This window comes from Carcharodon carcharias, chromosome 27 (assembly GCF_017639515.1).
Source record: "Carcharodon carcharias isolate sCarCar2 chromosome 27, sCarCar2.pri, whole genome shotgun sequence".
In the NCBI taxonomy this organism is placed as follows: Eukaryota; Metazoa; Chordata; class Chondrichthyes; order Lamniformes; family Lamnidae; genus Carcharodon; species Carcharodon carcharias.
The window spans coordinates 14,223,587-14,295,359 of NC_054493.1; the positions used below are offsets into that span (position 1 = coordinate 14,223,587).

A 71,773-nucleotide genomic window follows, 5' to 3' on the forward strand; every position below is an offset into this window, starting at 1 on the left:
CGACAGCTTGGACAGAGGCAGCAATGAAAAGTTGAGCGATCAATAGATATTGAGCAGTCTATGGCCACCCGGGTGATCAGCCACAGTGGGAGATTTTAGACAATACAGGACAATATCCTTGGCTAATTTTAGCGTCTAATTTCCACTTGGTGTTACAGATGATGCTAATTCCCCTTACATTGATGATCTGGTTGAAGGTCAGGACACCAAACAGAATGGATGGAAATATTGCTACAAACTCCCTGTGAACCTAACCTTCTGATTTCTGTTTTGTAATCAACTTTCCATCCATTCTGCTGCCTGACCTTTCACTCACACAGGCTGATCTTGATCACCTTGTAGATTGTACACACTGCTATGGATAACAAGCTGGTTACAAAACAAAAGAGGTTGAGAGCAACTACTCAGACTGGCAGAAGGTGGGGAGTGATGTTCCACAGGGAGAAATGCTGGGACCACAGTTATTCACAATTTACATAAACAATTTGGACTCAGAAATCAGAAACCCAATTTTAAAAAGTTTAGTAGCAGAATTATAGTAAATCAATAATTAATAAAATGTTGTCGCACAGTTCATTAAATCTATAAATTCAGTAGCAGACTGAACAATTACAAGAGGAAGTGATGAAATGAGTTATTTATGAATTAATTGATTGCCAGATTGGGAGATACAGTTAATACTGAGGAAGGCTGCAACAAAATCCTGGGATCCTAAATGCACAAATCAATAAAACAGGGAATTCTTGGAAACATGCTGCAGCTCCTTCTTTATCTGGAGATCAAATGTCAGTTGTATAACTGTCCCAGCAGTTAAAAGGATCCTGTGAACTCCTTCATGTGTTATTTTAATACAGACTTTAAACTGTTTTAAACTGTATTTTATCATGTTAAAGGAGCTATCAATATAAGTTGTTGTTGACGTTGGCTTAACGTGGTGGACTCAGGGCTGTCATTAAAAAACCCTAAAAACTTCACAGACTAATGACCATGGTCATTTTTAAACTGAAGACTTAATCCTGCTGTTTCAGATTCAGTCAAGAACAGAGCACAGTTTTACACCAATCTCTGATTTAACAGCGCGTTTCCTGTCTGCCTGACTCAGGTTGTACAACCACTGTTGTAAAGGAGCCTTCTGCTCTGTGCCTCAGAGCTTTGAAATACAATGGTTACAAAACAGAACTCATGGGTTTAGATTTACAGGGAGTTTGTATTTTTCCATCCATTTTTTTATGTGGCCTTGGACTCGATACAGCCTGACCTTGGTCATCTTTAGACTGTACATACTGTACAGAAGCGGCTGGGACACATTTATTACCATGCCTGAAGATTAAATCAGATGGGAAAGGCAAAAATGTACAACAATGTGTTAAAAACAAAGCTTGATATTTATCCAGAATATTAAACAGCAGTCCATTTATATGGTTTATTAACATCAGGAGAAACAAACTCCATTGTCAGAAAGAAAGAATTCAATCCTAAACATGATTAACACCAACAGTAATCGCAGAATCCAACTTCTACAATCACCTGTGAACTCGCTGATGTGTCAGCCAGGAGCCTGACTGAGTGAATCCCTTCCCACACATGGAGCAGGTGAACGATCCCTCCCCAGTGTGAGTTTGCTGGCGTCTCTGAAAGTTTGGTGAATGATTGATTGCCTTCCCCCACACAGAGCATATGACTGAACTCTGCTCAGTGTGAATGTGATGGTGTCTCAGAAGGCTGGATGAATTAGTGAATCCCTTCCCACATTTGGAGCAGGTCTCTCCCCGTTGATGACTTTCCGCTTTTGATGGTGAATCAAATCCCTTCCCACAGTTCCCACATTTCCACGGTTTCTCCATGGTGCCGGTGTCCTCATGTCCCTCCAGGTTGGATGATCAGTTCAAACCTCGTCCACACAATTTCTCCCCGCTGTGAATGGTGTGATGCTTTTTCAGGCTGTGCGATTGGTTAAAACATTTCTCCTTCTATATTAAAGATTCAATGACATCGAGCTCCTGATTTATTGAGTGATTGTGAAGTGAAGTTTCATTTGAGCATCCCGTCTGTAAATCCTTCTATTCAAACATTATATAAAAGGAGATTACTAATCTCAGCACAGGATAGAAACTCAGAACAGAACAATTCTAGTTTCTTTTTCATTATTTGTTAATAAGATGTGAACATCACTGGCAAGGCCAATGTTTGTTTACCATCCCTAATTGCCCTGAGAAGGTGATGTTGAACCACATTCTTGAACCACTGCAGTCCATGTGGTGTAGATGCCACTAGGAAGGGATATCCAGGATTTTGATACAGACAGTGATGGAATGACAATATATTTCTAAGTTTGACCTTGTGATGGAGGAAAGGACATTGATGAAGTAGCTGAAGATGGTTGGTTTGAGACACTACCCTGAGGAAATCTTGCAGTGATGCCTTGGGACTGAGTTGATTGACCTCCAGCAACCACAACCGTCTTCCTTTGTGCAAGATTTGACTCCAGCTGGATGTTTCCACCATGATTCTCATTGAGTTCAATTTTACTGGGCTTCCTTTATGCCACACTTGGTAAAATACTGCCGGGATGTGAAGGGCAGTCAATCTCACCTCACCTCTAGAGCTCTTTTGCCAATTATCTTAAACCTGAGCTGTCTGCTTAACAATCCTTTGACAGTGGAAACAGTCTCTCCTTATGAAGAGGATTGTAGTCTTGCAGGAGGACACAGGCAGACAAGACCATGGGAAGAATTGAACAAAGAAAGATAATTTTAAAGTATTCAGTTAGTAGGCATCTTCACCAGTACAAACTGTGGTTCACCACGAAAAGAATGAATGTTTCTTTATATTTTTTATTATGTGGACATCACTGGCTGGGCCGGCATTTATTGTTCTTGAAAAGGTGGTGGTGAGCTGCCATGAATGTGTAGAAGGGTGAGAGTTTGTCCCTCTAAATGCCACAAATGGAAACAGAGTGAGGAGGAAATCAATCGCTATCTTTAATTAACAGCAACATGGGACGAGGAAAATGAATGTCTTTAACCACCTCGTCAACTTGGTACTGAAGTGTCTGACATTCATAAAAGGAACTCCAAAAAAACAAAATACTGACAAATGTTAAAGTGGTTTGTTAATAAAATAACTTTAGAGTTAATTTTTAAAAGATAAATTGTTTACCAGGGTTTCACATTGACTCACTGGACTGGACAACTCTGGATCCAGTCCTGAAGCCCCAGAATTGGTTACAGAACTCGATGTTCCCTTGGCTCTCTGAGTTGTCTTCCTGTTAGTTCCCAGCACAACCAATCAGCACTCGGCAAGATTACACTGTCTGATAAAGTTAAGGGGTTGGGAGGAAAAAAAAACTGAGGCCATGAATCTATGTTGGGGAATAAAAATAGAGAAATGTTTAAAGAAAATCATTTAAAACTATTCAAATGAATTATTGCTCTTAATGTCTTCATTTTGCGAGAGACTGAAGGTGTGCAGGGGGGTGGGGGTGTAGAGGTTTGGAGGCGGTGGTGGGAGTTAAGAAAGTTCATTGCCTTATATCATTCTATTCTTCCATGATTGTGACACATGAACTTTCCCTCCATTTATTACATAAATGGCGGACTATGCGGCATTCTGCACGGCGAGAGTGAACACGGTATATTGCCATCATTAGGGCCGCAGAGAGATAAAAACAAAAGACTACGGATGCTGGAAATCCAAAACAAAAACAGAATTACCTGGAAAAACTCAGCAGGTCAGGCAGCATCGGCGGAGAAGAGTTGACGTTTCGAGTCCTCATGACCCTTCCACAGAACTGAGCGATATAATGAGAGGGGTGGTTTAAGATAAGCTGGTTTAAGGTGGGGGTGGGGGGAGAGAAGTGGAGGGGGGTGGTGTGGTTGTACAGACATGCAAGCAGTGATAGGAGCAGATAATCAAAAGATGTCACAGACAAAAGAACACAGAAGTGTTGAAGTTGGTGATATTATTTAAACGAGTGTGCTAATTAAGAATGGATGGTAGGGCACTCAAGGGTATAGCTCTAGTGGGGGTGGGGGGGGGCATAAAAGATTTAAAAATAATGGAAATAGGTGGGAAAAGAAAAATCTATATAAATTATTGGAAAAAATAAAAGGGGGAAGAAACAGAAAGGGGTGGGGATGGAGGTCAAGATCTAAAGTTGTTGAATTCAATATTCAGTCCGGAAGGCAGTAAAGTGCCTAGTCGGAAGATGAGGTGCTGTTCCTCCAGTTTGTGTTGGGCTTCACTGGAACAATGTAGCAAGCCAAGGACAGACATGTGGGCAAGAGAGCAGGGTGGAGTGTTAAAATGGCAAGCGACAGGGAGGTTTGGGTCATTCTTGCGGACAGACTGCAGGTGTTCTGCAAAGCGGTCGCCCAGTTTATGTTTGGTCTCTCCAATGTAGAGGAGACCGCTTTGGGAGCAACGAATGCAGTAGACTAAGTTGGGGGAAATGCAAGTGAAATGCTGCTTCACTTGAAAGGAGTGTTTGGGCCCTTGGAAGGTGAGGAGAGAGGCAGGTGTTGCATCTTTTGCATTGGCATGGGGAGGTGCCATGGGTGGGGGTTGAGGAGTAGGGGGTGATGGAGGAGTGGACCAGGGTGTCCCGGAGGGAATGATCCCTACGGAATGCCGCCAGGAGAGGTGAAGACAAGACGTGTTTGGTGGTGGCATCATGCTGGAGTTGGCGGAAATGGCGGAGGATGATCCTTTGAATGTGGAGGCTGGTGGGGTGATAAGTGAGGACAAGGGGGACCCTATCATGTTTCTGGGAGGGAGAAGAAGGTGTGAGGGCGGATGCGCGGGAGATGGGCTGGACACAGTTGAGGGCCCTGTCAACGACCGTGGGTGGAAAACCTCGGTTAAGGAAGAAGGTGGACATGTCAGAGGAACTGTTTTTGAAGGTAGCGTCATCAGAACAGATGCGACGGAGGCGAAGGAACTGAGAGAATGGGATGGGGTCCTTACAGGAAGCGGGGTGTAAGGAGCTGTAGTCGAGGTAGCTGTGGGAGTGGGTAGGCTTGTAATGGATATTGATGGACAGTTTATCACCAGAGATTGAGACAGAGAGGTCAAGGAAGGGGAGGGAAGTGTCAGAGATGGACCACATGAAAATGATGGAGGGGTGGAGATTGGAAGCAAAATTAATAAATTTTTCCAGGTCCCGACAAGGGCATGAAGCTGCACCGAAGTAATCATCGATGTACCGGAGGAAGTGTTGTGGAAGGGGGCCGAAGTAGGACTGGAACAAGGAATGTTCCACATACCCCATAAAGAGACAAGCATAGCTGGGGCCCATGCGGGTACCCATAGCCACACCTTATATTTGGAGGAAGTGAGAGGAGTTGAAGGAGAAATTGTTCAGTGTGAGAACAAGTTCAGCCAGACGGAGGAGAGTAGTGGTGGATGGGGATTGTTCGGGCCTCTGTTCGAGGAAGAAGCTAAGGGCCCTCAGACCATCCTGGTGGGGGATGGAGGTGTAGAGGGATTGGATGCTCCAGCCCCGTCCACAACTCTTTCTCCGGTACATCGATGATTGCATCGGTGCTGCTTCATGCTCTCGTCGGGACTTGGAAAAATTTATTAATTTTGCTTCCAATCTCCACCCCTCCATCATTTTCACATGGTCCATCTCTGACACTTCCCTCCCCTTCCTTGACCTCTCTGTCTCAATCTCTGGTGATAGACTGTCCACCAATATCCATTACAAGCCTACCGACTCCCACAGCTACCTCGACTACCACTCCTCACACCCCGCTTCCTGTAAGGACTGCATCCCATTCTCTCAGTTCCTTCGCCTCCGTCGCATCTGTTCCGATGATGCTACATTCAAAAACAGTTCCTCGGACATGTCCTCCTTCTTCCTTAACTGAGGTTTTCCACCCACGGTCGTTGACAGGGCCCTCAACTGTGTCCAGCCCATCTGCCGCGCATCCACCCTCACATCATCTCCTCCCTCCCAGAAACATGATAGGGTCCCCCTTGTCCTCACTTATCACCTCACCAGCCTCCGCTTTCAAAGGATCATCCTCCGCCATTTCCGCCAACTCCAGCATGATGCCACCACCAAACACATCTTCTCTTCACCTCCTGGCGGCATTCCGTAGGGATCGTTCCCTCCGGGACACTCAGGTCCACTCCTCCATCACCCCCTACGGCACCTCCCCATGCCCATGCAAAAGTTGCAACACCTGCCCCTTCACTTCCTCTCTCCTCACCGTCCAAGGGCCCAAACACTCCTCTCAAGTGAAACAGCATTTCACTTCATTTCCCCCAACTTAGTCTACTGCATTCATTGCTCCCTATGTGGTCTCCTCTACATTGGAGAGACCAAACATAAACTGGGCGACCGCTTTGCAGAACACCTGCGGTCTGTCCGCAAGAATGACCCAAACTCCCTGTCGCTTGCCATTTTAACACTCCACCCTGCTCTCTTGCCCACATGTCTGTCCTTGGCTTGCTGCATTGTTCCAATGAAGCCCAACGCAAACTGGAGGAACAGCACCTCATCTTCCGACTAGGCACTTTACAGCCTTCCAGACTGAATATTGAATTTTAGATCTTGAGCTCCCTCCTCCATCCCCACCCCCTTTCTGTTTCTTCCCCCTTCCTTTTGTTTTTGTCCAATAAATTATATAAATTTTTATTTTCCCACCTATTTCCATTATTTTTAAATCTTTTATGCCCCCATCCCCATTAGAGCTATACCTTGAGTGCCCTACCATCCATTCTTAATTAGCACATTTGTTTAGATAATATCACCAACTTCAACACCTCTGTTATTTTGTTCTTCTGTCTGTGACATCTTTTGATGATCTGCTCCTATGACTGCTTGTTTGTCCCTACAACCACACCCCCTCCACTTCTCTACCCACCCCCCCCTCCCACCTTAAACCAGCTTATATTTCACCCCTCTCCTTATATCGCTCAGTTCTGTGGAAGGGTCATGAGGACTCGAAACGTCAACTCTTTTCTTCTCCGCCGAAGCTGCCAGACCTGCTGAGTTTTTCCAGGTAATTCTGTTATTGTTTATTAGGGCCGCAATGCGCAAGAAGACCCAGCCCCCGGAGACTGGCCATCTGCACAGAGCATGCGCGCTGTGGTTCCAATAAAGCTGAGTGGGGGACGGGGGGCGCAGCCTCAACAAGCGGGAATAAATAATGATTAAGTGATGGGGCGGTCCCAGCATTCTTCGCGGTGGAAATTGTACATGTTCAAACAACGGGGACCTGTACGCATGCGCAGTTCCGCATAGTGTTCCGAGCATGCGCAGCCTGAGCGATGACGATGCCGAGACGTTTGTTTGTCGCTGAGCAACCGGTAAGAGGCGGCGGCAGGGAACCGGCGGGTGGGCGGAGAGGGTTCATTAACACCGCCGTTAGGCCGCAAACGCCGAAAAATTACCTTCCAGTCCCGCGTTTGCAGCTCAGGGTTTTTTTTTTATTTGGAGGCCCAGGTTAACGATCTCCGTGTTGGTTCTGCGGGGATCAAGGCGCATGTGAGACCATCCTGGTGCCTTCCAGAGCGCAGACGGTGCTTCGGGGTCCCAGTGACCAGGAGAGAATGTGATTGACTGATTGATTTTATTCTCACCCTGCACACAGGCGCTGGAGAACTGAACCCAGCCAGAGAAGAGGGAGGGAAATGAGTGGGAGTGCAGGAAAGAAATGGAGGAGATTTTGCAACGGGTTTGGACTTCAGCACAGGAGGGATATAGAACCTGTCGGACGGGGGTTTAACATTTTAGGGGAGCAAGAGAGGAAGAAAAATTCCATAGAAACTCGAATTGTACATTCTGAATTTCTATCCTGTACTCAAGGTGATGACTTTTGTAAACTCTTTACAGGGTATAAGAAGGAAATATTTGCAGACGGGAAGCTCAAGCCAAAGTCACATCAAGATCTGATAGAGTCTCTCGAGTTAACAGATCTGAATATCATCAGCCTTTGAATGTAGAAGGAGAAATGTTTACCTGTTCTGTCTCTGGGGAATTAAAAATCTAACTTTAGTGTAACTGGCACCTACTGTGCTGTACCCTTTGTAAGATGCTATTCTATTTAACAGCACCGGGACACATGCACACACAAGTAAGAATGTTCCAGTACATTGATTGTGGAAATAGCTTTAACCAGTTACATGGCCTGAAAGAACTTTGCACTATTCACAATGGAGAGAAACTGTATACATGTATGTATCGATGAGTCTTCAACTGATCATCCAAACTGGAGAGACACAAGAACACCGGCTTCATGGAGAAACCATGGAAATGTGAGGACTGTGGGAAAGGATTCAATTATCCATCCCTTCTGGAAATCCATCGACGCAGCCACAATGGGGCCGGTACTATGGAGAAACCGTGGAAATGTGCGGACTGTGGTAAAGGATTTTATTATCCATCCCTGCTGGAAAACCATCGACGCAGTCACACTGGGGAGAAGCCGTTCATCTGTTCTGTATGTGGCAAGGGATTTACTCAGTCAACCTGCCTCATGTCACACCAGAAAATTCACACTGACGAGAAGCCATTCAGCTGCACTTCCTGTGGCAAGAAGTTCAGGCAGTCATCCCATCTCACTGCACACCAGCAAATCCACTCTGAAGACAGGCCATTCAGCTGCAGTTACTGTGGAAAGAGATTCAGACAGTCATCCAGCCTCATTGAGCACCAACGGGTCCACACAGGTGAGCGGCCATTCACCTGCTCCGTGTGTGGGAAGGGATTCACTTGGTCATCTGGCCTTAGGTCACACCAGCAAGCTCACACCGAGGAGAAGCCATTTAGCTGCACTGCCTGTGGAAAAAGGTTCACGCGTTCATCCAGCCTCATTGAACACCAGCGTGTTCACTCTGGGGAGAGACCATTCACTTGTTCCGTGTGTGGGAAGGGATTTACTGGGTCATCCAGCTTCCAGAAACACCAGCGAGTTCACACTGAGGAGAAGCCATTCAGCTGTACTTGCTGTGGAAAGAGTTTCAGGCAGTCTTCTGACCTCAATGTGCACCAGCGAGTTCACACTGGGGAGAGGCCATTCACCTGCTCTGTGTGTGGGAAGGGATTCACAAAGTCTTTCACTCTGCTAATACACCAACGCACTCACACTGGGGAGAGGCCATTCACCTGCTCTGGATGTGGGAAGGGATTCACTCAGTCATCTAACCTATTGGCACATCAGCGAGTTCATAAATGTCTGCAGGGGTTAGATTCTCCTGTTATTGCTCCAGTTAATCACCTCCAAGATTGATTGAAAATATTTGCTTTATTTCTGCTGATGTTAAACTCCAGCCAGTTATCGTGTTGTGAATATCTAGTTCATGGTTTGTATGTTTTAGAATATAACTCATAGTTTTATGAATTAGAGTTTTAAATAGAAATTAAGGCAAAATATATTTGAAACTGGTAAAATCAGCCCTGAAGTAAATGAAATTCAAACAAGCTTGGTGTTTATCACACATCCTGGGGGTTATCATTGACCAAAAACTGAACTGGGATAGCCATATAAATACTGTGGCTACAAGAGCAGGTCAGAGGTTAGGAATCCTGAGGTGAGTAACTCATCTCCTGACTCCCTGAAGCCTGTCCACCATCTAGAAGGCACAAGTCAGGAGTTTGATGGAATACTTTCCACTTGCCTGGATGAGTGCAGCTCCATCAATGCTCAAGAAGCTTGACATCATCCAGGACAAAGCAGCCCCTTCATTTACACCCCATCTACAAACATTCACTCCGTCCACCACTGATGTACAGTGGCAGCAGTGTGTATCATCTACAAGATGCACTGCAGGAACTCACCTAGGCTCCCTTGCACCTTCCAAACCTGTGGCCATTACCATAGAGAAGGACAAGGGCGGTAGACACATGAGAACACCACCATCTGGAATTTCCCCTCCAAGCCATTCACCATCCTGACTTGGAAATACATCACCATTCCTTCATTGTCACTGGGTCAAAATCCTGAAACTCCCTTCCTAACAGCACTGTGGGTGTACCTACACGACATGAACTGCAGTCATTCAAGAAGGCAGCTCACCACCACCTTCTCAAGGGCAATTCAGGATGGGCAATAAGTGATGGCCTAGCCAACGATACCCACAACCCATGAATGAATGAAGAAAAATAAAATGTTGGGGCCATGTTGACTCAAGAGTATAACTGTGTGAAAGATTAGATCATAAAACAGCAGGTGGCCTTACTTAGCTAAAGAACTGGAGACATGTCACTCACACTTACTCCAGTAAAAGTTGTTATTCACGGTTTCTCAGGATTAAGGAAAGCTTTGAAATGAAAAGCTAGTTAATTTGCATTTGTACCTGTGTCACATCATCATGGAGATGGTGGAGCTTAAGGAGTGGGCTTAAGAAGAATCATTTAATTTTGATGTTTGCTGAGAGTTTTAGTAGTTGCAGTTTGGACCAGGTGTGTGCAGTTTGCAGCTCACTGAGGAAGATAGCTAAAGTAAATGACACTAAGATAAAGGCAAAATACTGCAGATGCTGGAAATCTGAAACAAAAAGTGCTGCAAAAACTCAGTGGGTCTGACAGCATCTGTGGAGAAAAAGACAGTTAACTTTGCAAGTCTGCATGACTCTTCAACAAAGTAAATGACAGTTTGATGGGCCTTGTAGGGAAAATGATATTTAATGATTAGTTTTAGTTTAGATCACATAATTAAAGCATATCGATTTTTTAACCTGGTAGTATACTATCCTTTTAAACTGTAACCAATGGAGGACACCAGCGGTGAATATCAAATGACTCTGCTTGGCTTCATTTGATAGAGAGGACACAATGGGATTTTAAACACAATGAGGTAACATACTAGTGAGTTAATTACAACAACTGATGAAGAGGCCCTTGTTGCACTTATCTCCATATTAGAGAGACACAATGAGTAGCCGCCTTCACGGTTGAATGGGCAAGCTTATATTCCACCACATCTTAGAACCTTACCAGAACCAGGTGTTATCAGGAGAGGGAAGCTAGGAGAAAAATAGCAACAGCTGTGTCTGACATTAAGCTAGTTTTACTTGGTAGTGAGTTAGAAGAAAGCAATTACATTTGACTCAATGTATTCTTTGTATTAAGAACTAACTTTTGTTATAATGTGTGACTAGTTTTGAAACTGTGTAATCTTTATAGACATTTATCACTCAAGACTATGTTTTTTTTTGCAAAAATATACTTTATTCATAAATCTTCAAAAACATTTCGAACCATTTCAAATCACCATTACAAAAATACAAACAGGTTCAACTTTTACAACATGAAACACAAGGTGTATCAGAAAAACAATGAATATTTCAATCATTGGCAGACATACATTTTAATCTGTACAGCCTGAGGGGCTCTTTACAGTTCCCAGCCCCCCAGTGCACTGTGGCAGAAAGGTCTTAGGCAGCGACCCTTCCCCATTGCGCCTTTGCGGCGGCTGCCTCAAGCTTAACTATGTCCCTCAGCACGTAGTCCTGGACCTTGGAAAGTGCCAGTCTGCAACACTCGGGGACAACTCTTTGCGCTGGAAAACCAACAAGTTTCGGGCAGACCAAAGAGCGTCTTTCACCGAGTTGATGATCCTCCAGCTGCAGTTGATGTTTGTCTCGGTGTGTGTCCCTGGGAACAGCCCATAGAGCACAGAGTCCTCTGTCACAGAACTGCTCGGGATGAACCTTGACAGCAACCACTGCATCTCTCTCCAGACCTTCTTTGCAAAGACACAATCTACAAGGAGGTGAACAACGGTCTCTTCCCCACCACAGCCACCTCGAGGGCAATGTGCAGAGGGGGTGAGACTCCTGGCGTGTAGGAAGGATCTTACAGGGAGGGCCTTTCTCACCACCAGCCAAGCTACGTCTTGGTGTTTGTTGGAAAGTTCTGGTGATGAGGCATTCTGCCAAATGACTTTGTCAGTCTGCTCAGGGAACCATCCCACAGGATCCACCCTCTCCTTTTCCCTCAGGGCCTTTAAGACGTTACATGCCGACCACTGCCTGACGGACTTGTGGTCGAAGGTGTTTCTCTGCATAAATTTTCCCACGAGGGACAGGTGGTACGGCACAGTCCAACTACTTGGAGCGTTCCGCGGCAGCGTGGCCAGACCCATCCTTCACAACACCGGGGACAGGTAGAATCTCAGCATGTAGTGACACTTAGTGTTTGCATACTGAGGGTCTACGCACCTCTTGATGCAGCCGCACACAAAGATGGCCATCAGTATGAGGGCGATGTTGGGCACGTTTTTTCCCCCTTTATCTAGAGACTTGTACATCGTGTCCCTGCGGACACGATCCATTTTTGACCTCCAGATAAAGCGGAAGATGGCTCAGGTGATTGCCACCACACAGGAGTGTGGAATGGGCCAGACCTGCGCCACGTACAGCAACAGCGAGAGTGCCTCACACCTGATGACCAGGTTCTTACCCACAATGGAGAGGGAGCGTCGCTCCCACATGCCCAGTTTCCTTTTCACCATAGACACTCGCTCCTTCCAGTTTCTAACGCGTGCCCTGGTCCCTCCGAACCATATCCCCAGCACCTTCAGGCCATCAGCCCTGACAGTGAAGGGGACAAAGGATCTGTCAGCCCATTTCCCAAAGAACATGGCCTCGCTCTTTCCACGATTAACCTTGGCTCCTGAGGCCAGTTCGAAACGGTCGCAGATGTGGATAAGTCTGTGCACCGACAGCGGATCCGAGCAGAAGACGGCGACATCGTCCATGTACAGGGAGACTTTGATCTGAGTGCCTCCACTGCCTGGGATCGTCACTCCTCTTATGCCCGGATCCTTCCTGATGGACTCAGCAAAGGGTTCCATGCAACACACGAAAAGAACAGGCAAGAGAGGGCAGCCCTGCCTGACTCCAGATTTAATAGGAAAGCTATCTGATTCCCACCCATTGATTGAGACTGCACTACTGATGTTAGTGTAGAGCAGTTGGATCCAATTGCGAATTCCCTCCCCAAACCCCATTTTGGAGAGCACATCTACCATATAGGTGTGCGATATTCTGTCAAAGGCCTTCTCCTGATCCAGGCTGATGAGGCAGGTATCCACATCCCTGTCCTGTACATAGGCAATCGTATCCCTGAGCAGCACGAGGCTGTCAGAGATCTTCCTGCCCGGCACAGTGCAGGTCTGGTCAGGGTAGATCACCAATTCCAGAGTGGATTTGACCCGATTGGCGATGACCTTGGACAGAATTTTATAGTCCACATTCAACAGTGAAATGGGTCGTCAATTTCTAATTTCCTCCCTTTCCCCCTTGTGCTTGTAGATGAGGGTGATAATGCCTTTCCTCATGGATTCTGACATACTGCCATCCAGGAGCATACTCTCGTACACTTCTAGCAGGTCTGGGCCGATCCAGTCCCACAGAGCCAAATACAACTCCGCCGGCAAGCCGTTGCTTCCGGGAGTTTTACTCTTCTTGAAGGACTCAAGGGCCTCAGTCAGTTCGTCAGGAGTTAGCGCTTTGTCCAGACTCTCCCGTGTACTGTCATCTAAGACCTCCGTGATAGAGGACAGGAAGGACTGGGAGGCCGTGCTGTCTGTGGGCTTCACGTCATATAATCCAGCATAGAAGGATTTGCTAATCCTCAAAATGTCAGATTGCAATGACTTTACTGAGCCGTCTTCATCCTTCAGGCTACTGATCACAGAGCTCTCCCTGTGTACCTTTTGGAAGAAACGTGAGCACATCTCATCCTGCTCCACGGAGCGGACTCTGGAACGGAAAATGATCTTGGAGGCCTCCGAGGCAAAGAGCGAGGCTTGCTGGCTCTTCACCTCTTGGAGTTCCTCCTTGATATCGACCCCCATCGACCGCAGCCAGAGCAGATTCTGCATGTTTTCCTGGAGTCGGGACATTTCCCTCTGTTCCTTTCTAGCTTTCTGGGTGCCTTTGAGGACGAAAAACCTCTTGATGTTTCCCTTGATCGCTTCCCACCAGTGTGTCAGTGACTCAAAGTGGGGTTTCATGGTTCTCCAACCTTTGTAATCCCTCTTGAGCTCCTCAATGTTTTCTGGGGTCAGCACATTCAGCTTCCATGCCCCCCTGCCAACCCTCTGGTCCTTCTCTAAGTGACAGTCAGCCAGTAGGAGACAGTGGTCAGAGAAGAACACCGGCTTGACGTCAGTGGATCTGACTGCGAATGCACGGGACACAAACAGGAAATCTATCCTGGAACAGATGGACCCGTCAGGCCGTGACCCGGTGTATCTACGCTGCACTCCATTTGCAGGGTTGCTGAAGACGTCGTGCAGCTTGGCATCCTTTACTGTTTCCATCAGGGATCTGGACGTAGCATCCAATCTGCTGTCGGCCCTGCCGGATCGTCCAGCCGCATCGATGATGCAGTTGAAGTCACCGCCCAGAATGACCGGTCTGGAGGTCGCCAGCAGCAGTGGGAGCTGCTGAAAAACCTCCAGCCGCTCAGCCCCTTGTGATGGGGCGTAGACGTTAATTAAACGGAGTGGAGCATTCTTGTACATTACGTCTGCTACGAGGAGGCGCCCGCCCACCACCTCCTTAACCTGGGAGACGGTGAAGCTGCCTCCCCGCAGCAGAATACCCAGGCTGGAGGAATGAGAGTCGTTTCCTCCCGACCAGATCGATGGCCCATGGGACCACCATCGTGACCATTGCCTGTAGGAGCTGAGGTGTGGTATCGCACACTCCTGCAGAAACAACAGGTCAGCTTTGACCTTGGCAACGTAGTCCAAGGTCGCAACACATCGCGTTGTAGATTTAATGCTACGCACATTTATGGATACAATCTTTACACCCATTTTAAAGCAGTTAGTCGCTTACCAAACCTGTTGTCTCTAAGAGTTCCTTCATGCCCGTGGTGTGCTCAAATTGCTTCACTTTGGATGGGCTGAGGAAAGCGTCCTGAACCTCCCCATTGGCAGTGTTCTGCTCGGGTGGCATCTGGGGGTCCGTGCAGAGAGCGGGGTTTGAAATGTCCTCTGTTGGAGAAGCTTCTCCAATCCTCTCCCCCTCTGGGGCGTTGCTGCTCCCGGCTTCCCGGAGCTGGGGTGCGCTGAGCGCCTCACTGCTCCCAGATTCCTGGGGTTGTGGTGCACTGGCCTCTTTGGGTTGTGGGCCAAGTTGGGGTGCGCTGGTCTCCTCATTGTCTCCAATGTTCTGGAGCTTGGGTGTCTCGTCCTCCAACTCCCTAGCGTTTTGCCGTTTCTTCTGTTGGCGCCGCCCTGGCACTTCTTCGTCTGAAGAGCTGCTGCTCTTGTTATCCGTGTCGGATAGGAGACGCCTCTTGACTCTTGTCTGAGAAGTGGCTTGGTTTCTTTTTAGCCCCTTCTTCCTTTTGCCTCTCTTCACCAGCTGCCACTCCCCCTGCTGCTTTCCCACTGCTGCCTCCTCCTCCTCCGTTGATTCGCTCTCCTGAGGAGTGGGAGGATCAGGGGGCAGTGCTGTTGATTGGCTGTCTGTTGCCCCAATCTTTTCCTCCACCTTGTCTCTCTCTGTGTCCTCCTTTGTCCCGTTGTTCTCCCTGGGGGCCTTGGTGGTTGGAGTGACACGAGGCATTTCTTCTGCTTCCCCCTCGTTGGCTTTAGCTGCCTGTGCATAAGTACGGCAACGTTTGGGGCAGGTCTTGTAGAGGTGACTTGCCTCGCCACACAGGTTGCAGCACTTAACCTGTTTACAATCTTTTGTCTGGTGCCCTTCCTTTTTGCAGTTCTTGCAGAGGACAGCGCTGCAGTTGGCCGCCACATGACCAGACTTGCCTCATGAGCGACAAAGTTTGGGTTGCCCAGCGTAGACAAGGTACCCACGGCTTCCCCCGATAGCGAATCTGGAAGGGGGGTGGAAAACGGCTCCCTTACCGTCGGTCTTGAGCGTTACCTTAACCTGGCGTTTACATGTCCAGATCCCCAAATTATCTTTAACTTCAGTGCAGCTCCCAACCTTATCGAAGTACCTGGTAAGGAAGGTGAGCACGTCAGCGACAGGGACATAGGGGTTGTACAGATGCACAGTCGCAACCCGTTCACGATGCAACGGTAGAACAAAGAGCGGCTCCGCCGTCAGGATCTTCATTTCTGGCAGGTCTTTCTTTTCCTCAAACACCTTCAGGAGTTTGACACAAGCTGCCATGTGCTTTAAGGTCACACCAAAGAAACCAGCGCTGGGGAAATCCTGTAGGCAGTACATCTCCGCAGCCTCGAAACCACACAGCTTGAATAGGATCCTCTTGGTGAAGAAGGTCCTATTCATTCCTGTTCCTTGCTCGCTGCCCTTCACCATGACTCGGATGGTGTTAGGTACCCCATGGTAAGGGGTTTGACTGGTTATAGGCATTGCTCTTTCCCTGGCAGAAACGCGATAAAGGTCTCTCCCCTGCCAGGTAAGTATGTATTAATTGAATGTATAAAGAGACTTACTACCTTACATTTTAAACACTGATTACTGCTCTGCACTTGTAAGCAGTTGTAAGCAGCTTTTCCAAATCATCCTTTTGTTTTAAAAGTAAAGTAACTCATTCCAATTACCAACAACCACAGAGAGAAAAACATCACCCAGCCGATGGCCTGCAAAAACAGTTATTGATAAGGGTTCTAAGAAGATGAGCTCAGGGTATCTTTCATGAGGACATGATAACATGCCTCCCCTATCCTAAACAAATGGTCACAGGAAGGTATCATAAAACACCCTTTTGTCTGAGCAAGAAGTTATTAAAATAACAAATAATCTCTATTGAGAAGCAATATCAATTGATGACCATCACCCTTGAGGCCAATCACAGATTGATCATGTACACCTTAAACCAATTAGAAAATAGCCTCACCTCATTTAGACCAATCAGAATGCAATAACATAATTGATCGCGCTGTGGGTTGTGGCTTTGAAAGAGTTACTAAGCAGCAGCTTTCATTGACTAACGCACGCTGAATTTGAAACTGAAGACTGCTTGTCAGCTGAAAAGCAGAAGGTCAGAAGCCAGAGAGAAGACTGAGTGTTGACCTGTGCCCAAAGCTGAAATGGGAAACAAGAACCATGCTACACCTGTAAAGTCACTGCCTCGCTGTGCAAAGTATCAACTTATAATTTGTTAAAGTTTCCTGAGTTACTTGATTAAACTGTTTCCTGTTGCCTGAATGGTTATAGTCTCAAATGAACAAAATTGGAATTCAAGTTCAAAAGAATTTACAGGAGGATCAGGAGCTGCCACTTGGTCCTCCTGTCCCATCCCCTCTTCCTATTGGTCTGGAGCTGCCGTCAATCATCCAGGCATTGTGAGTTGTCATGTGAGGTAATTGGATGGAGCCTCCTCTGCTGTTCTATTAGGAGATTATATGATTTGTAATAATACTATAGAATATAATAATGAAATGATTCACAGTAAACATCATATCAGAATCATAGAGCACAGATGGTGGCCATTCAGCCCCATGTGCCTGGATTGTCTCTAAAAATGTTACCAATGTTTCCCATCCCCTGCTTTTTTCTGATAGCCCTCCAAATCTTTCCTTATTAAATAAAATTCCAAAACAGTTTTCAGACTTACGACAGAATCTGCTTCCACCAGTCATTTGGACAATGTGTTCCAGATCATCATAATTCACTGAGAAAAATAATCTCTCCCCATCTTCACCATGGATATTTTGCCAATTGCTTTAAATCTATCTTCTGCGGTTACCAACCATCCTACCAATGGAAACAATTTCTCCCTATGTAGATGAAAACTCTTCAAAAACGCCCACAGCTCTATTAAATCTCTTAACCTTCTCTGCTCCAAAGAGAACAATCCCAGCTTCTCCAGTCTCTCCACATTACTGAAACCTCTCATCCCTGATACCATTCTGGTAAATTTTCCACGTACTTTCTAAGGCCTTGACATCTTTCCTAGTGGTGCATAGAACTGAACACGATATTTCAGTTGAGGATTAACCCCAGCTTATAAGGATTCAGGATAATCAAAATTGCCCTGCTTTTGCATTCCATGCTAATTGATAAATACAAGGCTCCGATTAGCTTTATTCAAACAGTTTGATCAACTTGCCCTGTCGTATTATAGGATTTGTTTACTTAAGCTCCCAGGTCACTCTGTTCCTGTAGTCTGTTTAAAATTGTACCACTTAGTTTATGTTGCTCATTCTTTCTTCCAAAATGCATCATTGACCCTAAATCACTTTGGGATGTTTTGAGGGTGTGAAAGGTGCTAAATCACAAAATCATACGGTGCAGAAGAGGCCCTTCAGCCCATCGAGTTTGCACCGACACATGAGAAACACCTGACCTACCCACCTAATCCCATTTACCAGCACGTGGCCCGTAGCCTTGAATGTTATGACGCGCTAAGTGCTCATCCAGGTGCTTGTTAAAGGACGTGAAGCAACCCGCCTCCACCACCCTCCCAGGCAGCGCATTCCAGACCGTCACCACCCTCTGGGTAAAAATATTTTTCCTCACATCCCCGCAAATCTCCTGCCCCTCACCAAAACTGTATCCCCTCACGACTGACCCTTCAAATAAGGGGAACAGATGCTCCCTATTCACTCTGTCCATACCCCTCATAATCTTGTACACCTCGATCAGGTCACCCCTGAGCCTTCTGATCTCCAACAAAAACGACCCAAGTCTATCCAACCTCCCTTCATAACTTAAATGTTTCATCCCAGGCAACATCCTGCTGTATCTCCTCTGCACCCCCTCCAGTGCAATCACATCCTTCCTATAATGTGGTGACCAGAACTGCACACAGTACTCCAGCAGTGGCCTCACCAAGGTTCTATACAACTCCAACATGACCTCCCTACTTTTGTAATCTAGGCCTCGATTGATAAAGGCAAGTGTCCTATATGCCTTTTTCAACATTCCACTAACATGTCCCTCGCCTTCAGAGATCTATGGACACACATGCCAAGTTCCCTTTGTTCCTCAAAACTTCCTAGTATCATGCCACTCCTTGTCAAATTACTCCTTCCAAAGTGTATCACCTCACACTTTTCAGGGTTAAATTCCATCTGCCCATTTGACCATCCCGTCTATATCTTCCTGTAGCCCAAGACACTCAACCTCTTCTGTTGAAGAGTCATACGGACTCAAAACGTTAACTGTATTCCTCTCCACAGATGCTGTTAGACCTGCTGAGTTTTTCCAGGTATTTTTATTTTTATTTTTGTTTTGGATTTCCAGCACCCGGGTTTTTTGCTTTTATCTCACTGTTAACCACCCGGCCAATCTTTGTGTCATCCGCAAACTTACTAAGTCTACCTCCCACATAGTTATCTATGTTGTACATATAAATGACAAATAATATGGGACCTAGCAGAGATCCTTGTGGTATGCCACTGGACATTGGCTTGCAGTCACTAAAGCATCCTTCTGTCATCACCCTCTGTCTCCTACAAATAAGCCAATTTTGAATCACCTTATCAAATTACCCTGTATCCCATGTGCATTTGCCTTCTTTATAAGTCTCCCATGTGGGACCTTGTCAAAGGCTTTGCTGAAATCCATATAAACTACGTCAACTGCACTACCCTCATCGACACACCTGGTCACCTCCTCAAAAAATTCATTCAAATTTGTTAGGCATGACCTCCCTCTAACAAAGCCATGCTGACTATCCCTGATCAAGCCTTGCCTCCCCAAGTGGAGATAGATTCTCTCATTCAGAATTTTCTCCAACAGTTTCCCAACCACTGACGTGAGACTCACTGGCCTGTAGTTCCCTAGCTTATCTCTACAACCCTTCTTATATAGCGGAACCACATTCGCTGTTCTCCAGTACCCTGGCACCTCTCCCATGGCCAAAGAGGAATGAAAAATTTGGCTCACAGCCCCTGTGATCACCTCCCTTGCCTCCTTCAGCAGTCTGGGACACAAATCATCTGGACCTGGATATATGTCCACTTTTAAGCCTGCCAACATCTCCAATACCTTATCACACCCTATATCAATTTGCTCAAGAACCTCGCAGTCTCTCTCCCCGAGTTCCATACCTTCATCCTCATTCTCTTGGGTGAAGACAGATGGGAAGTTTTGGTTCAGTACTCTAGCGATGTCCTCTGGCTCCACCCATAGATTGCCCCCTTGGTCCCTAATGGGCCTTACTCTTTCCCTGGTTATCCTTTTCCCATTTATATGCTTTTTGAATATCTTGGGATTTTACCTATTTTTACCAGCCAGAGTTTTCTCATATCCGCTCTTTGCTCTCCTAATTGCTTTCTTAAGCTCCACCCCGCACTTTCTGTACTCCACTCATGCCTCTGCTGATTTGCTTCCTTTGTACCTTCTAAAAGCCTCACGTTTCCTTCTCAACGTAACCTGAATATCTCTGGTCATCCATGGTTCTCTGGGCTTGTTACTCCTTCCTATCACCCTAGAGTGAACATGTTGAGCCTGTACCCTCCCCATTTCCTTTCTGAACGCCCCCCAACTGATCCTCTGATTTCCCCACAAGTAACTGTTCCCAGTCTACCTTGGCCAGATCCTGTCTTATTTTACTAAAATCCACTCTCCCCCAATCTAAAACATTTTTTTGCAACTTGTCGATTTCTTTGTCCATAACAAACTCAAATTGTACCATGTTGTGGTCGCTATCACTAAAATGCTCCCACAGCACCACCTCAGCCATCTGTCCGGCTTCATTCCCCAGAATTAGGTCCAGCACCGTGCCGTCCCTTGTTGGACCCTCTATATGTTGACCTAAAAAGTTCTCCTGTACACATTTCAAGAAATCCACTCCATCCAAGCCCTTAACACCATGTCTATCCCAATTAATGTTGGGAAAGTTGAAATCACCTAATATAATTACCCTATTGTTATTGTTTTTACACACCTCCACAAATTGTGCACATATTTGCTCCTCAATTTCCCGCTGACTATCTGGGGGTCTATAATAAACACCTAACAATGTGGCTGCCCCTTTTTGATTCCTAAGCTCTACCCACAAAGTTTCATTCGATGCCCCCTCCAAGATGTCATCTCTCCTTACTGCAGTAACTGACTCCTTAACTAATAATGCAATGACTCCTCCTCTTTCACCCCCTCCCCTGTCTCGCCTGAAGATTCTATATCCCAGAATGTTGAGCTGCCAATCCTGCTCCTTCCTCAACCACGTCTCAGTGATGGCTACTATATCACAATTCCATGTGCAAATCCTCACCCTTCACTCATCCGTTTTACCTGTAATACTCCTGGCATTAAAGTAGAGGCCATCCAGCCTTGCCTTACTCCCTTGAAACTTAATGCAGCTGAACTCCCTCTGACTTGATTGTTTGACTGTATTATAATGTGTCCCTATTCTGCTAACATTCTGTGTCCCCTCCCCCTGCCGAATTAGTTTAAACTCCTCCCAACAGCACTGGCAAACTCACCCGCAAGGATGTTAGTCCCGCTCTTGTTCAGATGTGGACCGTCCTGCTTGTACAGGTCCCACCTTCCCTGGAAACGGTCCCAGTGATCCAGGAATCTAAAACTCTCCCTCCTGCATCAACTCTTAAGCCACGTATTCATCTGCGCGATTCTCCTATTTCTTAGCTCACTAGCTTGTGGCACTGGAAGGAATCCAGAGATTACAACCCAAGACGTCTTGCTTTTTAGTCCGCTGCCTAACTCCCTGAATTCTTGATGCAAGACATCATCATTGAACAACCCCACTTCTGACTTCATGATGGACAGAAGGTCATTGATGAAGCAAGTGAACATAGTTCAGCCTTGGACATTCCCCTGAAGACCTCCTGCAGCTATGTCCTGGGGCTGAGATGATTGGACTCCAATAACCACAACAATCTTCCTTTTTAGAAGGAAGAAAACAGATCCCAATGAACATGGTTCAGTCCTGAATGTGGTTAACAGGTAAACAAAATAATAGTAGTTACTCGTGAACTCGCTGGTGTGTCAGTAGGTGGGATGATTGAGTGAATCCCTTCCCACACTCGAAGCAGGTGAATGGTCTCTCCCCAGTGTGAACTCGCTGGTGTCTCAGCAAGTTGGATGATTGAGTGAATCCCTTCCCACAGTTGGGGCAGGTGAATGGTCTCTCCCCAGTGTGAACTCGTTGGTGCTTCAGCAGGGTAGCTAACTCAGCAAATCCCTTCGCACACTCGGTGCAGGTAAACGGTTTATCCCCATTGTGAACTCGCTGGTGTACAATGAGTTGAGATGATTTCCTGAACCCAGTCCCACAGTGAGAGCACCTGAATGGTCTCTCGTCAGTGTGAACACGTTGATGGGTCATCAGTTCCCCAGAACTTTTAAAGCACTTTCCACAGTCTAGGCAATTAAAAGGTCTCTCGTCAGTGTGAACTCGTTGGTGTAACAGCAGGTTGGATGAGGTAGTGAATCGCTTCCCACACTCGGTGCAGGTGAATGGCTTCTCCCCAGAGTGAAAACGTTGGTGTATCATCATGTAGGATGACTGAGCGAATCCTTTCCCACACTCGGAGCAGGTGAATGGTTTCTCCCCAGTGTGAACTTTCTGGTGAGCAATTAGGTAGGACGACTGAATGAATCCTTTCCCACACTCAGAGCAAGTAAATGGTTTCTCCCCACTGTGAACTCGTTGGTGTGTCCTCAGATTGGATGACTGAGTGAACCTCTTCCCACACTCGGAGCACGTGAATGGCCTCTCCCCAGTGTGAAGCTGCTGGTGTGCCAACAGATTTGATGACCGATAGAAATCTTTTCCACATACGGAGCAGGTGAATGTTTTCTTCCCAGTGTGAACTCGCTGGTGTATCAGCAGGGTAGATGAATGAGTGAATCCCTTCCCACAGTCCCCACATTTCCACGGCTTTTTTCCATTGTGACTGCATTTATGTTTTGATAGGCCAGATGTTTGGTTGGAGCCTTGTCCACACACAGAACACGTATATGGTTTCTCCCCACTGTGAACGGTGCTTTCTCCTTCCATGTTCAAAATCTGATGATATTATAAATTGGTTCACTCTGTCAGATCCTGATGTGATGTTTGGTTAGTGGCATGACTGCAAATCCTCCCCTTCTAATAGCCTGTCAATTTGATTGGAAAGAAAAAAGTGAGTGAGAAAGAGAGCCCACAAAAATCATAGAGGCAAGTTGTGAACGTGAGCTGAATGAATCTGGTAAGTTGTGAAACTGGCATGAAGATAAAGTGACCATGAGAGCTGCTGGACTGTCGCAAAAACCCAACTGGTTCACTAACATTCTTCAGGTAAGGGAACCTGCCACCTGGCATACACAATACTCTGGCTTCTATGCAAGGAGAGAGAGAGAGACATGGGAGAGGCAGTGGGTGCAGGAGAGAGATTTTATACATTTACAGCTTGACCAGAACTTTGACAGACTTTTCCAAACCCTCAACCTCCACCACCTAGAAGGACCAGGTTAGCAGGTGTATGTGAACATCCAAGTTCCCCTCCAAGTCACACATCACCCTGATTTGTCTGACATTCAGTACTGGATGAAGAGAAATGTCTTTCATGTAAACCCTGGAAAATCTGAAGCCATTAGCTTCAGTCCCTGCTCCACTCCCTAGTCACTGACTCTATCTTTCTCCATTGCAACTGTTTGAGGCTGAACCAGACTATTCACAATCTCGATGTTATCTTTCACCCCAAACTGAGTTTCAAACCACATATCTGCATCATCATCATGATCACCTATTTCCACCTCAGTAATATTGCCCAACCCTCACCCTAGTCGCAATTTATCTGCTGCAAAAACCATCATCCATTCCTTTGTACCTCGAGACTTAACTATCCTAATGCACTCCCGGCCGGTCATCCAAAGCTCCGCTGTTCGTGTGCTCAGTTACACCAGGTCATGTTCACCAATCACCCTGTGCTCGCTGACCTACAAAGGCTCTGGGTTAAGAAGCAGCTAAATTTTAAGTTTCTCATCCTTGTTTCAAATCGCTCCATTATCTCGCCCCTCCTGTGATCTGTGATCTCCCCCAGCCTCACAACCCTTTGAGATGCTTTTTAAAACCTACCTCTTTGACCAAGCTATTGGTCACCTGTCCTAACATCTCTTTATACTTTTTATTCTCCTGTGAACACACATTGGAAGGTTCAATTACATGAAAGACGTGATATAAATACATATTGTTGTTGTTGGTTAGGAAACATGTCGCTGTTCCTTTAACATCACTGGTAAAAAAAAATCTGTACCTCTTTAGCAACAGAATTGTGGGAGCATCTTCACCCACATGGACTGCAGCGGTTCAAGAAGTTCAAGCATCATCTTCTCCAGAGGAAACTGGAGATTGGTAATATCTGTTGCTGGTCAAAAACAGAATTACCTGGAAAAACTCAGCAGGTCTGGCAGCATCGGCGGAGAAGAAAAGAGTTGACGTTTCGAGTCCTCATGACCCTTCATCTCCGTCGATGCTGCCAGACCTGCTGAGTTTTTCCAGGTAATTCTGTTTTTGTTTTGGATTTCCAGCATCCGCAGTTTTTTTTTATCTCTGTCGCTGGTCTTGTTAGTGAAAGGGCAGGATAATGGGACTAGCTGATTTGCTCTTGCAGAGAGCCAGCACAGGCAGGACGGGTTGAATAGCCTCCATCTGTATTATAACCATTCAATGACCCTTTGAAAAAAGACCTGCACTAGAGGTCAGGGATGAATTTCTGTCACCAATGCCCATCCTGCTACAAACCAGCTCTTGTTTGTTCCACCTGTCTTTCTGGACTCAATTCTGTGAGCAACAACTGTAGTAAAATATCACAAAATACTGCTGGTTCTGGTAATCTGAAATAAATAGAGGGAAATGCTTGAAATACTCAGCAGGTCAGGCAGTATTTGCGAAGCAGCGGAGTTAATGTTTCAGGATGTGCAGAATTAATTATGGGGAATAAAAATGATGCCGAATCTCATGGTCAATATAAGCTCAGAAGTGGAAGAGAAATGGACGATCGCGCAGGAAAACTAATTCCTGACTCTGAAAGGTACTGTGGGATGATCAAGCTGGAAAGCCAGAAGCACATGGTCAGGGGATGGGCAGCAGTGGAAACCTCATTTGGGCACAGTCGGCTGAATCAACAGTAAAATACTGAACATAACTAAAATACACCTATTATTAGATAGAGGAAGGCAGACAACGGCAGAGAGGTGATCAGGGAGGGGAGAGGTGAAATAGATCAATGGGTGGACATGGATTCAGATCTACAGTAAAGGAGCCACACCAGCCCCAGAGACATGGAACCTCTCACAGATGACAGAACATAGCACTAAAAACTCTAAGTTACCGATAAATAATCAAAAATACAGACCTCCAAATCAATTTCAGTTTTAAAACAGATGCCAAAGTCTGCATCTGGAAAGATATTTCATAACTTTTTTGACTAGGTAACAGAGAGGAAAGCTGAGGGCAATGCCTTTGATGTGGTGTACATGGACTTCCAAAAGGCATTTGATAAAGGGGTACAGAATATACTTGTGGGCAAAGTTAGAGCTTATGGAATAAAAAAGGCCGTCAGAAAATGGATATGAAATTGGCTGAGTGACAGGAAGCAGAGATTAGTGGTGCAGGGCTGTTTTTCGGACTGGAGAAAGGTTTATCATGGAGTTTCTCCAAAGATCAATGTTCGGAGCCCTGCTCTTCCTGATATATATTAAAACTTAGACTTTGGTGTACAGGGCACAATTTCAAAATGTGACCCAAAACAATGTGAACTTTGAGGAGGATAGTGTTAAGCTTCAAAATGACATAGATTGGTTGAATGGGTAAACACGTGGCAGATGAAAATTAAATGCAGAATAATATTAAGAGACTCATTTTGGTAGGAAGAAGGCAGATGGACAATGTAAAATAAAGGGTACAAATCTAAAGGGGTGCTTGTGGAGAGAAGGCTCCTGGGAGTATATGCACACAAATCATCGAAAGTGTCAGGACAGGTTGAGAGCGCAGTCCATCAAGTATACAGGATCCTGGGTTTTATAATCAGGGAAATAGAATACAAAAGCAAGGAAGTTATGATCAACTAGTAGAGAACACTAGTTTCAGCTCAGGGCACCATACTTTAAAATGGGTGTGAAGGTATTCGAGACGGTCCAGAAAAGACTCCCAAGAATGGTTCCAGAGATGAGGAACTTCAGTTATGTAGAGAGATTGAACAAGTTGGGGTTGCTCTCCTTAGAAAAGAAAAGGTTGAAAGGAGATTTTGTGGAGGTATTCAAAATCATGAGAGATCAGGACTGAGTAGATATGGAGAAACTGATCCCATTGGTGAAAGGATCAAGAACAAGAGGCCCAGATTTAAGGCATAAAGACAAAAAACTGCGGATGCTGGAAATCCAAAACAGAAACAGAAATACCTGGAAAAACTCAGCAGGTCTGGCAGCATCGGCGGAGAAGAGCAAAGTTGACGTTTCGAGTCCTCATGACCCTTCAACAGAACTAAGTAGAAATAGGAAAGGGGTGAAATATAAGCTGGTTTAAGGTGGGGTGGAGGGGGAAAAAGGTGGTGGGGGGGTTGTTGGAACTAGCAAGCAGTAATATTAGGAGATAACCAAAAGATGTCATCTTCCAACTAGGCACTTTACAGCCTTCCGGACTGAACATTGAGTTCAACAACTTTTGATCTTGAACTCCCTCCTCCATCCCCATCCCCATCCCCCTTTCCATTTCTTCCCCCTCCCTTTTGTTTTTTCCAATAATTTATATAGATTTTTCATTTCCCACCTATTTCCATTATTTTTAAATGTATTTCACCCATGGTTTATTTCACCCCACCCCCACTAGAGCTACCTTGCTTGTCCTGCTCTCCACTCTTAATTAGCACATTCTTTTAGATAATATCACCACCTTCAACACCTCTTTGTTCTTTTGTCTGTGACATCTTTTGGTTATCTCCTCCAATCACTGCTTGCTTGTCCTAACAACCGCAAACCACCCCCCCACCACCACCTCCCTTAAACCAGCTTATATTTCACCCCTTTCCTATTTCTACTTAGTTCTGTTGAAGGGTCATGAGGACTCGAAACATCAACTTTGCTCTTCTCCAACAATGCTGCCAGACCTGCTGAGTTTTTCCAGGTATTTCTGTTTTTGTTTTGGATTTCCAGCATCCGCAGTTTTTTGTTTTTTTCTCTGTGTTTAATTGACTGCCACTTCTCTTCAAGAAATGCCTACCTTGAAGAAGTTTTGTTCTACTCTCCATCAGGATTTTCGAATCTCTCTTTTGCCTTGTTCACCTTCATTGCTTTCCATTTCTCTCCTGGTGTTTGACAAGGTGTTTACTAAAACCCGCTTTCACAGCCATATTTCTTTTCTCAGTGACTGTCTCCGTCTCCGGCTTAACCCGAGTGGATTTCAACTGAAATTCCATCCCTCATGTTTCGAACCCACCCAGGATTACAGGTATCTCCGGGACATAAAACGTTTCTCGGATTGCTGTTCCCGTCACATTCTGAGATCCACACTCAGTGCCATGCGCCGCCATGTGAACACACTCGACCTCTCCCTCCAGCAGCACCGCCGCACCCTTTTTCAAAGCTGCACGTGCCCCCAGTTTTATTTTATTCTTCGTCTCATCCGACCCCGCAACAAGAAACTTTTTCTTTTTCTCTCAAGTGCTAAGGAACACAAGCTCCAACAACTCATCGACACCAACACCCACCCAGGACCCTCCACCCCTGCCTGTCCCTCCGTCCCCACCCCATCTTCCAATACCAGCCCCGGCCGTGTATTCACTATACCCCCTGACCTTCCCCTCTCCGATGCTGAACGTTCAGTGCTCAGCAAAGGACTTAGTTTCATACCCTTACGCCCTCATCTCAATGAATTTCGGGCTCGGCATAATGCTGAACTCTTCTTCCGCCGCCTTTGCCTCCGGGCTCACTTCTTTGGGCAGGAGTCATCTCCCCGTTCAATGGATCCTTTTACGCACATCCAATACCTGGACCCCTCCCTCTGGATTTTCTTGATCTTTTCATTGCGAACTGTGGGCGTGACATTAGTCGTCTCAATTTCTCTGCTCCTCTCACCCGTTCTAACCTGTCTCTCTCTGAACTTACTACACTCCGTTCTCTCAGGTCCAACCCTAACATTGTCATCAAACCCGCTGACAAGGGTGGTGCTGTTGTTGTCTGGCGCACTGACATCTACCTCGTGGAGGCTGAGCATCAGCTTGCAGACACCTCCTCCTGCCTCTCCCTGGACCATGACCCCACCACTGAACATCAAGCCATTGTTTCCAGGACTGTCACTGACCTCATCTCCTCTGGAGATTTTCCTTCCACAGCTTCCAACCTGATAGTCAGCCAACCTCGGACGGCCCGCATCTACGTCCTACCCAAAATCCACAAACAGGTCTGTCCCGGCAGACCTATCATGTCAGCCTATTCCTGCCCCACGGAACTCATTTGTCACTATCTTGACTCCCTTCTCTCTCCCCTTGTCCAGTCCCTTCCCACCTACATCCGTGATTCCTCTGACACCTTACGTCACATCAACAATTTCCAGTTCCCTGGCTCCAACCGCTTCCTCTTCACCATGGATGCCCAATCCCTCTACACCTCCATCCCCCACCAGGATGGACTGAGGGCTCTCAGCTTCTTCCTCGAACAGAGGACCAAACAATCCCCATCCACCACTACTCTCCTCTGAGGCTGAACGTTCTCACACTGCACAATTTCTCCTTAAACTCCTCTCACTTCCTCCAAATAAAAGGTGTGGCTATGGGTACCCGAATGGTCCCCAGCTATGCTTGTCTCTTTATGGGGTAGGTGGAACATTCCTTGTTCCAGACCTACTCCGACCCCCTCCCACAACTCTTTCTCTGGTACATTGATGATTACTTCGGTACTGCTTCATGCTCTTGTCGGGACCTGGAAAAATTTATTAATTTTGCTTCCAATCTCCATCATTTTCACATGGTCCATCTCTGACACTTCCCTTCCCTTCCTTGACCTCTCTGTCTCAATTTCTGGTGATAGACTGTCCACCAATATCCATTACAAGCCTACCGACTCCCACAGCTACCTCGACTACAGCTCCTCACACCCCGCTTCCTGTAAGGACTCCATCCCATTCTCTCAGTTCCTTCGCCTCCGTTGCATCTGTTCTAATGATGCTACCTTCAAAAACAGTTCCTCTGACATGTCCTCCTTCTTCCTTAACCGAAGTTTTCCACCCACAATAGTTGACAGGCCCTCAACCACGTCCGGCCCATCTCCCGCGCATCCGCCCTCACGCCTTCTCCTCCCTCCCAGAAACTGACAGGGCCCCCCTTGTCCTCACTTATCACCCCACCAGCCTCTGCATTCAAAGGATCATCCTCCGCCATTTCCGTCAACTCCAGCATGATGCCACTACCTTCCCTTCACCCCCCCACCCACCCCGGCGGCATTCCGTAAGGATCATTCCCTCCGAGACACCCTGGTCCACTCTTCCATCACCCCCTACTCCGCAACTCCCACCTACGGCACCTCCCCATGCAAACGCAAAATATGCAACACCTGCCCCTTCACTTCCACTCTCCTCACCGTCCAAGGTCCCAAACACTCCTTTCAAGTGAAGCAGCATTTCACTTGCCTTTCCCACAACTACGTCCACTGCATTCGTTGCTCCCAATGTGGTTTCCTCTACATTAGAGAGACCAAATGCAGACTGGGTGACTGCTTTGCAGAACACCTGTGGTCTGTTCGCAAGCATTATCCTGTCACTTGCCATTTTAACACTCCATCCTGCTCCCTTGCCCACATGTCTGTCCTTGGCTTGTTGCATTGTTCCAGTGAAGCTCAACGCAAATTGGAGGAACAGCATGTCATCTTCTGACTAGGCACTTTACAGCCTTCCGGACTGAATATTGAGTTCAACAACTTTCGATCTTGAACTCCCTCCTCCATCCCCACCCCCTTTCCGTTTCTTCCCCCCCCCTTTTGTTTTTTCCAATAATTTATATAGATTTTTCTTTTCCCACCTATTTCCATTATTTTTAAATGTATTCCACCTTTGGTTTATTTCACCCCACCCCCACTAGAGCTACCTTGCTTGCCCTGCTCACCAGTCTTAATTAGCACATTCTTTTAGATAATATCACCACCTTCAACACCTCTTTGTTCTTTTGTCTGTGACATCTTTTGGTTATCTCCTCCTATCACTGCTTGCTTGTCCCAACAACCACCCCCCTTCTTCCCCCCCTTAAACCAGTTTATATTTCACCCCTTTCCTATTTCTACTTAGTTCTGTTGAAGGATCATGAGGACTCGAAACGTCAACTTTGCTCTTCTCCGCCAATGCTGCCAGACCTGCTGAGTTTTTCCAGGTATTTCTGTTTTTGTTCCAGATTTAAGGCAGTTGGCCAAAGAAGCAATGGCAACATGAGAAAAAACCTTTTCATGCAGCGAGTGATTAGGATCTGGAGTGAACTACCTGAAATTGCAGCAGAGCCAGATTCAGTCATGGCATTCGAAAGGGAATTGGATCATTAACTGAAAAGGAAAACAAAATGCAGAGCTACAGGGAAAAGTCAGGGAACTGGGATTAAGTAAATTGATCTTGCAGGGAACCAGGGCAGACATGATGGGCAGAATTGCCTCCTTCTGTGCTGCGACCATTCTATGATTCTATGAGTCTCATCAGCAGGGATACTCCATGACCCATTACCATTATTCCTCCATTTAGTCCCTGACTCAACACCAATATTTCTCCATTTATAGACACTCCCTAACCCAACACCAATATTGCTCCACTTATAGACACTCCTGACCCAACACTTATAAATGCTCCATGACCCACCGTCATTATTCCTTCATTTATATGTGCTCCATGACCCAACACCATTTTCCTCCATTTATAGACACTCCCTGACCCATCACCATTATCCTCCGTTTACAGACTTTCCCTGAGCCAATGCCAATATTTCTCCATTTATAGGCACTCCTTGGCCTAGCGCTATTTTTCCTCTATTTATAGACACGCCTTGACCTATTGCTACTTTTCATTCATTTTAAGACTCTCTAACCATTGCCATTACTGCTGCATGTTTACATGCTCTCTTATCCATCCCATTATTCCTCCATTTATAGGGGCTCCCTGACCATTACAAATTTTCCTCAATTACAGATGTGCCCTAACTTTTACCATTTTCCTCCATTTACAGATTATCCCTGACCCATCACTATTATTTCTCTATTAACAGAAGCTCCCTAACCCATCGCCATTTTCCTCCATTTATTGACGCTCCCTGACCCATTGTCCTTATTTCCTCCATTTATAGATACTCCATGTGTGAGCTGACACTGCGCAGGTGAGAGACTAGAGCCAAAGGGAGAAACCGGGTAGTCGCGCTGCGGACTGGGATAACATTCACAGTTTCATATTCGTGTCTCAGATGGAAAATATTGACCGGTTTTAATTTGGGCTCTGGATCCGCATTCGGTCTTTGTAAACTCTCCATTTTAAACCCGCTCGCTCGAGCTCTCTTACCGTCTGTCAAGATGGCCCGCGCATGCTCAGATCAGAATGCCCGGGGAGTGACTGATGGCAACACCGGACCAATAGGAAGAGGGGGTGAGACTGGAGGACAGGCTTGGAGTGGCTGGTCCTCCAACCAATCAGAGTGAATGAGGGGCGGGGCTGAGCCTGGATCTCCCTCGTTGGCTGAAATTCTGCATCATTTTGAAAGCTGATTTGTCTCAAACTCCGGGGGAAGCTGGACCTTTCTGAAGAAGCTCTGAAGAAGAGTCATACGGACTCGAAACGTTAACTCTGTCTTTCTCTCCACAGATGTTGTCAGACCTGCTGAGTTTTTGCAGCATTTTTGTTTTTGTTTCAGGTTTCCAGCATCTGCAGTAGTTCGCCTTTAGCCTGAACCTTTCTGTTTGTGGCTTTAAACAGATGAAACTATGTGGGTGTGGAGCAAACACTTCAAGACCCGGGAGAGTTTGATAAGCTCCCACAATGGGAGTGGACAGCCAGACCCGCCGGACTCACCTATCCTGCCTGATTTCAACCCAGAATGAGCTGGAAAGCCATCTCCATTCATCAGGACTGTCTGCAGTGGGGTTTTTGACTCACAGGCAGAAATATTAATTGTTAGTCATTTCGTAGTACAGAACTTGAGTATTGCTGAAAAAAGAGACATATCTAAGCTTTTCATCTTGCACTCATCAGAACTCGCAAGAATACCAATATAAGGGGGAAAACAACTTATATTCTATGTGAAGAGAGTGCTGATTGATTGGCAAGTGATGTTGCTGTACTGGAAGCTACACACATTAATACACAGGGCCCTGTTCTTTGCAGACAGAAAGAACAATTTTAAAAATTAATTCATGGGATGTGGGCTTCACTGGCTGGGCTAGTATTTATTGTCCATCCCTAGTTGCTCTTGAGAAGGTGGTGGTGAGCTGCCTTCTTGAACTGCTGCAGTCCATGTGGTGTAGGTACACTCACAATGCTGGATTTTGACCCAGCGACAGTGAAGGAACTGTGATATACTTCCAAGTCAGGATGGTAAGTGACTTGGAGGGGAACTTCCAGGTGGTGGTGTTCCCATCTATCTGCTGCCCTCGTCCTTCTAGATGCTAGTGTTCATGAGTTTGGAAGGTGCTGTTGAAGGAGCCTTAGTGAATTCCTGCAGTGCATCTTGTAGATGGTACATGCTGCTGCGACTGTGCGTCAGTGGTCGAGGGAGTGAATGTTTGTGGAGGTGGTGCCAATCAAGCGGGCTGCTTTGTCCTGGATGGTGTCAAGCTTCTTGAGTGTTGTGGGAGCTGCACTCATCCAGGAAAGTGGGGAGTGTTCCATCACACTCCTGATTTGTGCCTTGTAGATGGTGAACAGGCTTTGGGAGTCAGGTGAGTTACACATCGCAGAATTCCTAGCCTCTGACCTGCTCTTGCAGTTCCAGTATTTATATGGCTAGTCCAGTTCAGTTTCTGGTCAATGGTAATCCCCAGGATGTTGATAGTGGGTGATTCAGTGATAGTAATGCTATTGAACATCAAGGGGTGATGGCTGGATTCTCTCTTGTTGGAGATAGTCATTGCCTGACACTTGTGTGGCGTGAATGTTACTTGCCACTTGTGAGCCCAAACCTGGATATTGTCCAGGTCTTGCTGAATTTGGACATAGACTGCTTCAGTATCTGAGGAGTCACGAATGGTGCTGAAAATTGTGCAATCATCAGCGAACATCCCCATGTACATACATTACGCCTACTTCAGCTAAACAAAATAAATGACAGCCATTCTTGGACTCATTCTTCAGGGCAATTCCTTGACCAGTCAGGGTCAAGCTGCCTCATTTAAATTTCAAACATTGCTTGGCAGTTAGCTGTCAGTCACCATCAGAGATGCATTCACCAAGGCAACACCTCTTGCCAAACAATCAACACTCTCTTTATATACAGTATACATTGTTTTCTCCCTTTTATTGGTATTCTTGCGAGTGTCCTAATGAGTGCAAGATGAAAAGCTTAGACATGTCTCTTTTTTCAGCAATACTTAATGCTAATAGTTATTTTTTATTAACAACCCTAAAACCCTCAAGTGCCACCAAACTGACTGGCTCTCCTCCTTTCTATCTCCACTATGTTGTAGGTTAATGTGGCACTTATATCATCTAACCACCGCCTACCTTGTGAGAGAGCAGAACTACAGTAGCTATAGAAACCACATCTTTATCCATCCTCTCCTCATCCTCTCAGGATGAAATCATTCGTATGTTTCACTAGTATTAACCGTTATCCTACAAAGAAATGTCTGTTCATTATTGCTTAGTCATTATGAATCTAATCCAGCTACTCCAATGTTCATTCTAATTCAGTTTGCATTTGTGATTAATTGAACTATCACTTCTGCTCGTATTTCTGCCTTATCCTCATGTTCAGTCTTGTTTTTGTCGAGTGATCTTTCTGTAGTCAGAAGTCAGTTCACTGACTGTCCAGCTGCATGTATTGTCTCGGGGTAACTGGGTTTGTGTCCAAGGTGCCTGTGTTAGACATTCAGTCATTGTTTAATACACAACCTATGCAGTGAAATCAGAAACAACTTGTTACATAAAAGGTGAACCAACCTGGACCAACCACCCCAAAAGACTGTGGTTGCTGGAGGTATGCAGTGGAGTTCCCCATGGTTCTGCTTCAGGATCACTGCTGTTTTTGATTACACATTACTGACTTCGATTAGAGATTACAGGGAACAATGTCAACATTTTCAGATGACACAAAATTTGAAAGTGTAGAAAACAGTGAGGGTGATAGTGATAGATTTCAAAAGGACAGAACCAGAGTGGTGGAATGGGTGGGCTCATGACAGATGAAATTCATCACAGCAAAGTGCGAGTTGATATATTCTGGGCAGAAGGATGAGGAGAGATAATACGAGGCAAAGGGCAGAATTTAGTTAGGATTTCGAATGCACAGCCTGACCGCCTGGTGGATACAAATTCAATAGTAACCTGAAAAAAGAAATTTGATAAAAACTTGAAACAGAAACAGACTGCAGGAATATGTGGAAAGTGGAGCAGTGGGCCAAACTGGAATGGTCTTATAAAGAGTTGGTGCAGACCCGATGGGCTGAATGACCTCTTTCTTCACTGTACAATGATTCTTATGATTCAGCAATGTCATCTTTTCATACGGGTCTTGCTGAATGGAGCAAAATTAGAGGCTGAATTTCTTTTCAATTAATCAGTTGTATGGGAAGCTGCTCTGTATCTCACGCCATTTCTTAAGATTGTTAATCTAGTTGCAGCCCCTTCACCAACTTCCTCTGTCCTGCTCAAACATATCCTGTTTACTTCTGCAACAGTTTCTAATGTCAAAGCAGCTTTTAAAAAAACCACATTATTCTACGTTTATTCGTCCTGTGGGACCTGGTTTATTTCCACCTTCTCAATTATTTTCGAATGCTGTTCCTTGATCACATTACACAAATGTGAAATGTTTCATTTCGGATTAAATTCACAAGGATTGCTGAATCCTCTCTCCTCCCGTGAAGGTGCTGACTCAGTCTGGGTTTGGTTTTACACTCACTGATTTTTCTCTCTCTCTACTCCTCTCCCAAAGGTGCCGATTCTGACTGGGTTCAATTCTACACTCACTGGTTCCTCTCTCTCTCTCCTTTTCTGAGGGTGCTGACTCCGGCTGGGTTTGGTTCGACACTCACTCGTTCCTCTCGCTCTCTCTCCTCTCCTTAAGGCACTGATTCAGTCTGGGCTAAGTTCAACACTCACTGGTTCCACTCCAACTTCTTTCCCAAGTGCTCAATATTACAGACACTCGAGTCTCTAAGTATTTGACCCCCAGAGGTCTGATAGCGGAACCCGGAGTTGATCTGATCTGATGCTACGTATCATGCTAAGGAAACATGGTCCCTTTAACTATCGCCAGTGGATATTGTGTCTGTCCCTTTAAGAGCTGCCCCCACTCTCACGTTTCCTTGAATGATTGAAACTAATAATAAAATTCCAGAAAATCCAACACATTTACTCACAAGTGTTTAAATATGCCTCCACTCCAGCAAGTTGATTTCTTGAAATGTTTAAACAATTGGAGGTGGGATGTTGAATTATTTCTGAGTTGAGTAAATACAGAGGCGGCCGGGCAGCTCCTTCAAGGTTTCACCCAGAAAGAACCTGGATCTGATCCACTGAACCTGCTCCCACCCACTGACACCTCACAATGCCCGGCCGATTGACGGCAGTTCCGGACCAATAGGAAGAGGGGCAAGTTTGGAACTCCGAGTGGGAGCAGCTGCTGCTCCAACCAATCGGAGTGAATGAGGGGCGGGGCTGATCCCGGATCTCCCTCATTGGATGAAACTTTGCATCATTTTGAAAGCTGATTTGTCTCAAACTCCAGGAGAAAACTGGACCTTTCCGTTTGTGGCTTTAAACAGATGAAACCCTCTGGATGTGGAGGAAATATTTCAACATTTGTTAGTGAAATGGATTCATTCAGGACAGACAGCAGGGATCATTTGAGGGAATAACAGTGTAATGAGCAGGGAAATTCAGTGTCAGGTTTGGGGACCTGGGATTGTAACTGAAATAATCTGGAGTATGAAAGGAGAACATAACAACAAACTGAATAATAAGCAACTGGACATCAATTAGTCTAGTCTTATCAAGGAGAAATCAGAAATTCATCGCCGCATGTGTGAAACAAAACTGATTTAAAACATATATCTAGAAATTTAACATCCAGCCCCGTTATATAGAGATTATGAATATCAGCAGCAACAAACTCCAACTGTTATAATGAAGATGGTTCAGTCGTAAATGTGTTTAACAGCAGCAATAAAAACTTCAATTTATATATCTTTAACATAGTTAAACATCCCAAGGTGCTTCACAGGAGTGTTATCAAACAAACCTCAACACCAAGATGCAGAAGGAGATAATTAGGAGAGATGAACAAGTACTGGGTCAAAGAGGCAGGTTTTAAGGAACCTCTTAAAGGATAGATGAGAAAGTTAGAGAGGTGGAGATGATGAGGGAGGGAATCCAGACCTTAGCATCCAGGCAGCTGAATGCCGGTCTGGCACTGGAGGAGTGATGAAAATCAGGAATGTGCAAGAGTCCAGAATTGGAGGGGCAGAAAGATCTCAGAGGGATGTCGGGAAGGAGGTGGTTACGGGGATAGGGAGGAGTGAGACGATGGAGGGATTTGAAATAAAATCTGAGAATTGTAAAATTGAAATGCATTGCCAGACTGGGAAATAATGTAGTTCAGTGAGTATAAGGGTAATGGGACTATCTGTGAGTTAGGATACAGGCACCAGTGTTCCAGATTTACAGCAGGCGGAATATGAGAGGATGGTTAGGAGATCTTTGGAATACTTGGGACTAGAGGGAGAAAAGTGATGAATGAGGGTTTCAGCAGCAAATAGGCTGAAGGAGGAGTAGAGATGGGGGATGTGACAGAGGTGGAAGTCGGCAGCCTTGGTGATGAAACAGATATGGGTCAGAAAATCAGCTCGGGGTGAAATTGATGCTGAGATGATGAACAGTTTGGTTCAGGCTCAGGCAGTGGCCAAAATAACAACATAATCCAACCAATACAGTTAGATGTGAATGTGCTGGTATGCCCGCAGGTTGAGTGACTGAGTGAATTCTTTCCAACACTCAGTGCAGGTGAATGGTTTCTCTCCAGTGTAAGTGAGTTGGTATTTCATCAGATCTTTCGAGCTTTTAAAACTCTTCCCACAGTGAGAACAATTAAAAGGTCTCTTTTCAGAGTGAGCAACTCGATGGGTAGTGAGGCTGGACACACGAGTGATTCCTTTCCCACATATGGAGCAGATGAACAGCATTTCCCTGGTGTGAACTTGCAGGTTTTAGGGATTGAACCCCTTACAACAGGATCGGACGTGACAATAAAGTTCAGCTATTGAGCAGCTTTATTAAGAGAAAGGCAGGACAAACTTCCAGACTAAAGGTAAAGTTTAAGCAGTAATTTACAGAATAATGTGAGCTCTATACTTCCCGTATCATATCTGGACAGCAGAACGCACTTCTTTCCTCATAGCTTCCGGTTTTCTTGTGGAGTTTCCAGGTTTCTTGCTTCTTTCTTATTTCTTTGTCTTCTTCCCTTTGTTGTTTTTTTACTCCACTGCACTAAACCCCTTGAGAGGACTGTTCTTATGCTGGAAACACCCCCAACTCACTCCCCTGAGGCTACCAATGAGAACTACACAATCATGTGGCTTTTGTCCAATCACAGGTGTGTTCATGTGAAGATACGAGGAGGAAATGAGGAATTTCTCCTCTCAGAGGGTTGTTAGTTTTGGAATTCTCATCCACAGAGAGCAGTGGGGACCGGGTCACTGAATAGATTCAAGGCTGAGTTAGACAGATTTTTTATCTTCAAGGGAGTCAAGGGTTATGTAGGTAGGTGGGAAAGTGGAATTAAGGCCACAATCAGATCAGATCTTATTGAATGATAGGGCAGGCTCAATGGGCCTAATGATCTCCTCCTGTTCAGGTTTTTTATGTCCTTTTGTTCCCCATACCCGAGAAAAGGGAACTGCGAACAACATCAGTGAACATGGGCAAGCGGAGTGTTCAGCAGTTTAGTGGGAAAAGGATTGAGCGAAGAGGTGGGTCTCATGGGCATGAGGGTAGATAGGGAAAAGGTAGAGAAAGGTGCGGTTTAGGGCTTGGAGTAGGGCAACTTTAGAGGTAGTTCGTCCCGGTGGACCAGTGGAAGGGATGGAAGCAGCAGAGGCAGCTGATGGGATTGTCTCAATCTTAGTGACAAAGAAGTTCCATGAATTCTCACCCTTGCTGGGGGTGAGGATGGAGGAGACAGGGGAGAGGGAGAGCGCTTCAAAAGAAACTAACTTGTGTTAGTGATATTAAAAGACTTAACTTTTGGGTTTAACATAAAGCTAATGTATTTGACTTTATCGAGAATATGAGCACATCAAGCTGGGCTGGAGTTTATTAACATCAACAGACATAGTGCCCAAAGAACATGGTTCAATCCTGGATATGATTAACAGCAAAATCCAATCACTGTTGTTACTTGTCAACTTGCTGGTGTCTCAGCAGTGTGGATGACTGAGTGAATCCCTTCCCATACATAGAGCAGGTGAATTGTCTCTTCCCAGTGTGAATACGTTGGTGTGTCATCAGGTAGGTTAATTGAGTGAATCCTTTCCCACAGTCGGAGCAGGTGAATGGCCTCTCCCCAGTATGAATGCGCTGGTGTATGGTGAGTTGAGATGATTGCCTGAACCCCATCCAACAGTGAGAGCATCTGAACGGTCTGTAGACAGTACGAAAAAGTTGATGGGACATCAGTCAAGAACTTTTATAGCACTTCCTGCTGTCTAGGCATTTAAAAGGTCTCTTGTTCGTGTAAACTTGCTGGTATCTCAATAGGTTGAATGAGTGAATAAATCTCTTACCACACTTGGAGCAGATGAACGGCCTCTCACCAGTGTGAATTCGCTGATGTGTCAACAAGTGGGATAAACAAGTGAATCCCATCCTGCAGTGGGAGCAGGTGAATGTCCACTTCCCAGTGTGAGCTCGCTGGTGGGTTAGCCAATTGGATGAGGTAGTGAATCCCTTCCCACACTCGAAGCAGGTGAACGGCCTCTCCCCAGTATGAGTGCACTAGTGTACAGTGAGGTCAGATGAGTCCCTGAACCCAGTCCCACAGTGAGAGCACCTGAACGGTCTCTCTTCAGTGTGAACACGTTGATGGGGCATCAATTTCCCAGAACTTTTATAGCACTTCCCACAGTCTGAGCATTTAAAAGGTCTCTCATTAGTGTGAACTCGCTGGGGTGTCAGCAGGTTAGATGACTGAGTGAATCCCTTCCCACACCTGGAGCAGGTGAACAGTCTCTCCCCAGTGTGAGTGTGCTGATGTACAGTGAGTTGAGATGATCACCTGAAACCAGTCGCGCAGTGAGAGCAACTGAATGATCTCTCGTCAGTGTGATCATGTTGATGATGCATCAGTTCCTGGAAACTTTTATAGCACTTCCCATAGTCTGGGCAATTAATAGGTTCCTTCTCAGTGTGAACTCGCTGGTGTCTTAACAGATTGTATAAGTTAGCAAATCTTTTCCCACACTTAGAGCAGTTGAACAGCCTCTCTCCAGTGTGAACCTGCTGGTGTGTCATCAGGTGGGATGAACAAGTGAATCTCCTCCCACAGTCAGAGCAGGTGAATGGCCTCTTCCCAGTGTGAGTGTCCTGGTGTTTAGTGAGGTTAGATGATTGCTTGAATCCAGTCCTGCATTAAGAGCAGCTAAATGATCTCTCGTCAGCATGAACATGTTGATGGAACGTCAGTTCCTGGGAACTTTTATAGCACTTAGCACAGTCTGGGGATTTAAAAAGTATCTCATCAGTGTGAACTCGCCAGTGTCTCAGCAGGTTGGATGAGTTTGCAAATCCCTTCCCACACTTAGAGCAGATGAACAGCTTCTCCCCAGTGTGAATGTACTGGTGTGTCAGCAGGTGGGATGAGGTAGTGAAACCTTTCCCACACATGGGGCAGGTGAATGGCCTCTCCCAAGTGTGACTGCCTCGATGAATATCCACCTTGAATGGGCAATTGAATCCTTCCTCACAGTCCCCACATTTCCATGGATTCTTCCCGGTGTTACTGCACTTGTGTTTCGACAGGCCAGATGATTGTCTGAAGCCTTGTCCACACATAGAACACCTGTAAGGTTTCTCTCTAATGTTATTGGTACTTTTTCCTTCTATGATTAACATTGAACAAGTTATGATAAAGGTAGCAACTCTGTCAGATATTGATGTGATGTTGGGTTTGATTTTCTAACTGTAAATCCTCCCCTTCTAATACCCTGTGAAATTGATTTAATGTAGAAAAAAGGAAGTGAGAAAAAACCGACAAAAACACAAAGGCAGGTTGTGAAGTAAAGCTGAATAGATCTGGTAATTTGTGGGGCCGGCACCAGGAATAAGTGATGATGAAAGCTGCTGGGTTGTTATAAAAACCCAACTGGATAACTAATGTCCTTCAGGGAGAGAAGCTGTCACCCGGTCTGGGCCTGCACAAGACTCTGGCCTCCATGGGAGGAGGGAGAGAGAGATGGGAGAGGCAGGGGCTGAAGGAGGGGGATTTTATATATCTACAATCAAGCAGAACTTTGACAGAATCTCCCAAGCCCTCAACCTCTACATCTAGAAGGACCAGGATTGCAAGTGTGTGTGAAGACCATCACCTCCAAGTTCCCCTCCAAGTCACACACTTAAATAAAAGTAAAATGCTGCGCATGTTGGAGATCTGAAATAAAAACAGAAGGTGCTGGAAATACTCAACAGGACTGGTAGCATTTGTGGAGAAAGAAATAGAGTTAACATTTTGGGGGGCTGCAGAATGAATTATGGGCAATAAAAATAACACAAAATTTGCATGTCAGTATATGCTCAGAAGTGGAAGAGAAATGGATTATAGTGCAGGAAAAACAATTCCTGACTATGAAAGGTACTGTGGGAAAATAAGACTGCTAAGTCAGCAGCACATGGTCGGGAGATGGGCAGTGGTGGGAACCTCATTCAGGCCTGGTCAGCAGAAGTAACAGTAAAATACTAATTACAGTTAAAATACACCTATTATTAGAAACAGGGTGTTAGACAATGACAGAGAGGTGATCAGAGAGGCCAGAGATGAAACAGAGCAATGGATGGACATGGAATCAGATCCGCTTAAAGGAACCACACCAGCTGCAAAGACATGGAAATTTTCACAGATAACAGAGCATAGCACTAAAAGCCCTAAATTGTAGATGACTAGTCAAAAACTACTCTGAAACAATAACTGAAATAATTTCAGTTTTCAATATTACCTCCTGCTGGAGCCTGAAGCTGGAAAGGTACCATAATCACTGGAGTCAGAAAAAGTTGAGGAAATACCAGGGAACTCCACTACAAACCTGCTTCCAGCCTGAAAAATGTCCAACGACTGTTTCCTGTCGCTCAGCCAATTCTGTAGCCATGTTGCTAATGTCCCTTTTATTCCATGAGCTATAACTTTGTTCACAAGTCTGTTGTGTGCCACTTTATCAAATGTCTTTTGAAAATCCATGTTAATCACATTTTATCATCGCCTTCATCAAAACCTCTGTTACCTCTTCTAAAAACTCCAGCAAGTTAGTTAAACATGATTTTTGATGATAGTCCAGGATAGAAATTCACACCATTCTCTCCTCCTGCTCCAGGATCAGTAAAGTGAGTTAAAGATAATTTCTCATTAACAAACCCATTGCTGCATTTCCTTCATTCACCCACATTTGTCCACTCGAGCCTGGCACCGGGAGAAAGCCCGCAGCTGCCGTTCCGTTCGGGACAAAGGCGGGCCCGGTACTTTGTTATTGAGGGTGTTGAGCCCTCCACTGGGTGTTTGTGAAGCCTCCCCTCCCCCCCCCACTGCCCCTAACGCTGCCTCCGTTTATCCGCATCCTTCCCGCCTGAAGATGAGACAAACAAGCGTCTGTCCAAATACATCATCCGCACTGCGCATGCTCCAAATCACAATTACCGGATGATTGACGGCAGCTCAGGACCAATAGAGAAAGGGATAAGACTGGAGGACCAAGTGGGAGCGGCTGGTCCTCCAACCAATCGGAGTGAGTGAGGGGCGGGGCTGGGCCCGGATCTCCCTCATTGGCTGGAACTCTGCATCATTTTGAAAGCTGATTTGTCTCAAACTCCAGGAGAAAACTGGAATGTTCTGCTTGTGGCTTTAAACAGATGAAACCCTGTGGGTGAGGAGCAAACATTTCAACATTTATTACTGAAATGGGTTCATTCAGGACAGACAGCAGGGATTATTTCAGGAAATCACACAGTGCAGTGATTGTTTCTCTTTGAACTCATCCCTTGGGGAATAATGTGAATTTGTTGAAGAATTCACAGGCTGTTTAACGCTCCCTCCGTGCCTGGAACCATTTAATTCCTGCTGATCTGTTGTCCCGGCTTCAACCAGGAGAATTTGATGAGCTCACAACTCACACAATGGAAGTGGACAGCCAGACCCGCCGGACACACCTATCCTGCCTGATATCAACCCAGAATGAGCTGGAGAGGCGACTCCACTCACCAGTGCGGTTTCTGACTCAGAGGCAGGATTGCGAAGCTATTATTTACTAGTAACCCTAAAAGTTACAACTACCACCAAACTGATAGATCTTCTCCTTTGTATTTCGACTTCATTGTCCAAATAAAGTCTTGATTTTACCTTTTCAGTTTAGTGACGGCACTTACAACATCTAACAACCTGCTTCCTTGTGAGAGGGCAGAGCTAGTTGCTGCAGAAACCACATCCTTATCTACCAAACCTCTCCTCACCCTCACAGAATCAAACCATTTCCATTTTTCTCCAATGTTTTCCATTATCCTTGAATGAATTGTCTCAGTTTATTATTGATTCTGCATTATGATTCTAATCCAGCTGCTCCAATTCCACTTAAGTTTACATTGTGGTTGATTGTGAACGATCACATCTGCTTCTGTTTCTGCTTTAACTTCATGTTCAGTCTGGTTTTGCTCGAGTGAACTTTCTGTGGTCAGAAATCAGTTCAGTGACCCCTGTCCAGCTGCATGTATTTTCTTGGGGTAACTGGATTTCTGGCCCTGGTGACCATGTTAGACTTTGAGTCATTGTTTAATACACAACCTGTGCAGTGAAGTCAGAAACAACGTGTTCACGTAACTTGCACCACATGGACTGCTGCAGTTCAGGAATGCAAGTCATCTCAAGGGAAATTAGGGATTCGTAATAAACGCTGGCCTAGCCAGGGGCACCCAAATCGCATGAATTAATAAAAAAAATACCTGGACCAATCTCTCCAAAAGGCTGTGGCTGTTGGGGGTCAATTGAAATTTTCAAGATGGGAATCAATGGATTCTTAAATAAAGATATCAAAGGAAATGGATCAAAGTTGCGAAAATGGAGTTGAGGTGCAGGTCAACCATGATCTCATTGAATGGTGGAGCAGGCTTGAGGGGCTGAATGGCCTCATCTTGTTTCTATGTCCTGGCTGAAGTCCCTCCAGCAATGATTACCCCAGAAAGGGGGAATTTGTGATGTCTGTGTCACGTACAGCATAATCAGTGTATGACCCTGATCTGTCCTCACTCATCCTGCTCTAGGGGGCAGCACTCTCCTCTCAGAAGGGGTTTAAAGGAGGATCCATCCCATCTGACAGAGGCGATACTACAGACCCATCATATCTGTGCCACCTATTTCCCACAGTAACCCAAACACAATGTCCATTTACAAACATTACTTTCATTTTCCAATTGTTTTACAGGGATTCACCACATGCATGGTAGTTTACATTACTGGAAGTAATCCTTTTAGAAAATAAACCTTCACTCTACTTTATTAGGCACGCATCCAGAATATTAAACTCCATCCCACATACAGAGGTTATGAATATCAGCAGAAATTAACTCCAACTTTCAGAATGAACATGGTTCCGTCCTGAACGTGATTAACCATAACAACAGAATCCAAACCCCAGAGTCACATGTGAACTAGCTGATGTTTCAGCAGGGTGACTGAATGATTAAATCCCTTCTCACATGGAGCAGGTGAATGGCTTCTCCTGGTGTGAGCTCACTGATGCACCATCAAGCGGGAGTGTGAGCTCACTGATGCACCATCAAGTGGGAGGAATGAGTGAAACCCTTTCCACACTCGGTACGTTTAACTGGTTTCTCTTCCCTGTGAACCAACTGCTGTTCCATCAGGTTAGTGGACTGACTGAATCCCTTCCCACACTCGGAGCAGGTGAATGGCTTCTCCCCAGTGTGGGTGTGTTTGTGTGTCTGTAGGTGGAACAAGTCCCTAAGCCTCTTTCCACAGCCAGAGCACTGAAACGGTCTCTCATCAGTGTGAATTATCTTGTGTTTCTGCAGGCTAGGTGAATTTTGAATCGCTTCCCACACACAGAGCAGGTGAATGGTGTCTCTCCAGTGTGAACTCACAGATGTGTCAGCAGGCTGAATGACCAAGTGAATCCCTTCCCACACATGGAGCAGGTGAATGGTCCCAGTGTGACTGCATCGATGAGTTTCCAGCTGCGATGGAGAATTAAATCCCTTCCCACAATCCACACATTCATGTTTCTGCATGAAGTGATTGAGTTTGTGCTTTGAAAAAGCAAATGATTGACTGAAGCCTTGTCCACACAGCGAGCATGTGTGTGATCTCTCCACATTGCGATTGGTGTTTTCTTCTTCCATATTTAAAGGCTGATGTTATTCAGATCCTGATGAATTAGATCTTGAGGTGATGTTTGGTTTGAGTTTCCCATCTGCAAACCTACCCTTTCTAATCCCCTGTGGAAGGAGTTTACAAACGTCATCACTGAAAGAACACAATAGAAATTCAGGAAAACATTCTAGTTTCTATGGAACATTTTGCTCTTTCTTTCCTCTCTTTCGGGTAATAAAGTTATTTAAGACCTCTGGGGGCCATTTTGTGAGTTGCTGCAAGCCCAGGTAAGGGTCTCATCCTCAGGGTTACGAGCTGTGGCCAATGGAGGATCCAGTGAACTTTCAGTGGTGATGGTGAAAGAACTAGAACCTCGAGGGACAATAACTGCTTACAGGAGGAGGGAGGATCCTTCAGGAAGGGAACTTGTGTTTCCTCTAAACACATATGAGGAAGGCAATGGGAAGCCACCTCATGGATTCTTGTCCCTAGTCATGGAGCTGATTGAAGTTGAAAATGTGAGAGTCTTATGAGCAGCCAATGAGGAAAGTGCAAGACTGTGAGGCACAGAGAAATGAGCAGAGAACCTGCCCATGTGCAGATCACCACAGCTCTCTTTTCCCTTCTCTAAAACTATAAATCCCGATTCCACACACCCTCTCTCTTCCCTGTGCTCAAATCCAAACTCATTACACCATCACCAACATATTTCCTTCCAGACAATTTTTCTCCCTCAAACTATGGACACTGACTGGGTTCAGTTTTACAGTCACTGATTCCTCTCTCTCTCCTCTCCTGAAGGTGCTGACTCTGACTGGGTTCAGTCCCACACTCACTGGTTCCCTCTCGTTCCTCTCCTGAAGTTACTGAATCTGTCTGGGTTCAGTTCTGCGATGACTGGATTCTCTTCCAGAAGGGATAAGGCCAGTGACAGTCTGAGAATTGATGGTGACATGTTCAGCACTGTGGTCACTGTCCGGAGATATTAGGAGGATGAGTCTAGGAGGTGTTTTTATTCTTTAAGGAAAGGGTTAATCTTACTAGCAACAGCTTTCATAACTGGGTTGAAATGACCTGATGATGGATGCTGATCTACTAACACTAATGATTTGTCTTTACATCATTACTCATTTAACTTCTAACCTCTGTTAAAGAGGGAAGTGTGACTTCAAAATTATAATATTGTAATATCTACAAGTAATTCTAATTGTCAAGCTCCACAATCAGATCAAGGTGGTGATCCTGAATGTTTGAACACAGATGGACCCTCACAGATCCAGCAACTTCTAACATGACATTACAACCTGGTCAATTGGAAAATTAATTGGAAACTTTTCAGTGACAGATTATGACATAATTATAAAGAAAGGATAGTTGTGCAAACACTATATTTCCAGTTAGAATTTACAACAAGGGTAGTGAATGTCTTTGACTCTGTAACAGACTCAGGATTAAATGTTTCACTTGTAGAATAGCAATTAAATGAAAATAGAGGAACATGCTATAGGGTAATGAAATAGGAAGTTATACTGATTCCATTAGTCCAAGGATGATAATGTATTTCTGAAGAACTCAGTTTAATTAATTGAGTTATTCTAAAGTAAGAGAGTCTCAGTAGTCTCGCCCTTGTGGGCAAGTTGCTAACTTTTGATATCACAATATAATGTGAAAACAAGCTGAAGATCACACGTCGAGGTAGGAGAAGGGTATGTGAACTGTACCTAGAGTTTGGGTTTGAAGGATTTGATCGAACTTAACACTGAGCTGGGAACTGTATCGTAGTCAAGTCCCCAGCTACCATTGCCCAGTGTGTGGGTTTAAATAATATATACACTGAATAAATCTGTGATGTCCGACCCTAATAGTTCTAGAACCTTCCTAAATGAGGAGTAGATGGAACATTGAATCATAAATAAATCATTACATCCTCTAACAATCTCCAATTTAGTTCATCTGCTGTGACTGCTCTCACATCCTCAGAGATTTGTATGTCTTTTATTTCTCTACTTTCTCTTGATTGTCTCCTTTATTATTATCACTTTTCTCATTGACCAACCTTGTGATCACCAGTCAACTTTATAATCATTTTTTTCCTTATATTCTGTAAGTTCATTCTCTCTCTCTTTGTCCTATTACTCTGTTCCTCCCTGTAAGCTGTCCATCTGCAAAGTTTCCCACAACTAAGGGCTTCCTGTGACCAATTCTCCCTTCTGTACAGACATGCTCCATCCACTCACCAGTTCTTGTTCAGTCACAGACACTACCTGAAAAGTCACAATTACCATCCCTTTGTCAGCATTCCCTAAACAGTCTTCATTTCTCAATTTACAGACACTCCCTGACCAGTTTCAATTTACTGATGTTCCCTGCCCAGTCTCATTTCCCCTCCTTTTACAGATGATCCCTGACCAGTCTCCATTTCTCCTCCATTTACAGACACTCGCTGACCAGTCTCCATTTCTCCTCCATTTCCAGACACTTCCTGACCATTTCTCTTCCATTTACACATGTTCCCTGACCAGCCTCCATTTCCAGACATTCCCTGACCAGTCTTCATTTCTGTTCCATTTACAGACATTCCCTCACCATTTCTCCTCCATTTGCAGATATTCCCTGACCAGGCTCCGTTTCTCCTCCATTTATAGAAGCTCCCTGACCAGTCTCCATTTCTCCTCCATTTACAGAAGCTCCCTGACCAGACTCCATTTCTCCTCCATTTATGGACATTCCCTGACCAGTCTCCATTTCTCCTTCATTTACAGACACTCACTGACCTTTCTCCATTTCTCCTCCATTTACAGACACTCCCTGACCAGTCTCCATTTCTCCTACTTTTATGGACATTCGTTAAACAGTCAAAATTCTCCTAGATGTTTGTGAATGGTGATAGTTTACAAAGAGTAGAAGATCAGAACAGTAAAGAGGTGGAAGATTCAAGTTAGCACCTTCTCTTAATAAGCAGTGGATTTAAAAGTCCAATGTCAGCAACTTCAATACTTTATTAATACAAGCTGAGCAGATTCTCTGTCCTCTGCCGTATCTTATATTGATCCATCAATCAGAGTAAACATCCAAGTCCCACGTGTCCACAGTCACTTACACAAGGTCAGCCTGCTGGATGGAGCCTCGGGCACCCCGAGCTTGATCTCTGGTGTCTCCAGTTCTGACTGCTCCCTTACATCACAACCCCTTCACTTTTATACCCTGCAGTGATCCAGCTCTGGCCCCTGACTCTTCTTTGTCTTCTCTGCTGGGTTTTGGTAGAAAACGAGGAACTAACAGCTGGAATTTCTCTAATCTGTGATTTACAGGACACATTCCCTGGATCCCAGCAGTTACTTTTCATCACAAAAACAGAATTACCTGGAAAAACTCAGCAGGTCAGGCAGCATCGGCGGAGAAGAGCAAAGTTGATGTTTCGATCCTCATGACCCTTCAACAGAACTTTTGGTCAGTAATTTTCTCATTCTCTCTAAGCTCCCCTGTCTGCTCTTAATTCTGTTATTTCTTATAATTTTACAATTACAGGTATAAACATCACACAATATAATGTCACCTATTCTATTCTTCACTTTGATTTAAGTTTCTAATCTGGTTAATAACAGACAAACTCTGTCCTTTCCCCTAATCTGATTAGCGTTTCCAATGATAAAAACAAAAAAACTGTGGATGCTGGAAATCCAAAACAAAAACAGAATTACCTGGAAAAACTCAGCAGGTCTGGCAGCATCGGCTGAGAAGAAAAGAGTTGACGTTTTGAGTCCTCATGACCCTTCAACAGAACTGAGTGATTCCAAGGAAGGGGTGAAATATAAGCTGGTTTAAAGTGTATGGCGGGGGGGGGGTTTGGGTGGGGGGAGAGAAGTGGAAGGGGTTGGTGTGCTTGTAGGGACAAACAAGCAGTGATAGAAGCAGATCTTCAAAAGATGTCACAGACTACAGAACAAAAGAACACATAGGTGTTAAAGTTGGTGATATTATCTAAACGAATGTGCTAATTAAGAATGAATGGTAGGGCACTCAAGGTATAGCTCTAGTGGGGGTAGGGGGAGCATAAAAGATTTAAAAATAATGGAAATAGGTGGGAAAAGAAAAATCTATATAATTTATTGGAAAAAACAAAAGGAAGGGGGAAGAAACAGAAAGGGGGTGGGGATGGAGGAGGGAGCTCAAGACCTAAAGTTGTTGAACTCAATATTCAGTCCGGAAGGCTGTAAAATGCCTAGTCGGAAGATGAGATGTTGTTCCTCCAGTTTGCGCTGGGCTTCACTGGAACAATGCAGCAAGCCAAGGACAGACATGTGGGCAAGAGAGCAGGGTGGAGTGTTAAAATGGCAAGCGACAGGGAGGTTTGGGTCATTCTTGCGGACAGACCGCAGGTGTTCTGCGAAGCGGTCGCCCAGTTTACGTTTGGTCTCTCCAATGTAGAGGACACCACATTGGGAGCAACGAATGCAGTAGACTAAGTTGGGGGAAATGCAAGTGAAATGCTGCTTCACTTGAAAGGAGTGTTTGGGCCCTTGGACGGTGAGGAGAGAGGAAGTGAAGGGGCAGGTGTTACATCTTTTGCGTGGGCATGGGGTGGTGCCATAGGAGGGGGTTGAGGAGTAGGGGGTGATGGAGGAGTGGACCAGGGTGTCCTGGAGGGAATGATCCCTATGGAATGCCAACAGGGGGGGTGAAGGGAAGATGTGTTTGGTGGTGGCATCATGCTGGAGTTGGCAGAGGATGATCCTTTGAATGCGGAGGCTGGTGGGGTGATAAGTGAGGACAAGGGGGACCCTATCATGTTTCTGGGAGGGAGGAGAAGGCGTGAGGGCGGATGCGCAGGAGATGGCCCTATCAACGACCGTGGGTGGAAAACCTCGGTTAAGGAAGAAGGAGGACATGTCAGAGGAACTGTTTTTGAAGGTAGCATCATCAGAACAGATGCGACGGAGGCAAATGAACTGAGAGAATGGGATGGAGTCCTTACAGGAAGCGGGGTGTGAGGCGCTGTAGTCAAGGTCTCGACTACAGCGCCTCACACCCCGCTTCCTGTAAGGACTCCATCCCATTCTCTCAGTTCTTTCGCCTCCGTTGCATCTGTTCCAATGATGCTACCTTCAAAAACAGTTCCTCTGACATGTCCTCCTTCTTCCTTAACCGAGGTTTTCCACCCACGGTCGTTGACAGGGCCCTCAACCATGTCCGGCCCATCTCCCGCGCATCCGCCCTCACGCCTTCTCCTCCCTCCCAGAAACATGATAGGGTCCCCCTTGTCCTCACTTACCACCCCACCAGCCTCCGCATTCAAAGGATCATCCTCCGTCATTTCCGCCAACTCCAGCATGATGCCACCACCAAACACATCTTCCCTTCACCCCTCCTATTGGCATTCCGTAGGGATCGTTCCCTCCGGGACACCCTGGTCCACTCCTCCATCACCCCCTACTCCTCAACCCCCTCCTATGGCATCACCCCATGCCCACGCAAAAGATGTAACACCTGTCCCTTCACTTCTTCTCTCCTCACCGTCCAAGGGCCCAAACACTCCTTTCAAGTGAAGCAGCATTTCACTTGCATTTCCCCCAACTTAGTCTACTGCATTCGTTGCTCCCAATGTGGTCTCCTCTACATTGGAGAGACCAAATGTAAACTGGGCGACCGCTTTGCAGAACACCTGCGGCCTGTCCGCAAGAATGACCCAAACTTCCCTGTCGCTTGCCATTTTAACACTCCACCCTGCTCTCTTGCCCACATGTCTGTCCTTGGCTTGCTGCATTGTTCCAGTGAAGCCCAACTCAAACTAGAGGAACAACACCTCATCTTCCGACTAGGCACTTTACAGCCTTCCGGACTGAATATTGAGTTCAACAACTTTAGGTCTTGAGCTCCCTCCTCCATCCCCACCCCCTTTCTGTTTCTTCCCCCTTCCTTTTGTTTTTTCCAATAAATTATAGATTTTTCTTTTCCTACCTATTTCCATTATTTTTAAATCTTTTATGCTCCCCCCACCCCCACTAGAGCTATACCTTGAGTGCCCTACCATCCATTCTTAATTAGCACATTTGTTTAGATAATATCACCAACTTTAACACCTATGTGTTCTTTTGTTCTGTTGTCTGTGACATCTTTTGATGATCTGCTTCTATCACTGCTTGTTTGTCCCTACACCCACACCAACCCCCTCACTTCTCTCCCCCCACCCAAAACCCGCCCCCCCACACACACCTTAAACCAGCTTATATTTCACCCCTTCCTTGGATTCACTCAATTCTGTTGAAGGGTCATGAGGACTTGAAACGTCAACTCTTTTCTTCTCCGCCGATGCTGCCAGACCTGCTGAGTTTTTCCAGGTAATTCTGTTTTTGTTTTAGAGTTTCCAATGAGCTGATTCTGTGGAATGGAATGTCTTATCAGTGTTGCCATGGTGACCTGTCTGCAGTGAAGAACCTGTTTGAGTTTCTAACTCAGACTAAACTTCCTTATCCCATAATACACATTGTATTACAGCCCTTACTTCAGTATATCATAGCCACGTTACAAGGGGTTTAGATACAGAAATCTTTAAAACTGGTGGATGTTTCCACGCTGTTTGAAAACATTACCCTACATTTTATAAAATAATCTTCTCAATCATTGGCCAGGCTGCAGTTAGAAAATTGAGTCAATCTTAGGAGATCTGACACCAGGAAGGATGTCAAGGCCATTGAACGGGTGCAGCAGAGATTCATTGCCACAGATGAGAGGCTACACCACAAAAAGAGGCTATTCGGCCCTTGGTGGCTTTGCCAGCTTTTTGGTCCACCAATCTAATTAGTCCCACTCCCCTGCTGTTTCCCTTTGGCCCTGTCAATGTTTTCCTTCAAGCATTTCTCCAATTGCCTTTTGAAAGTTACTATTGAATCTTCTCCCATCAAACTTTCAGGCAGTGTATTCCAGATTAGAAAAAGTCATTGTGAAATGAAATGATTCCTCATGGTGATCTCTCTGCTGTGAAGCTCCTGTTTGAGATTCTTAGTTCTAACTTCTCTTTCCCATGAGCAGGAACTAGAGAAACTGGGAATCTTTTCATTAGAATGAAGCAGGGTGAGGGGAGACGTGAGCAAAGTGTTCAAAGCTTGATCAAAGACATGATCCAAAATGTTACAGACACGCCTTGACTTGCAGGATCCCTTTGACATCTGTCATTGGGAAATGCTAGAATCCATTATTGAGGAGGTAGTATCAAGGCACTTAGAAAATCCGAATACAATCAGGCAGAGTCAACATTGTTTTATAAAAGCAAAGTCATGTTTGACAAATTTATTAGTGTTCTTTCAGGATGTAACATATAGGGTGGATAAATTGGTACCAACAGATGTAGTGCATTTGAATTTCCAAACAACATTTGATAAAGTGCGACTTAGAAGGCTGCTTGCTGCACAAGACAAGAGCTCATGGTTTTGGGAGTGATATATTAGCCTGGTTAGAGCATTAGTTAACTAACAGGGAGCAGATAAATGGACCATTTTCAGTTTGGCAAACTAACTAGTGGACAGCCAAAGGATTCAGTGCTGGGGTCTCAACTATTTACAACTTATATCAATAACTGGGATGAAGGGACTGACTGTATTGTAGTCACATTTGCTAATGGTACAAAGATAAGTAGGAAAGTAAGTTGTGAGGATGATACAGAGTGTATTTTGTAGTGCTCCCTCCCCACTCTCTGTACTATTATTTTACAGAAGCTGGACAGATTCCCCGCCTGCCATGAGGCATTTTAAAATCAGATTCATTCATCCCGCCTTTCTTTGGGTCTTTATCTCTTTGCTCCAGGCTCTGTGATGGTTCCTGTGTGTTCAGCTCTCAGCTGCAGGCAGTACCTGGTTCAGTTTTACCCTGCACAGCTATGTCTGTGATGTCGCATTCATCTCACATTTATAAAGCTACTTTCATGCAGTGAGAAACAACCCAAGGGACTTCACAGAGTGATGACCCTGAACCACAGAAGGAGATATGAGGATGTTATACCAAGTGCCCCATCTGCCCTCTCAGGCAGATGTGAAAGGTCCCACAGTCAGTATTTCAAAGGAGAGCAGGGAAGTTCTCCCCGGTGAGGCCAATGTTCCACCCTCAACCAATTTCACTAAAAACAGATCACCTCTCTGGTCATGATCACATTGCTGTTTGTGGAGGCTTATGGAGTACAGAAATGTCCTGAGGCTGTGAATAGAGCGACATAAATGCAAATTCTGTCAACTCTAGCCCAGTTACTGTGGTTATCAGCAATAACATCAACATTCCCCAATATCATAATTAACAAGGTTCTCTCCTGAATCTGATTAACAGCAGCAGAATCAGAGTAGTGCAGTCACATGTGAACTCATTGGTGTTTCACCAGATTGAATGATCAATTAAATCTCTTCCCACACTCAGGACAGGTGAAGGGTCTCTCCCCGGTGTGAATTTGCTGCTGTTTCACCAGGTTGGATGATCGATTCAATCCCTTCCAACTCACGGAGCAGGTGAAGGGTCTCTGCCCAGTGTGAACTCCCTGGTGTACCCACAAGGGGGAAGATTGAGTGAATCCTTATCCACACACAGAGCAGGTGAACAGTCTCTCCCTATTAGGGCTGCATCCAGTGCGGAGGGGCAATTGAATCCCTTCCTGCACTCCCCACATTTACACAGCCTCTCCCTGTCTTGGTTACACTTGTGGTTCCGCAGGTCAATTGGTCGAATCCACATCCACACATGGAACACGTGTACAGTTTGTCCGCGTTGTGAATGCTGCTCTCCCCTTCCACATTGCACACTCTGCTGCACTGCTTTCACACAAACCCCGGTCACCTCAGGCTTGGACCTGAGAGAATGGAGAATGACCAGTTCAGAGGGAGATAGGTCAGAGTGAGTGAAGGGAACAGAGAAATTTAGCTGGCCAATGTCACGCTGGCAGATCTGAATGAAAAGCTAGAGAGATCCAGAAAGTAAAAGGAAATTTGTCCATTCTGAACCTTCCTCCTCCATTTGCAGCAACTACTTGTAAAGTTACACGACCCTATCGTCCATCATGAAAGACAGGATGGTGGTGAGAGGGAGTCTGGTCTAATGGGGAACTGCCTGGCAACAATGTTTTCATTGGCTCCTGAACAGGGTTTGTGTGAGAGCAGTGCAGCAGAAAAGCTCCTAGCCTGAAAGGAAAAAGACTTAAAACCTCTTTCTCCAGTGTAAGATTCCAGTAATTTTATAATGATAGCCAGCTGGCTTTTTCTCCTCAGATCTCGATAACCTGCTCTTTCTCTGAAAACTCCTGTCAAGAGGCAAAGGGAAAAATCACAGTTAGAGATGTTGAAAGGCAAGTGCTCAACCAGTGAACTAAAGACTGAAAGTGCTGGAAGACCACCTCATGTCATCAACAAAGAACTGAAAGGAATTTGGAAGACATCGATCAAAATCAACCCAACAAATCCTGTACTCTGGAATTGGTGCTATTGAACCGGCCTATCCCACCCTTAAAATCCATGTTTCTGTGGGTCTTATGTGTCCTGTATGTGTGTGTAAAGGGATTTATGGAGGGTTAGAGTTTAGGTTATAAAGTTTGAAACGAGCAGTTCATATTTCTTTCTTTTGCCACTGGTTAAGACAAGTTGTTCAATAAACAGTTATTTACTTATTCAGTTTACAAACCTGATGCTCATATTCTGTTAACCTAAATTACACAATTAGGTGGGTTGATCAAACTTTTTCACACTTGTCGCAGCTCAGGGTGTAGTGGGGCTTGATATTGCAGCTCACTATCCCCAGTGAGTCAGTGACAGTGTCACTGTCCCTTAAATGACAAGTAAACAGAAGGTTCAAGTCCCTTTAAATATGCAGATCACCTGCCGGGCACCACGCATGCTCAGTCACCACAAAACATTCACCCCGACAGTGCATCTGAGTGCTGGGCTTCTGGGGCAGGCAGCCGCTGAGGGGCCGAATCAGCGACAGAAAGTGAGGTTTCCCAAACCGAGTGAGCTTGAAGATGGGGTAGGGGTGGAGAGGCGGGTGGAGAGAGAGAGAGAATCAAATAAAATAAAATACAAATCTGAGAGTCCGATCGGGGCTAAAGGGGAAGCAAATGGAGGATATGCAGCGTGAGCAGGGAACACCACGTGATCATTACGGGGTGATGACTGATGCGTGCTCCGACCAATAAAGGGAGTGGGGCGGGTGGGACGGGAGAACTGAGAGGGCGGCAGGTCCTCCAAAAATTGCGGCCCTGTAATGGGGCGGGGCCTAGTGCGTAGTGTGGAGCTCAGGTGCGCTGATGTGGATTGTGAGGCGCTGTCCCCAGGTGAGAGCAACTGAGTCAGCACAGAGCTGGTACTGGAAGCTAAGGCTGTTCTGGGACAGGGGGCACAGGGGGAGGGGCATCACAGCCAAATTACATATATAAATAAATGTTATATATAGAGAGAATTGTATATACTTAATCCACAGGGGCCTGGGGATGATCGGTAAAATAAACAATAATTAAAGTGTTTCTTATAAATATGTTATGTATTAATTATATTTAAAGTGTTTTATGTCTCCAGTTGTTCGAACACAGACTCAGTGTTTCTGAGCTCCAGGAGCAGCTGGAGTTACTAAGGGACATAAGAACATAGGAGCAGGAGTGGACCATTCAATCCCTCAAGCCTTCTCTGCCATCCCACTGGATCGTGGCTGATCTTCTACCTCAACATCATTTTCCTGCACTATCCCCATGTCCTTTGGTATCATTAGTATCGATAAATCTCTCGATTTCTGTCTTGAACATATTCGATGATTGAGCCTTCACTGCCCTCTGGGGTAGAGAATTCCAAAGATTCACCATCCTCTGAGTGAAGAAATTCCTTCTCATCTCAGTACTAAATGACCTGCCCCTTATTCTGAGACTATGTCCCCTGGTTCTAGGTGCCCAGCCAGGGTAAGCATCCTTTCTGCATCTTTGTCGAGCCCCTTAAGAACATTGCAAATTCAATGTGATCACCACTCACTCTCCTAAACTCCAGAGAATACAGGTCCAGTCTCAATCACTCCTCATCAGGTAGAAGATCAGCCATGATCCAGTGGGATGGCAGAGAAGGCTCGAGGGATTGAATGGTCCACTCCTACTCCTATGTTCTTATGTTGTAGTAACTCCTGCCACCCCTGGAATCAGTCTGGTGAACCGCCACTGCACCCCCTCTATGGCAAGTATATCCGTCCTTAGGTAAGGAGACCAGAACTGTACACAATACTACAGGTGTGCTCTAACCAAGGTTCTATACAACTGCAGCAAGACCTCTTTACTCCTGTACTCAAATCTCCTTGTGATAAAAGCAAATACACCATTTGCCTTCCTCACTGCTTCCTGCACCTGTATGTTAGCTTCCAGTGACTTATGAACAAGGACAAGGACACCCAGGGCCCTTTGGCCATCAGCACTTCCCAATCTCTCACCATTTAAGGAATACTCTGCATGTTCCTCCTACCAAAGTGGATAACTTCACATTCATCCACATTATATTCTATCTGCCATGTTCTTACCCTCTATGGGAAGCGAGGCTGAGGATTTCCTGGAGCACATGTTCCAGTGGCAGAAGCTCTCCTGTCCCCTCAGGGAAGGAGAGATAGGAGAGATCACTGGAATAGTAAGCGGAGGCAGGTTGGGATCCTCTGGGAGTGGTAGGTGATGAGGCACTCTCAAAGTGGCTTTCAGGTGACGCTGAGGGTGTGGACACCTTGGGGGGGACGAGGCGGGCACAGTGGAGGGGTGTGGAGTGGATCTGGAGCGAATCCACGGCCCTAGGAAAGGGTGCAACAAAGTGTAGCAATTGTAACTCTTTCGAGTACAAACCCGTTTCCATCTGTTTCAGATGAAGTTATATTGTTTCATAGTTTGCCATTGTGAGATTTGAACTCTTGATCTTGGGGTTACAAGCCCAGTACCATAACCACTTGGGGCCATGGTCCATGCGGGTAGGTTAGGTGGAACTATGAGGGTGGGTTCAAATTAACTTTATAGGGTGTTGCAAAAAATTATTGCTTCTTCCATTGGGGTCACTTAAAGAAACATTTCCCCGATTATTCAGTTTTCTTTCCAATCATTGTTGCATTGAAATTGGGTTTTAATAAAACCAGGAGATGGGAATGATACATGGCATGTCAACCTATGGTTAAGGTCAGCCTGACAGTGCTCCCTCCCCACTCCCTGTATTATTATTTTACAGAAGCTGGACAGATTCACACATGTGCCATTAGACATTTTGCAATTGGATTCATTCATCCTGCTTTTTTTCCCTAACCTCTTGCTCTTTGCTCCAGGCTCTGTGACGGTTCCCATTTGGTCAGCTCTCAGCAGCAGCTGGGTCAGCTTTACCCTCTCCTCTTCTTATGCAGGCCTTCGGGATTGAGGGTGACTGGTTTACAGTCTGTTCAATGAGTTCAGAGATGGGTAATAAATCCAATGGGCAATCAGGACACTCCACTAGACGTGGGACAGGTGGTGCTTGAAGGGTTGGATAGATGAGGGGGGTCTGGCGGTTTGTGTGCTCCCTCCAAAGCCTCGACTTCACCTCCACAAGTTCCTGATATGTTCAGTGCCTTCCCGAATGAGTCTCCTCTGTTTTGGTCAGTCACAAGCCAGGGTCTCCCATGAGACTGCGGGAATGTTTGAGCTCTCCAGAGATTCTTTGAGGACATCCCTGAATGGTTCTGCTGTCCTCTCGAGAGTCTCCTGTTGTGACTGAGTTCTGAATAGAGCGGTTGCTTTGAGAGTCTGGTGTCAGCCAGACAAATGACATGCCCTGCACAGCGGAGCTGGTTTAGAGCGATTAGCCCCTTGATACAGGGCAGGTTGACCTGGGAGAGGATCTTGCTGCAGTCCGCCTTCCTCACCATTGCATTTGAAGGATCTTGCACTGGCATCACTGGTGGGACTTCTCCAGTGCCTTGAGGTGCCTTTTATCGGTTGTCCAAATCTCTGAAACATGTGGCAATGCAGGGATCAGTGTAAACCATGACCTTAGTCTCAGGTTTGAGATCCTGGTCCTCAAATACTCTTTTCCTCAGTCAGGCAATGGCTGAGTGGGCACATTGTCTTTGTCTGTCTTTGCCAAGAGAAGGCTCCCAAGATGTGGAAAATGTCCACACTTTCCAGGGTTTCACCATTGATCTTAATGGAGGGAGGGAGGCGCTCTGCTGTGGGAGCTGCTTGGAAGAATTTTCCGAGTGTTAAATTAAAGACCCATTTTCTCATCTGCTTTGGAGAAGAAATCAACAAAATAATCTGGAGCTCAGTTTCTGATCGAGCGCAAACACACACACATACAAGCATCATCTGCTCCAGTGCATCTATGTTTGCAACGTCACATTCATCTCACATTTATAAAGCTTCTTTCACGCAGTGAGAAACAGCCCAAAAGACTTCATAGGAGCAACATAAGGATATATGAGGATATTAAACCGAGGGCCCCGTTTGCCCTCTCAGGAAGATGTAAAAGATCCATTGGCCATTAATTTGAAGGAGAGCAGGGGGATTCTTCCCGGTGAGAATAATATTTCACCCTCAACCAATCTGATTAAAAACAGATCATCTCTGCTTATTATCACATTGCTGTTTGTGGAGGCTTACTGTGCACAAAGACAGCCTGAGATTTTGAGAGGCGCTATAGAAATGCAACCTCAGTTACTGTAGTTAGCAGCAACATCAACAACACTTACCCAATATCATAATTAACAAGGTTCATTCCTGAATCTGATAAAAAGCAGCAGAATCAAAGCAGTGCAGCCACTCGTGAACTGGCTGGTGTTTCACTAGGTTGGATGATTGAATGAATCCCTTCCCACAAATGGAGCAGATCAATGATCTCTTCCCGTGTGCACCTGCTGGTGTCTCAGCAGGGTTGAAGACTCAGCAAATCCCTTTTCACACAGGGAGCAGATGAACGGCCTCTCCCCGGTGTGAACTCGCTGGTGTCGCAGCAGGTTGGACGCTTGAGTGAATCTCTTCTCACAAACGGGGCAGCTGAAGGGCCTTTCCCTGGTATGAGTTCGCTGGTGTCTCAGTAGGTGAGAGATTTGAGTGAATCTCTCCCCACACTTGGGGCAGGTGAACGATCTCTCCCCTGTGTGAACTCGCTGGTGTTTCAGCAGGTCGGATGAATCAGAAAATCCCCTCCCACACACAGAGCAAGTGAAGGGTCTCTCCCCAGCGTGAACTTTATGGTGTCTCAGCAGGTGGGAAAATCGAGTGAATCCCTTCCCACACATGGAGCAGATGAACAGTCTCTCTTCACTATGAACTTGCTGGTGTGACCGCAGATTGCAAAATCGAACAAATCCCTTCCCACACACAGAGCAGGTAAATGGCCTCTCCCCGGTGTGAATGCGTCGATGAGTTTCCGGCTCAGAGGGGGTAACTGAACCCCTTCCCGCAGTCCCCACATTTACATGGCCTCTCCCTATTTTGGATACATTTGTGCCTCCCCAGGTCATACGCTCGGTTGAATCCATGCCCACACACAGAACATGTGTAATGTTTGTCCATGCGGTATATGCTGCTCTCCCCCTCCATATTGCCGATGACCTTCATGTCCTGATGAATCACATGACTCGATGTTTGATCTGAGTTTCCCATCTGTAAACCCTCTGCCTGTAAAACAAGTTTACATCGGTAATAACTTTATAAAAGAAATGCAGGAAAAATTCAGGATTTCAAATTTTCTTACTTTACTTCTTTCTTACTTTGATTGCTCGAAAACCCGCGCTTCCTCCCTCTCCACTGAAATCAATCTCTTTCTCACACTGTCACTGTCCCTTTTAATCACAGGGTCCCTTTAATTATGCAGATCACCAGCAGGGCGCCGCGCATGCTCAGTTGGCTCAAACCAACCCTGGGCAGCAATGCGCCTGCGCGCTGGAAGGCGACGGTTGAGGCCTAATCACCGATGGAAAGTGGGTTTTCCCAAACCGATTGAGCGAGCAACAGGAAGGAGTAAGGGTGGAGAGAAAGAGAGAGGGGGGGGGAATCAAATAAAATACAAACCCAAGAGTCCGACTAAGGCTAACAGGACCCCGAGTGGAGCGAGTGGGTACGGTGGCGACGCCCCTGATCGACCACATGATCGGGGGCGGGGGCTGAGCAATGACTGACGTGCGCTCCGACCAATAGAGACCTAGCGAGGTGGGCCTGGAGGACCAATGGGGCAAATGGTCGTCCAATCAATGTCGGCACGGCAAGGGGGCGGGGCCTCGTGCGGAGCTCAGGTGCGCTGGAGGCCGATTGTGACGTTGGCACAAGAGGCGGTCCGTCGGCTCGTGAAGCAACTCCTGCAGATGCTGCAAAAGCTGAGCCAGCATCGAACTTTGTCCCAGATGATCAGGGAGCTGGGTTTATCCTCCACCCTGCTTTTGTTGAACAAGGATGGGACATTTGTAATTATCCAGTCCTCTGACACCACTCCCTGTGTCTAAGGAGGATTGGTAAGATAATGGCAAGTGCCTCTGCAATTTTAGCCCTACCTTCCCTCAGCATCCTTGGATACCTGTTTACTCACTTGAAGAGAGAACAGGAAGAAAACAGAGAATGCTGTTCTGACAGCATCTGAGGAGAGAGAAACACAGTCAATGTTTCGAGCCTGTATGATCCTCTTTCAGAGAACAAGAAGATCCCATCAAACAAATCATCTTTACCCAGTTTCGTTCTGCCCTTGGGATTCCTTGTGTGGTTGGAGGCTGGGATTGGTCAACACAATCTCGGCCTCTGGGGTTGTGTGTTTTACACTGAGGGGGTAAAAGGGGCTTTTCTGGCAGCCATAGGCAAGGAAGCACTGTGGTGACTCTTTTTTTAAATTTAAATTATTTATAAAATGACCCCTCCCCATCCCTCTCCCAGTTACAACAACCCTCCTATTTCAATATAAAATAAAAAAAAATTGGGATGTCGGCAATGCCAATGGAGGATGAAGAGCCCAAGATGGTGGCAGATGCATTGCAGGTAAAAAGACTGTGTCTGTAAGAGAGAGGGAATGTGAGAGGGGGCAAGAGAGAGAGGGAGATTGAAGAAGGAGAAGCTGGATTGGTGGGGGAAGGAGGCCTCTCAGGGCTAGAGAGACAGAGTTTGGGAAACAGGCAGTATTGTTCAATTTCACATTTACAGCTTATTTTCTTCACTAATATGATATCCCAACTTTTTAAAAATATATATTTTTCCTTCTGAAACCCTCCTCCTGGGCCTGGCTTTCACATTTACAAACCACAACTGGAACAACAATAACCAAAAAGAGAAAGGAAAGTTAAATCCTTTCCAAAGGCTTTCTTCCTCTTTCATATTTGTCCAACCAATTATTTTGTGAGCAAAGCTTAGAGATTTGGAGCAGAGGGTGAAAAAATATTGTGGGGGAAATCCAGTTTTTTGCTGCTCCCCTTTGATTTTTCTTTAGCTGTTGCTGCTACGGAAGTCTCTGCTGTATACATGCTGTTTTGGCTGTCGTGTGTGTCTTTGCTTCTTAAAACCAAAGTGTTGGTGAGTGGAAAAAGTCAGGATTCAGTCGATGCAGAAGAGCCCAATGTTCCGGACTTTGAGTTTGCTTTAATATCAGTCACTGGAGGAGGTGAATGGGGAAGGAGTGGGGTAGGTGAATGAAGGAAAACTGTTTAATGGCTGTTGGACTCCTGGCCGCCTGCTCAACATTGAGTCTCTCGTTTCTTTGATATCCTTTAATGGAGATGTAGAGCATGTTTGCAAGTTGCTGCTTCATGAACTGATGGTTTTCTAACATAAATCTTTTGAATTGAGGGGCCCCTGAAAACCAAAAAGTAACTCCTGAAATTCAAAAAGTAGCCCTCAAGAAAAGTAAATTATTTTGACCCCTGCCACACATCATCCTGACTTGGAACTATTTTACCGTCTGTTCGCTGTTGCTGGATCAAAATTCTCAGACCCCCTTCCTAACAGCTCTAACCTACAGCACATGGACTGCAGCAGTTCAAGGTGGTGGCTCACCACCAGCTTCTCAAGAGGCAGTTAAGGATGGGCAATATATGCCAGCCTTGTCAGTGACACACATCCTGAGAATGGATTTAAAAAACAAACTAACCACGAGGCTCTGCTAACATTCTGGCGAGTCTGCATTGCACTCCTTCCATGACGAGTATATCCAATTGAAATTATGGTGCCCAGAACTGTAACAATACTGCGGATTTTCAACTTCAGGCTAGATTTGTCTTCTCCATCATGCCTATGTTACCCACTTTGTCCTCGTTTAGTGCGAAGGCAGATGCATTGATTTTTCAACAGACACATATACAGAATATGAAATTGCTGCCTGCTTTTTTGGAGACTATTGTCAGCATCAACAAATCCCACCCAACACCACCCCCCATCCCATAATCACCATAATTAATATGGATCAATCCTGATACAAAATCAAAACATTGAGGATGCTGGAGATGTGAAATGAAGTCAGATAATGCTTAGGCAGTCCTTCAGGATCGAGGATGACCTGCTTCCTCTCCAGTTTGATGGGTTCTGAGATGGCTGATAAGTCCAATGTGCGATCTGCAGACTCTGCCACAAAAGGGTTGTGGAGATGGGATGTTTGGAGGTTTGTGCGCCCCCTCAGATGCCTCAACTTTGCCTTTGCAGATTCCTGACTAAGTCTCTCAATGCGTTTAAAGCCTTCCCAGATGAGCCTTCTCCATTTCGACCAGTCACAAGCCAGTATCTCACATGAGTCTGCAGGGATGTTTGACCTCTTCAGAGACACTTTGAGAAGATTCCTGAAGCATTTCCATTGTCCTCCTGGAACTCTCCTGATGCGACCGAATTCCGAGTAGTGAGGTTGCTTCGGGAGGCTGGTGTCGGGTATACGAACATGTCCCGCCCAGTGGAGCTGGTTTTGCGAGATTAGCCCCTCAATGCTAGCCATGTTGGCTTGGGAGAGGACGCTGCTGGTGGATCATCTTTTTTGCCACTGGATTTGGAAGATCTTGTGAAGATCTTGCAGAGAAACTGTTCCCACTGGTGGGAGGATTGAGGACCAGACGGCAGATTTAAGGTTAGTTGGAGAAGAAACAAAGGTGAGGAAATGTTTCTCACACAGCGAGTGGTTAGGATCTGGATACACTGTCTGAGAGGGTAGTGGAGGCAGGTTCAGTGGTTAGGATCTGGATACACTGTCTGAGAGGGTAGTGGAGGCAGGTTCAGTGGAGGCTTTCAAAAGGGAATTAGACTGTTATCTGAAAAGGAAGAATGTGCAGGGTTACGGGGAGAAGTCAGGGAAGTGGCATTAAGGGAATTGCTTATTTGGAGAGCTGGTGCAGCCACAATGGGCCGAATGGCCTCCTGCTGTGCTGTAACACTGCTGTGATTCTGTGACTGTTGCAATTAATTGTGCACTTGCTGGTGTTTCAGCAGGTGAGAGGAACGGGTGAATCTCTTTTCACACACGGAGCAGGTGAACCGACCTTTCCGGTGGTGGACTCGCTGGTGTCTGAGGAGGCTTCCTGCCTGTGTGAACGCCTTCTCACAGTGAGAGCTGCTGAACAGTCTCTCTAGGGTGTGAACATGTCGATGCTTTCACAGATCTTTGGCGATTTAAAGCTCTTCTGGCAATCGGGACATTTGAATGGCCTCTCATCAGTGTGAATGAGCTGGTGCTCACACTAGAAGGATGCCAGAGTGAAGGCCTTCCCACACTCGGGGCAAGTGAAGGGCCTCTCCCCGGTGTGCAGGCATCAGTGCCACAGTGGGGCCAAGTGCTGGGTGAATACCTTCCTACACTCAGAGCAGACGTCCCAGGTGTGGACCGCCTATGCATCTTGAGGTGGCCCGACTGGTTGAACCCCAACTCACACACCCGGCAGGTGAAGGGCCACTCCCCAGTGTGGCTGCATCTGTACATCTCTAGCTCAAAGGGAAAGCTGAATCACCTCGTACAGTCACTGCACACGTGCAGCTGCTCCCCGGTGTGACTATCTGAATATCTCTAGATCAAAGGGAAAGCTGAATTGCCTCATACAGTCACTGCACACATACAGCTGCTCCCCGGTGTGACTATGTCTGTGCATCTGCAGCTCTGAGGAGAAGCTGAATCTCCTCGTACAGTCACTGCACGCATATGGTTGCTCACAGTGTGGACCCGCTTGTGCCTCCTCAGGCTGGAGGCTCGGCTAAAGGAGCACTCACACTCAGAGCAGGAGTAGGGCTTGTCCACACTGTGATCACTCATTCCCCTTTCCATGAGCAAAGGCCCACAATACTCAGGACCTGATGAATCGAGGGACTTGATGTGATGTTCAGTTTGGGCTTCCCCTCTTCTGATAAACACCCTGATAAACAAGTTCACATCAGCTAAGTTCAGCAGATAAATTCAGAACGGACAATTTACTATCTCAAATTTTTAAAGGGTCATGTGATCATAAGAAATAGGAGTAGACCATTCGGCCCATCAGGTCTGCTCTGCCATTCAATAAGATCCTGGCTGATCTTCACTCCACTTTGATTAAGTGAGTAGGCAACAGGGTTTTAGGGATTGTGGGAGGTTATAGGTAGAGGGGTGAGGAGGCCATGGGGAGGGATTTGAAAACAAGGATGAGAATTTCAAAATCAAGGCGATGCTGGACTGGGAGGTCTGTGTCAGTCAGCGAGGACAGAGGGTGATTGGCAGACGAGTGAGGGCACTCTCATGGTCACCTGTCCCTTGAGCCCCCATGGCATAGAGAGCAATGGTGTCCCTTTAAATGTTGAATGATTACCCCAAGATGACACTGTCCCTTTTACTTGCAAAGCAACTCCCTCCCTAACAGCACTGTGTGTGTACCCATACCACATGGGACTGCAGTGGTTGGATGTTGGATAAGCAGTTTGATAATTTAGTAATAGTGGAGAAATGGAGAGGGATGGTGGTGAGGTAGAGCTGGGCGTTGTCAGTGTTCATGTGAAAACTAACACGGTGCTTTTGGATGGTGTCACCTAATGGCAGCAGATAGATGAGAAATAGGAGGAACCAAGGATAGATCTTGGGAGACATCAAGTTCAAGGACTTTGGAGAGGAAAGGGAAGTTGGAGATTGGGCAGCAGTTTGCAAAGACATAGGGGCCAAGGGTTGGATTTTTTTCAGGAAGGGTGAGGATTGTGTATTAAAGATGAGAGGGGCAAAATCAGAAGAGAGGGAGCACTGTTAGCAATATCAGCAACACGGGGAAGATGGATGGTCAGCAGTTTAGTGGGAATAGGATTGAGGGATGAGGAAGTGGGTCTCATGGACAAAATCAGCTCTGACAGGGCATGACGGGAGATAGGAGAGAAACTGGAGAAAGATGCAAGTTCAAGGCTCAGACAAGGGGAAACATTAGGTACAGTTTGTCCTGGTGGGCTAGTGAAAGGGAGGGAAGCAGTAGAGGCAGCTGATCAGATTGTCTCAATCTTAGTGACAAAGAAGCTCCATGAGCTCCTCACACTTGTTGTTGGAAATGAGGATGGAGGAGACAGGGAACAAATGGAACCAACTTGTGTTTGGGATATTAAAAAGATACAACATACTCTGTGCTTAACAGAAAGCTTGTTTATTTGACTTTTATGCAGAATATTAACACCTGTTACTGTGCTGGAGTTTATTAACATCAGCAATGAATATCGTTCAGTCCTGGATTTTATTAACAGCAAAATCCAACTCCAGCTATCACTTATGAACTCGCTGGTGTCTCAGTAGGATGGATGACTGAGAGAATGCCTTTCCACACTTGGAGCAGGTGAACGGCCTCTCCCCAGTATGAACTCGCTGGTGTGTCAGCAGGCTAGATGACTGAGTGAATCCCATCCCACACTCAGCGCAGGTGAACGGCCTCTCCTCAGTGTGAATTCGCTGGTGTACAGTGAGCTCGGATGATGGTCTGAACCCAGTCCCGCATTGAGAGCACCTGAGCGGTCTCTCGTCAGTGTGAACACATTGACGGGACATCAATTCCCCAGAACTTTGATAATACTTCGCACAGTCTGGGCATTTAAAAGGTCTCTTGTCAATGCAAAATCGCTGATGTCTCAGCAATTTGGATGACTGAATGAATTCTTTCCCACACAAAGAGCAGGTGAATGACCTCTTCCCAGAGTGAACTTGCTTGTGTTCCATGAAGTGGGATGTCTGAGCGAATCCCTTCCCACACTCGCAGCAGGTGAACGGGCTCTCCCCACTCTGAACTTGCTTATATACAGTGAGTTCAGATGATTTCCCGAACCCAGTCCCGCAGTGACAGCATCCGAACGGTCTCTCGTCAGTGCGAACACGTTGATGACATATCACTTACCTTTATAGTGCCTTTATAGCACTTCTCTTAGTCTAGGCATTTAAAAACACTCTCCTGAGTATGAAGCCATTTGTGTGTCACCGTTTGTGTGTCATAAAATGGGATGACTGAGTGAATCACTTCCCACCTATGGAGCATTTGAACAATCTCTCCTCAGTGTGAATTTGCAAGTGAGCCAACAGGTTGGATGACAGAGTGAATCCCGTATAACATAGAGAGCAGGTGAACGACCTCTCGCTGGTGTGACTGCATCAATGAGTTTCCAGCTCAGATGGGTAACTAAATCCCTCCTCACAGTCCCAACTTTTCCACGGTTCCTTCTCAGTGTATTTGAATTTGTAGGTTGTGAGGCCAGGTGATGAGCTGAAGCCTCCTCCACACAGAGAACATTTTCATCTGCTATGAACAATGCTTTTTCCTTCCATGTTCAAAATCCAATGATATTCAAGTTAACATTAACTGGGTGCCTCATCACATCCTGATGTGATGTTTTGTTTGAGTTTCTCGACTGCAAATCCTCCTTTTCTAATACCATGTGAAATTGATTTAAAACAGAATAAAAGAGATTGAGAGAGAATCCACAAAGACAAGTTGTGAAATTGAGTTGAACGAATCTGGTAATTTGTGGGGTCGGCACTAAGCAAAAGTGACCATGAAAACAGCTGGATTGTCATTAAAAACCCAACTGGTTCACTTCAGGGGAGGCAACCTGTTACCCAGCCTGGACCTACACCAGACACTGCCCTCTTTGGGAGGAGAAAGAGAGACAGGCAAATAGACAGAGAGAGAGAGAGGTAGGGGCAGAGGAGGGGGATTTTACATATCTATATCAGAATGTTTACAGAACTTCCCAAATCCTCAACCTCCACCACCCAGAAGAACCAAGATAGGAGGTGTATGTGATCAGATCATCTCCAAGTTCCTCTTCAACTCACACGCTATCCTGACTCTTCTGACATCTAGTATTGGGTGAACAGAAATTTCCACCAATTAAATATTAGGAAGATGAATCCCTGCTACAAACTTCACTCCCCATTCACTGACTCCATCCCTCTGCCCAGCGACTGTCTGAGGCTGAACCAGACTGTTCACAACCTTATGTGTCATGTTTCACTCCAAACTGAGCTTCCAACAACATAACCACGTTTTCACTGAGACTGCCTATTTCCACCTCAGTAACATCGCCTGACTCCAGCCTAGTCTCAGCTCATCTGCTGCTGAAACCGTCATCCCTTCCTTTGTTACCTCTAGCCTTAATTGTCCAAATACAGTCCAAGCCAACCTCCCACATTCACATTCCCCATAATCTTGAGGTGATCCTACAATCTGCTATTCCCACCAAGTCTTGTTCACCCATCACCCCTGTGCTCACTGACTGTTGCAATTTAAAAAGAACCAACATTTTCAAATTGTCATTGTTGTTTTCAAATCCATCCACGCCTGCGACCATCCCTATCACTGTAATCTTATCCAGCCACATAAACCTTCAAGATCTTTGCATTCATCTAATTTTGGCCTCTTGAGCTTTTCCAATTTTAATGGCTCCACCATCAGTCGCTGTTCTTTCAGTTGCCGACACGCCAAGCTCTGGAATTTCCTCCTTAAACCTCTCCGCCTCTCTACCTCAATCTCCTCCTTTAAGATACTCCTTAAAACCCACCTCTTTGACCAAGATTTTGGTCACCTGCCCTAATATCCCTTTATATGGCTTGATGCTTTTGTGCCTTGGAATGTTCTATTACATTAAAGGCGCTACATAAATGCACATTATTGCTGTTGATTTGGACATACACCAGCATTCCTTCATCATCACTGGGTGTTTAACCTGTAACTCCTTGTCTAACAGTATTGTGGGAGCATAAAAACAAAAAAACTGCGGATGCTGGAAATCCAAAACAAAAACAGAATTACCTGGAAAAACTCAGCAGGTCTGGCAGCATCGGCAGAGAAGAACAGAGTTGACGTTTCGAGTCCTCATGACCCTTCGACAGAACTTGAGTTCGAGTCCAAGAAAGAGTTGAAATATAAGCTGGTTTAAGGTGTGTGTGGGGGGCGGAGAGATAGAGAGAGAGAGAGGTGGGGGGGGTGTGGTTATAGGGACAAACAAGCAGTGATAGAAGCAGATCATCAAAAGATGTCAATGACAATAGTACAATAGAACACATAGGTGTTAAAGTTGGTGATATTATCTAAACGAATGTGCTAATTAAGAATGGATGGTAGGGCACTAAAGGTATAGCTCTAGTGGGTTTTTTTTTTTCTATTTTTTTAAATAATGGAAATAGGTGGGAAAAGGAAAATCTTTATAATTTATTGGAAAAAAAGGAAGGGGGAAACAGAAAGGGGGTGGGGATGGGGGAGGGAGCTCACGATCTAAAGTTGTTGAATTCAATATTCAGTCCGGAAGGCTGTAAAGTCCCTAGTCGGAAGATGAGGTGTTGTTCCTCCGGTTTGCGTTGGGCTTCACTGGAACAATGCAGCAAGCCAAGGACAGACATGTGGGCAAGAGAGCAGGGTGGAGTGTTGAAATGGCAAGCGACAGGGAGGTTTGGGTCATTCTTGCGGACAGACCGCAGGTGTTCTGCAAAGCAGTCGCCCAGTTTACGTTTGGTCTCTCCAATGTAGAGGAGACCACATTGGGAGCAACGAATGCAGTAGACTAAGTTGGGGGAAATGCAAGTGAAATGCTGCTTCACTTGAAAGGAGTGTTTGGGTCCTTGGACGGTGAGGAGAGAGGAAGTGAAGGGGCAGGTGTTACATCTTTTGCGTGGGCATGGGGTGGTGCCATAGGAGGGGGTTGAGGAGTAGGGGGTGATGGAGGAGTGGACCAGGGTGTTCCGGAGGGAGCGATCCCTACGGAATGCCGATAAGGGGGGTGAAGGGAAGATGTGTTTGGTGGTGGCATCATGCTGGAGTTGGCGGAAATGGCGGAGGATGATCCTTTGAATGCGGATGAGGGAGCATCTTCACTACACAGACTGCAGCGGTTCAAGAAGGTCAAACAGCATCTTCTCCACAGGTAACTGGGGATTGGCTGGTCTTGTTAATGACGTCCTAACTCCAAGAATACATTTTAAAAATATGTACATGTAAAATAGATTTAAACTATCTACAGAAATACTTGTTCCTGTTATGTTGTATGGACAGTGTCCGTGGTGCAATCTGATCTCCCAGAGAATCTACCTCCCTTTCTAATTTCACATCTGAAATCGCCAGGCCTGACTGGGTTCTAAGGTTCTTGCGGTTAAACCCAGCAGCTTCTCCTCCATCTCCACTCCAGCTCAAACTGATGTAAAAACTTAAAGGGAATTGAAGCCACTGAAGAGAATAAAACTGCTGGGCAATCAGGAAAGGGTTGGGGAGTGGAACTTGTTGATTGTTCTTGCAGAGAGCCAGCACAGGAATGATGGGCTAAATGGGCTCCTTATATATTGTAATCATTCCATGGCTGCATGGAAAAGGCTCAACACTGAAGGCCAGGGAACAACTTCTCCAACCAACACCCAACCCAATACAGATCAGTTCTTAATTGGTCCATCTCTGTTTCTAGATTTGGTTATGTGAGCAAAGCCTGCAATAAAACAAAAACAAAATACTGCAGCTGCTGGAAATCGGAAATAAAAGGAGCAAATGCTGGAAATACTCAGCAGGCCAGGCAGAGTTAATGTTTCAGGATGTGCAGAATGAATTACGAGGAATGAAAATGGAGCAAAATTTGATGGTAAACGTACACTCAGAGGTGAAGGAAAAATTATCTCCAGTGCAGGAAAACAATTCCTGACTATGGGAAGATAAGGCTGGTAAATCAACAGCGAACACACTGGGGAGTGGCATAGTGGCAGTGTCACTGCAGTAGTAATCCAAAGGCCCATGTTAATGCTCTGGGGTTCAAATCTCACCATGACAAATGGTGGAATGTGAATTCAATTCATAAAATCTGGAATTAAAAGCTAATCTCAATAATAATGACCATAGTCATAAAAACCCATCTGGTTCATTCCATCGACCTCCTTACCTGTTCTGGTCTACATGTGAGACCAGACCAACAGCAGTGTAGTTGTCTCTTAACTGCCCTCTGAAATGGCCGACCAATTATGGATGGGCAACAAATGCTGGCTTTGCCAGCAACTACATGAAAGAATAAATTGAAAAATATTGCTGGGGAGTGGACACTGGTAGAAAACTTCATTTAGACAGAGTAAAGGACCAAACATAGTTAAACCACACCCATTATTAGAAACAGAATAAGTTAGACAATGGGGGAGGGTGCAGGGAGTGGCAGAGGTGAAACAGCAATGGATCGACATGGATTCAGATCCACAGTAGAGGAGTCACACCAGCCTCAGAGACATGGAATCAGAGCACAGTACTAAAAGCCCTAAGTCTAAATTGTAGATGAATGCTCAATCATATTCACCTCTGAAATAATTTAAAATCTCCTGCTGGAGCCTGCAGCTGGAAAGATGTCAGAAGCACTGGAAGTGCCTGTAAAAGGAGATTACAAAAGTTATATGTGTCAGTCAAGGTAAGAAATTCAGAGGAGACAAACATTCTCTTGGTTTGAGTTTGCTGTGTGTATATCCTCCCCTTCTAACCCCCTGTAAAATGAGATTCTAACATCCATCATTGTCAGTCCAGGATAGAAATTCACAATGACTCTCCTCCAGGCCCAGAATTACTTAAGCAGGAACAAACTTGTATTAGAAGCAAATCAGAGAAGGTTCATGAGGTTGATTCCTGGAATGAGAGGGTTCATCTTAGGAGGAAAGGTTGAACAGGTTGGGACTATACTCTGAAACATCTAAAATTCTGAGGGCTTTTTACAGGGGAGATGCTGACAGGATGTGTCTCTCATTCGGGAATCTAGATGAGGGGCCACAGTTTAAAAATAAGACATCTCCCATTTAACACTGAGATGAGGAGAAATTTCTTCCCTCAGAGGGTCATTAGTCATTGGAATTCTGTTCTCCAGAAAGCAGTGGAGACTGAGTCATTGAATTAATTCAAGGATGAGTTAAGCAGATTTTACATCTACAATGGAGTCAAGGGTTATGGGGGCAGGCAGAAGAGTGTAGTTAAGACCACAATCAGATCAACCATGACTTTATTGAATGGCAGAGCAGGCTCAATGGGCCAAATGGTCGACTCCAGCTCCTACTCTGATGTTCTTAGGAAGGCCACGTGTGCCCTGCAGCACCTTACTGCTCTATAGATGCCAGCTCTCAACCTGGGCCTGTCATCAGCTCCTTTGTGCAGAGTGAGAATAGAATCAATGAGTCAATAATTTTCTCTCCTAGTTACTGGGGCCCTGAAGCCTCAGCCAGTATATGCGTAACAAACATGGCCTCCTCCGGAGGTCCCCAGCCTCATAGATGCCAGTCTACAGCCAATTCAATTCACTCCATGTGATATCAAGAAACGGCTGAAGGTGCTGGATACTGCAAAGGCTATGACAACATTCTGGCAATAGTACTGAAGACTTGTACTCCAGAACTTGCCATGCCTCTAGCCAAGGTGTTCCAGTACAGCTACAACACTGACATCTACCCGGCCATGTGGAAACTTGCCTAGGTACATCCTGTACACAAAAATCAGGACAATTCCAACCCAGACAATTACCGCCCATCAGTCTACTCTCTATCATCAGTAATGTAATGGTAGGGGTCATCAACAGTGCTATCAAGTGGCACTTGCTCAGCAATAACCTGCTCACTGATGTCCAGTTTGGGTCCCACCAGGTCCACTCAGCTCCTGACCTCGTTACAGCCTTGGTTCAAACATGGACAAAAGAGCTGAACTTCTGAGGTGAGGTGAGAGTGACTGCCCTTGACATCAAGGCAGCATTTGACCAAGTGTGGCATCAAGGAGCCCTCGCAAAACTGGAGTCAATGGGA

At 45.7% G+C, this 71,773-nt stretch overlaps 3 protein-coding genes and 1 long non-coding RNA gene across 6 annotated transcripts; 1 reads left to right on the plus strand and 3 right to left on the minus strand.

Moving 5' to 3' along the window:
- Positions 1-7,247: 7,247 nt before the first annotated feature.
- On the plus strand, positions 7,248-9,510 carry LOC121270412 (gastrula zinc finger protein XlCGF7.1-like). Of its 2 annotated transcripts, none has more exons than XM_041175722.1 (2): positions 7,248-7,317; positions 7,844-9,510. In XM_041175722.1, the coding sequence occupies exon 2, from the start codon at positions 8,247-8,249 to the stop codon at positions 9,237-9,239; it is 993 nt and encodes a 330-aa protein (XP_041031656.1). In that variant the 5' UTR covers positions 7,248-7,317; positions 7,844-8,246; the 3' UTR covers positions 9,240-9,510. The 2 variants fall into 2 exon arrangements, with proteins under 2 accessions (XP_041031656.1, XP_041031657.1); XM_041175723.1 differs by having other exon boundaries at positions 7,284-7,317; positions 8,062-9,510.
- A 12,325-nt stretch (positions 9,511-21,835) lies between these two features.
- LOC121270446 (zinc finger and SCAN domain-containing protein 2-like) lies at positions 21,836-22,858 on the minus strand (the record flags this gene model as incomplete). Its single annotated transcript, XM_041175781.1, has 1 exon — positions 21,836-22,858. A coding segment is annotated over one exon (1,023 nt), but the record flags the coding sequence as incomplete, so codon positions are not given.
- Positions 22,859-37,275: 14,417 nt separating this feature from the next.
- On the minus strand, positions 37,276-41,594 carry LOC121270445 (zinc finger protein 239-like). Of its 2 annotated transcripts, none has more exons than XM_041175780.1 (2): positions 41,317-41,594; positions 37,276-38,663 (listed from the first exon to the last, which is right to left on the minus strand). In XM_041175780.1, exons 1-2 carry the CDS (start codon positions 41,466-41,468, stop codon positions 38,417-38,419), a joined length of 399 nt encoding a protein of 132 aa, XP_041031714.1. In that variant the 5' UTR covers positions 41,469-41,594; the 3' UTR covers positions 37,276-38,416. The 2 variants fall into 2 exon arrangements, with proteins under 2 accessions (XP_041031714.1, XP_041031713.1); XM_041175779.1 differs by having other exon boundaries at positions 41,230-41,594.
- A 10,266-nt stretch (positions 41,595-51,860) lies between these two features.
- Positions 51,861-59,777, minus strand: LOC121270453. Its single transcript, XR_005941536.1, has 3 exons — positions 59,620-59,777; positions 56,879-59,226; positions 51,861-53,877 (listed from the first exon to the last, which is right to left on the minus strand). It is a non-coding gene; the product is annotated as an uncharacterized LOC121270453 (long non-coding RNA).
- Between the last annotated feature and the right edge of the window lie 11,996 nt (positions 59,778-71,773).

Coding starts and splice junctions, on each gene's coding strand:
- LOC121270412 (XM_041175722.1), top strand. CDS start 8,247: ATGGAGAAACCATGGAAATGTGAGGACTGTGGGAAAGGATTCAATTAT.
- LOC121270445 (XM_041175779.1), bottom strand. CDS start 41,468: ATGGATTTTCAAAAGACATTTGATAAAGTGGCACACAACAGACTTGTG. Junction 38,664..41,229: donor GCTTCAGGCTCCAGCAGGAG/GTAATATTGAAA, acceptor TACTGTCTACAG/ACCGTTCAGATGCTCTCACT.